Genomic DNA, 72,089 nt, shown 5'->3' with positions numbered 1-72,089 from the left:
TAAACACACGTTTATTTATTCAAAGTGATTTAGTTCAATCAAAACGCAACAACAGACGTAGGCCTATGTCTAAACAGTAACACAGGCTGGCATTTTTTTTTAAATGTAGGCCTACAGCTTCTCGTAAAACAGAATATTTTCCACAAATAACTTTGCCTAAAATAAACAATGAAACAACGTCATTCTGCCCTCCCAAGTAAACACAGACTGGCATATTCAAATAATATCTCTTCAAACAAATAATGTCACGGCACGGCATTGCAACTTCCCGAACACACAAGTGCCGTGACTTTCATTAATCAAAGTGCCCAGCCGTTATGGCTTTTAAAACTATTATAATAGCCTAGCCTTCCTTAACACAGGCTGACATTAATACTGAAATAGGCTGTCATCACTGTCACTGCAGCTTATCGAACACAATTTAACCTTGACTAGTAGGCTACAATTATCACACACAAAATAACGTTTGGCTGATGCCCAACATAAGTAATATAATAACAAAAATGACTATTATTCACCAAAGTAAAATAAAAATAAAATGTCCAATGTCACTGCAACTTCCCGCACAAAACAAAATCCAGTGGCCACTGCTGGCCAGCATTAACAAAATAATATTGACAAAATTGGGCATATAAAGTGCTCAGCGTTATAGCTTATGACGCAGCTTAAAACCAAAACTGGTGCCTGTGCCTATAGTGGTCTATTTTTTAACAGACATTGCCTTCTTCTTCGCACTGTGCAAAAATAAGATAGCATCCACTGTGCCTGGATTGAGACGATTACACCTCGCTTCTATTATGCGCCCTGCTGCACTGAAACACCGTTCACTCGCAGCACTTGTCGCAGGAACGCAAAGGATTCTCTTAGCAAGCTGCTGCAGCTGAGGGAATGAGCGGCCTTGTTTCTCCCAGAAAGCAAGCAGGTTTTCATCTGACTCAGCCAGTTGAAATGTTGTGGAGCAGTATTCATCCACTTCATCTGTGTCTGTGGGGGTGTCGTCTTCCCATTCGGAGAACAAGTCCACCTTCTGTTTTTTTGCAGACAGCGGACAGCTGCCAGATCCACCTACAACAGGACAGGCTCATTAAGGCACTGTGCGTAATTACGCGTTAAATCACACACACAGCAACATTATATGTTACACGCTTCCCAAAATAATAATAAAATGTTAAATGTATTATTTACCTTGTTGTGCTGCTGCTGATGGCTCGCTGTCTGCCACTGGGCCCGGGGTTTGTCCTTCTCCTACATCCTCCTCGCTGTCGGTGACAGTAGTGTCAGTAGTAGGACCACTAGGTTCACGCAGAAGGTCGCGCACTTGTCTCATCACCTCCTGTCTGTCCGCTGGAGGCAACATCTTCAGAGATTTAAATCTGGGAGACAGAAACGTGGCGACCTTGTGGGTGGTAGTCAGGATCATCTTCTCCTGGAGCAGGCTGGCTGCACGAGCACGGAGGACGCCCATGTATGGTGGATCTCCAAACCTGGGCTCGCAGTGCTTCTTGAGCTTGAAAAACCAGAGTGTCACTGTGTGGATTGTCGGGTATTTCTCTCCTTCTAGATCGGTAATGGCAGTTCTGAAAACGGCGAGGAAGTCAATCAAGTGCTTCATTTGATCTTGGAAAACGCCCTCCATTCGATGCAGCTGATCCTTTTTTTCCATTAGCTTCCTGATATCACTGTACTGTTTCAAGACAGATTCAAGCATGTTTATCTTGCTGTTCCAGCAAACTTCACATTCTTGCATCACAGTATTGGCTAAAGACGCAACAGCCCCCGATTTCTTCAGATATGTGACAAGACTTTTACACTTATCCAACATTTGCACTACATCTCTGATCGGTTCTGGTGCATTCTTCTCAGAGAATGTATGTCTCAACACTGTGTTAAGAATGTGAGCAGAGCACGGGAGCCACAGGTAATGTTTAAGTGCAGCCTTAACGTTAGGACCCGAGTCGCTGACAAAAACAATTTTCTCTGCTGGTATGCCATAACCTGTCAACACAGTGTCGATTTGATCCCGGATATTATCGCCTGTTTTTTTTAGGTTAGGATCGAAATCAACCGTAGTCAAAATCCGACTCTCGAGGTGCCACTCCCTGCTGTTCTCATCCACATCCACATAGTGACATGTAAGGACCGTATAAGCCCGCTGATTAAACTCATCTGTCCACATATCTGTGGTCACTGCAAGTCCTCCGTCTTCCATCACTTTCTGGATGACTTCAGAGAGTTTCTCTTTATCTTTCGCAGCTTGATCCTTGATGCCCTGTCACACACAGTTTGCCGGTGGGGTAAGATGGAACCCGCATCAACAGCACCATATTTAGCTCCAATGTTGACAAGCGTCTGAGCCAACTGTGTGAATCCTGTGCCGCTGACAATGTCAAATGGCCGCATGTCCAAGCAACACAAGTCGACACAGTCATTGACCAACCTCGATTTAACATCTGGGGGTACAACTTTGCTGTCACGACGAACGAAGGATGCTAAGGTGTTTGTCTGGCTTTTCCCTTTAGCACACAAATGATGCACCATGTTTGATGTGCCGGTTTTGTGGCTATCAAAAACATAGACCGTCTCGCAACTGTTGCAAACGACATATCCAGCTCTCGAATCATCAGCATTAACCACTTCGCTGAACTCGTCCCATGCTAAACTTTTACTCCCTTCTTTCTTTTTTGTTTTTAATTCACCGCTTTTTAGTTTCTCTCGTACTGTGGCAAGTTTAGCTGCTGCTTTCTTTGCCTCCATTGTTTTAAAATGGAAGGACCCTTGCGATAAGCGTTGCCATGTCTGCTTATTATAAGCGACGTTGCTTCCTTGCTTTCAAAGCTGCTTATTTCTCTCGCAAAATCTAAACACTGGAAACGCTGGGCACAATGCGAGTCTAGTAGGTGGTGGCTAATTTGTGCCTGATGAAAAATCACGTTACGTTACAAATGACACAAAATAACACACACTCACACAGACTCAAGCACGCAGAGATTTAGCAATTTTATGGATAGATATATTAGATGTCATTAATTTATTTACCGCAATATTTCACCCGCGGTTTATCCGATATTAATTAATAATTATATTTGATTGACCCGAATCCACCCTAAACCGCGGTTAACTGCGGCAACCGCGGCTAAAACCGCGATCCGCGCATCTCTAACGCTCACTACTGTGCGACTCGAGTGAGCGAAAAACAAACACAGCGAGCAGCATGGCTGATACAAACAGAGAAGAAACTATTTACGGTGCAGGACCTCATCTTAAATCTTTTGTTTGGAAGCATTTTGGATTCTATAAGAGAGATGGAAAGCTGGACAAAACGAAGGCGATCTGTAAGATATGTAGAACAGCAGTTCCTTACTCCAGCGCAACAACAAATCTGTGCACGCATTTGTCCAGACATCACAAGATTACTGAAGAAGAGAAGTCAGTTGTTGCCAGCAGTTCCAGTAACGTGCAAGCCGAAACAAGTGCTGCTCATTTTTTCCAGGGACCTATTCCAGCCAACTCACCGAGGGGAAAGGCATCTGTCGCCCAGTTCAGTGCAATGGACATGAGACCGTATAGTGTGGTTGAGAATGAGGGCTTTCGTTTCATGTGTAACACTTTAGAGCCGAGATTCACGATACCAAGTAGACAACATATCACCAACAAATGTGTGCCAACGTTGTACAATAAAGTCAGGATGGAAGTTGAACAAGAATTGGAAAATGCAGAGCGAGTGGCCCTAACCACTGACGCATGGACGTCGTATGCAACTAATTCTTATGTGACGATCACAGCGCACCACATCTCTCCGAAATGGGAATTAAAAAGTCACGTCTTACAGACAAGAGTTTTTAATGAATCCCACACAGGGAAAAACATAGGTGCCTTACTGAAAGAAGCATGTGTTGAATGGAAAATTGCTGATAAGGAACCTGCCCTGGTGACTGACAATGCAGGAAACATGCTTGTAGCTGGAAGAGAGGCAGGGCTATCTCCACACATCGGATGCTTTGCTCACACAATAAATCTAGCTTCACAGAAAGCCTTCAATGTGGAGGCTGCTGACACATTGCTTAGCAAAGTGAGAAAGATGGTTGGCTTTCTGCATCGCAACATAAGAGCAGCTGAAATCCTACGGGAGAAACAACATCTACTGGATTTAGGTCCCAAGACCAAAACGCTCATCCAAGATGTTAAAACCCGATGGAACAGTTCACTTGATATGTTAGAGCGCTTCGTAGAGCTGGAACCTGCAGTCACTGCCACACTCTCTTCGAGGGAGATCATAAAAGGGGAGAACAAGGACGCCCTTACTCGGGAAGAACTTGTGGATGCTGAAGACATAGTCACAGTGATGAAAAATTTTAAAATCATGACCACTGCTATGTGTGAGGATGATCAGCCCACTATCTCAATGATAGCCCCTATGCAAGCTAAACTGGCAGCAGACTTTGAGGCATGTGATGATGACACATCCCTCATTGCTGACATGAGGGAGGCGTTCAGGGATAACTTTCAGACGCGTTACACAGACCACCGTGATGTCCTCTGCACTGCAGCCGCCCTAGACCCTCGCTTTAAGATGTTGCCATTCTTGAGTAGCCACGAGGCTGAGAGGATCTTCCTCAATCTGACAACTGAAGCGGCTGCCCAGGTCAAGGTAACCCCCTAACAAACACACTCATTCACTTATACATTATTATTTACAGTGCATCTATTTCGTATTTTCTTTACTTACTTTATACATCATCATTCATTGTCATCAGGAAGCAGAGGCTACAAACAGTCCAGGACATCCAGTTCAGAGCCATCCAGTGGAGACAGATCCAGCTCAGAGAGACCCTGACCCTAGCGCTGACCCTGCTCCTGGAGGCAGTGCCCAGATACAGGATGAGACAAAAGGTGAGGTTTTTTATTCACTGTAAGCAGATTGAGATGGTGTTTTTTCCCCTTTTTTATTCACTGTAAACATATTCAAAGTGTTTTCTTTTTTTATTCACTGTAATATTATTGAGATTGGATTTCATAGTAATGTGAAAGAAAATCTGTCAAGACTGATGTCATAGAAAATTAATGAATAGTATTACACACACTACAGTAATTTAATATTTTGTATTTCAGATGATGACCCTCCTCGCAAAAAGAAGAAAACTGGGGCACTGACTCTGCTATTTGGTGAAATCTTCCGAGTGAGAGAAGCAGCAGCACCAAGATCTTCAAGGGAGAAAGCTACAGAGGAAGTCACAAGGTAGTTTTAACCGTCATCTAATATAAATCTATTGAGGTCATTATTACTAATTTCAGTCCAAGATTAGGTCTAGTCTATTATCCAGTATAAGTGTTTATATTTTATTGTTAGTCTTGTGAAACATACCACTGCCTGTAACATTGCACTGCTGTGCTTGCTTAATTCTTACTGCTTGAACCTGCATGAGTGAAGTAGTAGCCTCGAGTAGCTTAACCCTATTCATGACATCCCACAGTCACAGCTCATGTGATTGTATTATACAGTGTTAGTTGTGGCTTTACACTTACAGCACTGTACATTGGTAAAACTAAAAAGGCTAATGCAGCATATCAGGGAAATACAAAGGCACTAAAGGTCAGAATATATATGCTAGTTATTTCATTGTCAGGACCATATAAAGAAAAGAAAATGTGGTGGGGTACTATTTTCAGAATATTATGTTATGCCAGATGTTGTGTGAACTACTCTTAATAGGAAGACTGTTACCTCAAGCTCCTTTCTTAACTAAGTATTAAGTAACCTCAGGAAGACTACAGTTTAACTCAGCTTTATGAAAATTGAAAACAGAGTACAGTACTAGTTTACTGTACTGATGCTCATAAAACATTCTATTGTATGGGTTATGTAGCTAGTTAGAATTTGTATGCTAGTTATTTCATTGTCAGGAGGACCATATAAAGAAGAGAAAATGTGGTGTGGTATTTTGATCAGAATATGATGATGTTTTGCCAGATGTTGTGTGAACTCTAATAGGAACACTGTTACCTCAAGCTCCTTTCTTGACTAAGTAAGTAACCTCAGGAAGACTACAGTTTAACTCAGCTTTATGAAAACAGTACAGTACTAGTATACTGTACTGATGCTCTTAAAACATTCTATTGTCTGGGTTCTGTAGCTGAAGTATTTGTTTTGCTCAATTACTGTTTGTCACTTTAATTGTATACTATTATACACTAGTGTGTATACTTTTGCACTCAAATGTTGCACTTACTGTACTCTTGTTACTTTGATGTTCCATTACAAGACATGGGTGGAGGTAGAAAGTGGACCTCTTGATTTATTTTATTTTGTTGACTTATATAACAGCTAACAGGCTCAGGCTCCTTCTCTAGTTTTATTTGGTTTATTATCTGAACTGTGATATTGGTGTCTAATGGATGTACATTTATTTTGTTTTGTTTTCATTGTTAATATATTTAGGAGCTTTGCAAATTGCAAGAATTGCACTGAGGCCTGAGAGGATAAGCCTTTCCCTTTGGCTTTTGTAAGTTTACAGTTTAGGTTTCTTGTTCAATCAATTTGTAATTCTCCAACTGAGAAACTGTAAGAGGTAAGCTCTTAGAAATAGGTGTGAGACTGAGTCTGAGACACTTTTTCATTCCATGTCAGTGTTTGTTGTACCAGTACAGTAATATTTTCTATTTTGTATCAACATGTCAGTGTCTATTTGGAATAATAAACACAATGGTGTGATACATTTACTTGCCATCCATCTTTTTCCAGTATTTGAAGGTCAGTCAAGCCATGCAACTTTAACTTTATAGATTAAGTTGGGAAATTTCATTAAACCTGTAGCGGATAACAACCAGATCGCACTGCATCGTATCGAATCGTATTGAATCGTATCAAATTCCAAACAAATCGAAATCGCATCCAATTGCACCCAATAGAATCGAATCGAATCGTTTTGTATTTAATATTTAATTATCTCTGAATCGAATCGAAGCCCATGTATCGGATACGCATTGTATCGAATCGTTTTGTATTTAATATTTAATCATCTCTGAATCGAATCGAAGCCCATGTATCGGATACGCATCGTATCGCCTTGGAGTGGACAGATGCACACCCCTAACTACAACCATTCTAATTTACCAATACTGTTGTGGAAATGGAAAACTGGCATTTTTTTTTGTTTCATGTTTTCACCCAACTGTATTGTGATACATCCCTGGTACATGGATGGGGGGCGGTTTCTCCTCCATCAAGGAGTCTATAGCCCTAACCTTGCCACCCAATCACCATTTATCATTACTCTCAACATCCGTGGAGGAACAAAATACGTCAACGCTTTTCTCTCCATGCACTCTGAGGATGAGCTTCTGGTTTTAGCCAATTTTAACCTGAATTGGCATCTCAAGGTCACCAGCAAGCCAAATGTAATAGACCATTCTAAGGCCTATTTTTTCCAACAGGGCAGACACATTTTCTGCCTGTGGAGTCTTTGAGCTTGGTGCCAGTGACCACTGCCCTGTCGCTTGTGTAAGAGACACTCGGTTAAAACAGACTAAGTCTCATGTGGTCTCAAAGAGACATATCAAACCTTTCAATTAACATGTTTTTTTATTAGATGTTTCTTAGCTTTACTGCAGTTTTTTTGTGAGATACATCTGGGACGGTAATCTTCATGGAGATCTACTTTTTTGCACAGAGCTTCCCACCAGAACCACAGCAGATGAATGCTTCCTCTGTATTGAAGTGAACTACTTCACTGAAAAAGAGCTTGATTGGAAATACTGTGTTGGCGTACTGTTTGTACGCACAGAGATTCATGACAGGAATACATTGCGGTGTTGTCAACAAATCAGAGAGAGGGCGCCAGAAGCCAAGGGAAAATCTGGCGACAAAGCAAATACAGAGTTGCATGCTGTCATGAATGTGGCAGTGAAAACTAACATAATTGCTGTTAACTTGAGATGTTTTGCTGCTCTTTGTGAGCAAATGGATGCAGATCATGTGCAACTCTTGTATCACAGTGAAGTAAGCTTACTTCACTGTGTGAATTGAGAAAAAAAGTGTATTCATTTTTTAATGAGAAAGAGTCCCGTCTAGCAGAGCATTACATTGATGGTAACTAGCCTACTTGTCAGATATATTTGATCTGTTGAAGAAACAGCACAGTGTTTTGGGTTTATATATTCCTATTATGATTTTGTCCAGACTAAAGATGACAATAACGTTGTTGTCAACTGTAAATTGTTTGTCGGCAAGAAGACAGCGAAGACCACAACCTCAAACCTTATGAAACCTATACAATCAAAGCAATTAAACTCATACCAAAACAATCTGTGGCTGCGGAGGAGGCTGGTCCTACACAGGCTAAACAACCAAAGTTGGATTTTAATCAAAAACCACAGCAAGCCACAAGTGAAAAACAACTAATGAAGCTCGTAGCTGGATATGTGGTTGATGAAATGTTGCCACTATCAACGATTGACTCTCTGTCTTTCAGATCCTTCATGGGACAATACCGGATGGATTTCAAGCCTTGCGGTAATGTGCTTTATTCTGTAATCTGTACTGGGCGAGGTCTAGAACCACTGAGAGCAGATCAAAAAACATGAGACACAGTGATCTACATCTAACTCCCCTCACACCAGGAAGACATTTAGCGGCGAAGGCAGAGAGGTCAAGCATCTCTACAATTTGATCATACATAAAATGAAACACATGACAGCAGATTTTAAGATCCATGTTAAGCAAAGAGTGAATGTTAAGTAGTTTTGGATGCATTGTTGCCTGCATGCATTAGTACAACACAGGTATTAAGCTAGTTTTGGGCGCATTGATGTTCAGTGTCAACATGCACTGAGAAGTTTTGACTAAAGCCTAAATGAGGATGTCTCTGTAATCATTAACCTGCTGTAAGGAATGGCTTTACTTTATTTATAATATATTTATATAGAGATATAGAACTGCTGATATAACAAGACATACTCGTTAAAAGAAAAGTCTCCCTCTTTAGGTAGGCACTCACTTCTTCATGGTCAGATCACCAAGCCAAACCATAGCTGTCACCTCCCGAACCTCCACCTTTCTGACTGCAACCCTCCAATACTGTGTGCGTCCAAGAATCAAACGTTAACCACACACACACACACACACACACACACACACACACACACACACACACACACACACACAGTGTGTACCACACACACACACACACACACACACACACACACACACACACACACACACACACACACACACACACACACACACACACACACACACACACACCTACAACTTCAGTAAATATACCACATTGTGGTTAAACTTGCCTCTCTGTCTCCGCCTCCTCCTCATTTAGTCAGCCTGACCCGTGATCATACCTGCTCACCCCTGTCAGTCACTTACACCTGAACCTATACCCAAAGACATTCTTTCAAGTGTCCTATCTGCCTGCCGTAGCTGTACGGTGGGCCGTAGCCTACAGGACTTAAACAGTGGAGTAGGAGAGTAGTGTTGATAGAATAATTGGAGAATCCTAAAGTGTAAAAAGTCCTGTCATCGGCACTATGTGGAGGTAAGTAAGAAAACTATGTGGAAAATGTTCGTCAAACCCCCACTTACTGGAAACACAATCTTGTACACTCATCTCACTTCAGCCTTCACGGAACCTTTCTGCATATATTCACTGCATTTTGTTGCACCAACTGTGTAATACGCAGCTGCCTTAGTAAATCAGACATTAATTCCACTCACCAGAGCACAAATTACAATTGAGGCACAGGGACACTTGCATTGCGCCTTTGATGTTCATACAGTATATCTGACCCTCAGGGTTAATTTAACACTCAGGATTTCACTGTTCATCTTATTTTATTTCAACTGACTTAAGGACCAGAGGGATATTGCCTGTGGGCTGTCTGATCTGTTCGTGCCTGGTTTTGAATGCTTAACATTTACGTACCACAATCATTAATTTTCAATTTGATTGTTAGTAGGCCAATATCATACCATACCATACATACAGTCAGTCCAGTATGTACAACAAGCAGCTTCCTATCAATTATATCCTGCTACCTGTACATTGACCTTTTCAAAAGTTTCCATTTTAATTAATTTCCACATACATTATACGTTATAAAAATTGATTAATATGTAAATACCAGAAGTTGTCTATAGCCTGCGGAACGGAGCTGAACACAAACTACACGCATTAACTTCCGGGTCAACGTGTTCAAGCATGCGCAATAAAGCTTCTTCTTCTTTGGTTTTTATGAATACCAGTCATTTCGCCCATTCCGCAGTTCGCCCAAAAAGTCGGACATTTCGCCCAGACATTTCGCCCAAAAATTCGGACATTTCGCCCAGACATTTCGCCCATTTTGCGGACATTTCGCCCAGACATTTCGCCCATAGATAGTGAAGCTAGCTGGCCGTTTGTGTGCGAGAATGAGAGAGGGTTAGGGTTAGATAAAAGCTCTCTCTCTCTGTGTGTGTGTGTGTGTGTGTGTGTGTGTGTGTGTGTGTGTGTGTGTGTGTGTGTGTGTGTGTGTGTGTGTGTGTGTGTGTGTGTGTTTGTGTGTGTGTGTGAGAGAGACGCAGTCAGTGGGGCAAACGCAGTCCCCACGAAAAATATTTACAATTCTGTCCCTATCGGTACATATCTCGGACGGCGCGTAGTCGACTAGCAGGACCTGCTAGTCGACCTGCTAGGCGCCTGCAGGCACTCGGGCGCAACTCCTCAGCCTCAAGGTCTGCTGAGTCGGCGCGCCTCCGTCATGGTCCAAAACTATACTTTATCGGCGAAAAAAAGTAGTCCGCGGATGACTGAAAATTCCCCTCTTAAATAAAGCCATTTATAATCAATCTCGCACAACTCATTGATTATATATTTATAATGAATGTCGGGCGAAATGTCTGGGCAAAATGTCTGGGGTGGGCGAAATGTCTGGGAAAAACGTCTGGGGTGGGCGAAATGTCTGGGCGAAATGTCTGGGGGTGGGCGAAATGTCCGCTCAAAAACACGGGCGAAATGGATTTAGGGCGAAATGTCTGGTTACCGTTTTTATAGCGATATACTACATCCAGGGTGTATTTCGCCATACTGTTTTGTTTCTACTATATCAAATCTTCCCCAGTGACATCCACAACATTTAGGAATCTACCGGCTGCTTCCAGCACCATCTTTATTCTCTACAACTTCCTTGATATTTCCATAGCACAGTTGATTACCTACCGTAGGCTACCGCGGTGAAGTTGGTTTCAGGTTGGATATTCACCCACCCAGTTGGATATTCGAAAATGTTAGGGACCGTCAATAAATTACAGATTGCAATTTTTTTTAAATGCTATATCTCCTAGACAAAACCACCTGGACACACCAAAACAAATCACAATGTTCATTGACCATGCATACACTATGCACACCCTTTATTTTAACATTTTTCCTAAAAATGTATTTTTTATGATTTTCTGAAATCTAAGAAATGTAATAACTTTTTGGTCACATGACCTTTTCAACAAAATCATTGTTCATATTGTCTGTCAGTCATGCCTACATGATGCACACCCTTTATTTTGAAAAGTTTCCTCAAAATGTATTATTTATGAATTTCTGAAATCTAAGAAATTGAATAACGTTTTGGTCACATGACCTTTTCAACAAAATCATTGTTCATAGTTAGGGGTGTCACGATTCACTTACCTCACGATTCGATTCAAAATCGATTCCTAGGGTGCCGATTCGATTAAAATTGCGATTCTGCGATTAATTGATATTCGATTCGATTCTGCGATTTATTGCGATTTTCTAGGGTGCCGATTCGATTAAAATTGCGATTCTGCGATTAATTGATATTCGATTCTGCGATTTATTGCGATTTTCTACCCCAAATCACTTTGCTTTAATTATACTAGAACATTTTAATATAATATAAACCATGAAAAGTTGAGTCATACACTTCAATGCAGCCAGATCATGTCAGGCAGTCTTTCTGACATTGATTTCAGACAAATTGCCAGTGAAAAAGGTACTAACTCATAAAAAAATAAAAATAAAAAAAAAACATTTTTTTCCCTTTTTTTTCAAAAAATCGATTTTAATATTTTGAATCGATTTTTAAAATCGTGGCATTAAGAATCGTGATTTATTCCTGAATCGATTTTTTTTGACAGGCCTATTCATAGTGTCCGTCAGTCATGCCTACAGCACATGATGCACACCCTTTATTTTGAAAATAAAAATACTCAAGTTATTCTTTTCATGAATGTATTACATCAAAGTAATAAAATAACATTCAGGTCACATGACCTTGACAACCAAATCTTGTTGTTCAAGAGGCTGGTTCCACTGTCAATGGATGTGATGGGGGAAGTCAGCAGACAAATCTCAGGTTCACCACATCTTAAATTATGTAAATTATATAAAACAGTCTGTTTTGATCTATGTGACAATTGTCCAAAGTAAAATATATTAGTCAATGTATTTTTTTTCAACTTACAAAGGTAAATCAGCAAAGAGCACACTTCCATGACCGCTTTGCCTTTTGAAACATTCTTGTGGTCATGTTAAAGGACGACTTCACCACTTTTCAACATATCTTCATATAATAGGTCTTCACTAATGCTCATGATAAAATGATAAAAAAAAATTCTAATCAGTCTGTGTCTCAGAGGAGGGCTGTAGACAGTTCAGAAACCCGTCTACCAGTGACATCATCGATGGGGAATCCAAGCTAATAGAAACTGCAGGCTTTGTATTCCTGGAAAGTTGCAATGCAATAATAGATCCCATTGTTCTCGCCTTAATAAAAATCTGAATAAAAAAATTGTAATCTTTTTGGGGGAAAAAATCCTGCCTAACGATGATGTCACTGGTAGACGGGTTTCTGGACTGTCCACAGTCCTCCTCTGAGACAGAGACCAAGTAGAAAAAAAATGTATAATTTTATCATGAGCATTAGTGAGGACCTATTATATGAAGATAGGTTGAAAAGTGGTGAAGTTGTCCTTTAAGGCAGCGTTTATGGAACCACCTTTTGCAGCTCTCGCACTCGATCTGAAAAGTAATTAACAAATTACACAATGACATAATATAATTACTATTTTAAGGTCCTTCAAGATAATCTAATCTGACAACAGTTCACTCTAGCCTATACAGGAGCCACATTGTTAATTTTCAGATAGTATTACATTTTGTATAATGCAACCATACCATCACCAATTCTGTGATTCACTTGTGTGATTACTCCACATGTAAACCTACTTTCTGATTTCTGTCTGTAAATGCATGCTTGTGTGTGCGTGAAGGGGGATCTTAGGCCTTGGCTACACGTACATGGATCTTTTTCTAAACGCACATTTTTGTGTGCGTTTGGGCCTTTCAGCCACACGCAAACGGTGTTTTTGGCCGCTAAAACGGATATTTTTGTAAACGGATAAATAAGTGAAGGTTTTCCAAAACATGCGTTTCAGTGGATCTGTGTGGACATGTAATCCGGAGATTTTGAGAAACGATGACGTCATCGCGCATTCGCACATGGTCATTATAATAATAAATAATACAATAATACATAAACACCGGACCGCTCATGGTCATTATAATAATAAATGAAGAGAGAGAGAGAGCAACACTTACAGTCTATGAAACAAGGCACGCTCATTTATGGCTAAATAATGTCATACTTAATAATAAGACAGTGGTGGGAAAAGTAGCTCATTCACTGTGTGACGAAAACCCTCTTTCTCTGCACCAAGTAGAACACACGGCGCGCACACAGATTGAATGTGGGGTCTGTCGTCCTAAAACACAATCGCCCCGGTGCCGAGAGTCCCTGCTTTATAGTGGAGTTCGATGTTTTTACATTGCCAACTCTCACATGTACATAAACGTTCAGATTTCAAATATAAAGTGCTTACCCCTGAGCCACGGACGTTACAAGGCGATCCGGACCGCGATAAGTACCCGTATCTCCCGTATTGTTCAATAAAAAGCATTTTAATCCGATCGTCGGCCATTTTCTCCAAATTTTCTCCGATGCTTTCAACCATGCGACACCAATGGTTGGAAGGTGTATTGCACTCTGATACATTACCAAAATAAAAGAACAGAAAAAGAAAATGGCCGGCGATGGGATTAAAATGCTTTTTATTGAACAATACGGGAGATACGGGTACTTATCACGGTCCGGATTGCCTTGTAACATCCGTGGCTCAGGGGTAAGCACTTTATATTTGAAATCTGAACGTTTATGTACATGTGAGAGTTGGCAATGTAAAAAAAAAAAACGAACACCACTATAAACCAGAGACTCGACAGCGTCATGTGAACCATGGCTACTGTTTGAGCTGCAGCTGCGCCCTAATAATGTTGTTTTCGTTTATGTTCACGTATGCTGTTCACGTATGCTATTAAAATAATGCAGCTATTGCAGTATTGGGCCTTAACATGTGATTACAAATGTATTTGTATTTGGCCCCTCATATATATAATTATAAAATAAATGTAAATATAAAATCTGATATAAAATTGAAACATGCAGCTGATCGATGCGTTTCTGCGTCTACGTGTGGACAGGGATTTTTGTTTATCTTTGTCATGTGGCCAGGGATTCTTTTTAAAAACGGAGGACTAAAATATCCGTTTAGTAAAAGATCCATGTACGTGTAGCCAAGGCCTTAAATTGCTGATGTGTTGGTAACATCACCAAGGGAGTGAGACGTCCCATAATGATGCCTTTTGACAAGATAGTGATAAAAGATTTAAATTGATGGCATGTCATCAATATGACATACAGACATCATGTACTACTCGTACACAATGTGTACGAGTACGCGTACACAATGTGTACGAGTACGCAGACAGAAGTACAGTGGGTGTCCTATCTGCCTGCCGTAGCTGTACGGTGGGCCATAGCCTACAGGACTTAAACAGTGGAGTAGGAGAGTAGTGTTGATAGAATAATTGGAGAATCCTAAAGTGTAAAAAGTCCTGTCATCGGCACTATGTGGAGGTAAGTAAGAAAACTATGTGGAAAATGTTTGTCAAACCCCCACTTACTGGAAACACAATCTTGTACACTCATCTCACTTCAGCCTTCACGGAACCTTTCTGCATATATTCACTGCATTTTGTTGCACCAACTGTGTAATACGCAGCTGCCTTAGTAAATCAGACATTAATTCCACTCACCAGAGCACAAATTACAATTGAGGCACAGGGACACTTGCATTGCGCCTTTGATGTTCATACAGTATATCTGACCCTCAGGGTTAATTTAACACTCAGGATTTCACTGTTCATCTTATTTTATTTCAACTGACTTAAGGACCAGAGGGATATTACCTGTGGGCTGTCTGATCTGCTCGTGCCTGGTTTTGAATGCTTAACATTTACGTACCACAATCATTAATTTTCAATTTGATTGTGAGTAGGCCAATATCATACCATACCATACATACAGTCAGTCCAGTATGTACAACAAGCAGCTTCCTATCAATTATATCCTGCTACCTGTACATTGACCTTTTCAAAAGTTTCCATTTTAATTAATTTCCACATACATTATACGTTATAAAAATTGATTAATATGTAAATACCAGAAGTTGTCTATAGCCTGCGGAACGGAGCTGAACACAAACTACACGCATTAACTTCCGGGTCAACGTGTTCAAGCATGCGCAAAAAGCTTCTTCTTCTTTGGTTTTTATGAATACCAGTCATTTCGCCCATTCCGCAGTTCGCCCAAAAAGTCGGACATTTCGCCCAGACATTTCGCCCAAAAATTCGGACATTTCGCCCAGACATTTCGCCCATTTTGCGGACATTTCGCCCAGACATTTCGCCCATAGATAGTGAAGCTAGCTGGCCGTTTGTGTGCGAGAATGAGAGAGGGTTAGGGTTAGATAAAAGCTCTCTCTCTCTGTGTGTGTGTGTGTGTGTGTGTGTGTGTGTGTGTGTGTGTGTGTGTGTGTGTGTGTGTGTGTGTGTGTGTGTGTGTGTGTGTGTGTGTGTGTGTGTGTTTGTGTGTGTGTGTGAGAGAGACGCAGTCAGTGGGGCAAACGCAGTCCCCACGAAAAATATTTACGATTCTGTCCCTATCGGTACATATCTCGGACGGCGCGTAGTCGACTAGCAGGACCTGCTAGTCGACCTGCTAGGCGCCTGCAGGCGCTCGGGCGCAACTCCTCAGCCTCAAGGTCTGCTGAGTCGGCGCGCCTCCGTCATGGTCCAAAACTATACTTTATCGGCGAAAAAAAGTAGTCCTCGGATGACTGAAAATTCCCCTCTTAAATAAAGCCATTTATAATCAATCTCGCAAAACTCATTGATTATATATTTATAATGAATGTCGGGCGAAATGTCTGGGCAAAATGTCTGGGGTGGGCGAAATGTCTGGGAAAAACGTCTGGGGTGGGCGAAATGTCTGGGCGAAATGTCTGGGGGTGGGCGAAATGTCCGCTCAAAAACACGGGCGAAATGGATTTAGGGCGAAATGTCTGGTTACCGTTTTTATAGCGATATACTACATCCAGGGTGTATTTCGCCATACTGTTTTGTTTCTACTATATCAAATCTTCCCCAGTGACATCCACAACATTTAGGAATCTACCGGCTGCTTCCAGCACCATCTTTATTCTCTACAACTTCCTTGATATTTCCATAGCACAGTTGATTACCTACCGTAGGCTACCGCGGTGAAGTTGGTTTCAGGTTGGATATTCACCCACCCAGTTGGATATTCGAAAATGTTAGGGACCGTCAATAAATTACAGATTGCAATTTTTTTTAAATGCTATATCTCCTAGACAAAACCACCTGGACACACCAAAACACATCACAATGTTCATTGACCATGCATACACTATGCACACCCTTTATTTTAACATTTTTCCTAAAAATGTATTTTTTATGATTTTCTGAAATCTAAGAAATGTAATAACTTTTTGGTCACATGACCTTTTCAACAAAATCATTGTTCATATTGTCTGTCAGTCATGCCTACATGATGCACACCCTTTATTTTGAAAAGTTTCCTCAAAATGTATTATTTATGAATTTCTGAAATCTAAGAAATTGAATAACGTTTTGGTCACATGACCTTTTCAACAAAATCATTGTTCATAGTTAGGGGTGTCACGATTCACTTACCTCACGATTCGATTCAAAATCGATTCCTAGGGTGCCGATTCGATTAAAATTGCGATTCTGCGATTAATTGATATTCGATTCGATTCTGCGATTTATTGCGATTTTCTAGGGTGCCGATTCGATTAAAATTGCGATTCTGCGATTAATTGATATTCGATTCTGCGATTTATTGCGATTTTCTACCCCAAATCACTTTGCTTTAATTATACTAGAACATTTTAATATAATATAAACCATGAAAAGTTGAGTCATACACTTCAATGCAGCCAGATCATGTCAGGCAGTCTTTCTGACATTGATTTCAGACAAATTGCCAGTGAAAAAGGTACTAACTTATAAAAAAAAAAAAAAAAAAAACATTTTTTCCCTTTTTTTTCAAAAAAATCGATTTTAATATTTTGAATCGATTTTTAAAATCGTGGCATTAAGAATCGCGATTTATTCATGAATCGATTTTTTTTGACAGGCCTATTCATAGTGTCCGTCAGTCATGCCTACAGCACATGATGCACACCCTTTATTTTGAAAATAAAAATACTCAAGTTATTCTTTTCATGAATGTATTACATCAAAGTAATAAAATAACATTCAGGTCACATGACCTTGACAACCAAATCTTGTTGTTCAAGAGGCTGGTTCCACTGTCAATGGATGTGATGGGGGAAGTCAGCAGACAAATCTCAGGTTCACCACATCTTAAATTATGTAAATTATATAAAACAGTCTGTTTTGATCTATGTGACAATTGTCCAAAGTAAAATATATTAGTCAATGTATTTTTTTTCAACTTACAAAGGTAAATCAGCAAAGAGCACACTTCCATGACCGCTTTGCCTTTTGAAACATTCTTGTGGTCATGTTAAAGGACGACTTCACCACTTTTCAACATATCTTCATATAATAGGTCTTCACTAATGCTCATGATAAAATGATAAAAAAAAAATCTAATCAGTCTGTGTCTCAGAGGAGGGCTGTAGACAGTTCAGAAACCCGTCTACCAGTGACATCATCGATGGGGAATCCAAGCTAATAGAAACTGCAGGCTTTGTATTCCTGGAAAGTTGCAATGCAATAATAGATCCCATTGTTCTCGCCTTAATAAAAATCTGAATAAAAAAATTGTAATCTTTTTGGGGGAAAAAATCCTGCCTAACGATGATGTCACTGGTAGACGGGTTTCTGGACTGTCCACAGTCCTCCTCTGAGACAGAGACCAAGTAGAAAAAAAATGTATAATTTTATCATGAGCATTAGTGAGGACCTATTATATGAAGATAGGTTGAAAAGTGGTGAAGTTGTCCTTTAAGGCAGCGTTTATGGAACCACCTTTTGCAGCTCTCGCACTCGATCTGAAAAGTAATTAACAAATTACACAATGACATAATATAATTACTATTTTAAGGTCCTTCAAGATAATCTAATCTGACAACAGTTCACTCTAGCCTATACAGGAGCCACATTGTTAATTTTCAGATAGTATTACATTTTGTATAATGCAACCATACCATCACCAATTCTGTGATTCACTTGTGTGATTACTCCACATGTAAACCTACTTTCTGATTTCTGTCTGTAAATGCATGCTTGTGTGTGCGTGAAGGGGGATCTTAAATTGCTGATGTGTTGGTAACATCACCAAGGGAGTGAGACATCCCATAATGATGCCTTTTGACAAGATAGTGATAAAAGATTTAAATTGATGGCATGTCATCAATATGACATACAGACATCATGTACTACTCGTACACAATGTGTACGAGTACGCGTACAGTGGGTAATGCATGACCAGGTGGGTCATGCATTCACAACATTCATTGTTCCCAAGTACATTTCTCCACAATATTTATTTTCACCTGAATCTGGCTGCAGAACTGTCAGAGTCCGACTTTTCTTTGTTTCCAGCTGCAGGTAGCCTGGGTGCCAGCCTGCTTCGCTACGTTCTGCGGATTTTTTTTTCTCTCTGCGCTTATCAGTCTGGAATGCCTCCTATCTCCAGGAGGCGGGACACAGCAGCCAAGGTTCGAAACCTACTGTGGCTTCTGATTGGTCTGTGGTGCGGGGCGGGACAAAAAAAACGGTGTGATTGTTTTGATTCGTCATTCGTTTGAACAACATCCAATCAGCAACGACGTTGCCTAACGTAACATATGTAGTTCCAGTGTAGTTCTTCAAGACGAGTCAATCGGGGGCATTCCAGACTGATAAGCGCAGAGAGAAAAAAAAATCCGCCGAACGTAGCGAAGCAGGCTGGCACCCAGGCTAAGCTGCAGGATCCACAAGAAATATCTGCTCTGTTGCTTTGTGCATAAACTGTTTGGGCGAAAGATGTTGCTTAATACACAAAAACTGTCATTGAATCATTAGATTGTCTCACCTATTGATATTTTCCTCAAAAACATAATTAAATACTAACCAGAAATTTCTAGGGGTTGTTGTTACAGTTTACAAAACTAATCACTGCACTGTAGTCCTAGAAGTTGACCTAAAAATGAAGCATGGATTATTACTTAGTAATAAATCTAAATAAACTATCACATTCTTAAGCCTAAGCAACAATTTAATTTAAACTTACCCTTGAAAGACTGTGTTTATGAAATGATGACCTTTCACCATGCAAAATCACACTATCTATGAAGTGGTTTAGCATGTAGACACTGTTAGCCAGAGCTGTGTGGAAGAAGCATTCAATAGCCTAAAAGAAGAGCATACAACATCACCAACGATGGTTACAATTGTGACACACACATTGTATGCATGTTAGGCACTCCATGAGCCTAAGATGCAATATAACATTGTAGGAAAATAGTAATTAATTAAAAACACACGCACGCACGCACGCACGCACGCACGCACGCACGCACACACACACACACACACACACACACACACACACACACACACACACACACACACACACACACACACACACACACACACACACACACACACACTTGGTGGATATTATATTTACCTCTCCGACAAGCCACTCGTGTGGCTGGATTGATTGGAACTCAGAATGGTGTAAAATGTAGTTAATATATATTAATATTTACACTCAACAGAATGATCATGATCAACATAAAATGCAGTACCTCTGCTAGATCCGCAGAAGGGTTGTGATCCATAGGACCTGCTGCTTTAGAGGTGCCACTCTCTTCCACAGCCACAGGTTCTCTTGTCTACCCTTCAGAAAGACCTGCTCCTTCTGTAGGAGGACCTACTACTTCTGTAGGAGGACCTACTACTTCTGTAGGAGGACCTACTACTTCTATAGGAGGACCTACTACTTCTGTAGGAGGACCTGCTCCTTCTGTAGGATCTTCTCCTTCCACAGCCACTGCCACAGGCTCTGTCACATTCTCTGTCTCACTCTCTCTTTCCTGTCCTTTACACATTTGTTCTGCAGGACACTCTCTTACTCCCTTTGTGGGACTGGCCTTTTTTTCCCCTTTAGACTGCTTTGCCTTGGGAATCTTTTCTGGGTGTGGGGGATCAAAGTATTTGGTTTTCTTTTTGGCTTTATTTTGGTGTTTCTCTCTCTTTGCCCATTGTTCTTCGGCCTGGTTCAAATAATTTAGAATTGGGAGAGGATCTGTTACATATATATGTGACAATTTTAATTTCATGATATGCTCTTTGTACCGGCCCAGCAAAGAGCCATACATCTTCCAAATGAAATGAAAATGCAGGCCGGAGGAATGTCTGTTTGAAGAATATGGTTTGTTTTACAATCCAGAACCACAGCTCCATGTGGCAGTTGGTCTCACAGGTCTTTCATTGCTGTCAAGCAGGTCTCTGGCATAATGACAGATTGCCAAGCAGTACCCCACTCCAAAGTGGAAATATCCCCAGGTAATTATTGAACAGCATGTCAAGAAGTTCTGGACATGAGTAGATGTTCTCCACACCAGTGCCTTCCTCCATCAGGATGTCAGACTGTGCCTGGTGACGAACTGCCAAAAGGTCAGCTGTGAATGGAGATTGCCCCATCACAGTTGAAGTTTGAGTTGTTTGGAGGTGTTCCTCGTTCCTGGTTTGTTGAACATCCTCAAATTCGATGTCTTTGACAGACGTTATGAGCAGGTCCAGGGTGTGCTTGGCGTCTGTGACCAGAGGGCTTTCTTCTCGCGATGTGAAAAATACACACATAAGCTGAAATATGCCAAGTGCTTCTGCCATGCTGGTGCAGTTGAGAAGTGCAACAAAGCAAAATGTGGCATATTCTCTGAGGCCTTTGTCCTTGTTTTTTTTTTGCAAATCCATTGGAGACTGCTTTCAGGATGTGGGCTGAACAGAGATGCAGCGCTGTGAAGGCGAGAAGCTCTGACTTGCTCATCTGTTTTTGCATTGCAGTGCGGGCTCTAATTAAATATGTAGGAATACTCTCCTTATTGAAAGCGAGTAATACACCGTTCATTAGAGCCCAACTGTAATCGGTCTCAGCCTGCCTGACTCTGCGTGAGGTACATTTGGATACCTTTCTGACTGTTTCCATCATCCAAAATGAAAGGGTTGGTATGGAGTGCTCATTGGACAGCAGCTCAGAGATGGGGAGAGGTGGTTTGTCCTTTCCACCTCCTGGCAGTACAAGGGCATAGTAGGACTCTTTTGGGTTGGTTTGGTATTTTGGATACAACCCCACCAGTAGCATCTATGTAGCCTACAGTGTAACTGGTGGACCTTTTCTTAGGTGCTCTACTAAAATCCGAAGACCAGCGTCCATGTACATGTGGACTCGAATGGGTCCACCTGCAGGTGCTGGATGTAACCCCCATTCGTGATGTTGGTACTGATATCCAACCCCCTCATGATGTTCTGGGTTAGCATCAGCTCCAGCATGTTATCATCATGGAATCGTGTGCTTTTCTTCACTTCAGAGGAGATCTTCTTTAGCACATCTTTGGTAAGACTCCTGGTGATATTTCCTGCGATCAGCTCTAATTTTGGCGTTTCCCCAAGCAGCTGATAATGGATGTTGCTCACTCCTTTTTTATTAGATTTGTCCCCTTCTTCTGTAGCTTGGTTGCCGAAATTTCTCACTCCTTTTTTATTAGATTTGTCCCCTTCTTCTGTAGCTTGGTTGCCGAAATTTCTGGTTTTTTTTTGCTATGGGTGACATCTCCATACCGGACCGGATGGTTACTTCTTTTTGTGTGTTTTGAGGTCTTTGTCTTACTGTGAACATGTACTGTGCTTTGCATGTTTTAAATGTACACACCGCTGTTATAGGGAAAGGGTGCATGGGTGAGTCTCACTCTCTCAGAGAGAGCAAAGAGATAGAGGGACACTCAATGTCGCGGCGAGACTGCAGCACACAACTGTCTTTAACTCTTTGACTGAAAATGACGGGATTTCTCGTTATATTTTGCTAAGGCTCAGACTGCCAAATGGCGCAATTGTGTTTTCAGTGGTTTTGCGCTAGATGGCGCTGTTCGCTAACCTATGAGTCACCATTTGACTCTCAGTGAAGCAAAGACCACTTTGGTAGAGGTTGATTTTGCTTATTAAGAAGAAAACCCGGACTGGATCCACGGATCTGGATCTTCAAATAGTAAAATCAGCAGGAAGTTGACATTTGTATTTAAAAAAAAAAAAGACAGGACTGGGTTTGGTGATGTTCTATATTGTCTGAATCAGCTGTGTTTGTGTTTAGGTGCTAAAAGAGTGACTTTGAGACCTGTTTTACCGTACTATGTAAGTCAATGAGGAGCATATTTTTCATTATCAATTTCTACTCAATGGAGCATTATTTTTTATTTCTTGTCCACCTTTGGAGTTATATCATGGCAAGGTAACTAGACAACCCAAACCTCTACCAAAGTGGTCTTGCCCTTTAAAGTTACAATCTTGCGTGCTTACGGTCACCTCTCGCAGGAGTATAAAGTACTATAAAGTACTATACCATTAGAAAATAAACAAATTAAAACGGTCGCTTAAAGGCAATACCAGAACTTGTGCTGCCAAGGGTAACCGTCTTCCATGCCGACATCTCGCCACTCCGACTAGTGGCTTCCGCGTGCGGTTAGGGTTAGGGTGAGGGTTAGGTATAGGGTTCGTTAACGTCGGAAAGTCGACATGTCGGAAAGCCGCCATGTAACCGCTGCCAAGGAGAGCATGTGAAAACGGTCTCTCCCATTGCCATTCCAGCAAGTTATGCAATTGTTTTTGCTGGAAAAATGTGTGCACTATAGTGAAAACACAGCCGAATTGAGTCTGCATAGATTACTGTCATCATTGAAGTCATCGTTTGTTACCTGAACAGACCACCTCCAGTCTGGCAGTGGTGGCAATAGACTTATGTGTTCTGCCCTCCCTCAGTCCCAGAAAATAAAACAATCCCAGTTGTGTTGTAAAGTGAAATTTCCCTTTAAACGTCAAAAGTACATTATAAGATCATCGTTTTCACATTAACCAGCACAATAAGCAACAAAGTGTGCGCTGTCTATGACAGAGCAGGGTGTCTTGTACCACCAGTCCTGTCTTACACAAGGACACACCATTGTTCCAGGCTCTCTTACAATTAGATCAACAGATGAGATCATTAATTCAACCTCGGCCACAAACTTGAATTATTTTACAAGCCGGACATGAATTATACTAACTGGAAAAAACATGTTGGGTTAGTGTGTGAGTGTGTTTCAAAAGGTTTCAAAAAATGTTGTCACTGATGTGTGTGTGTTGCAAATACTGTGTCATACTGTGTCACCAATGGTCTGATAAAACGTGATAATCTCCCATTCAATGCATTGATAGCATCCGAATCAGGTGGTGTCACTGCTGTCTGTGTGTCACTGCTGAGAGACACACACACACACACACACACACACACACACACACACACACACACACACACACACACACACACACACACACACACACACACACACACACACACTGTCACACACAGACACACACACACACACACACACACACACACACACACACACACACACACACACACACACACACACACACACACACACACACACACACACACACTCACACACACACACACACACACACACACACACACACACACACACACACACACACACACACACACACTCAGTCTCACCAATCAATCAAGTCACATGACACAGATCAGTCACACCAGACACAGCCACACCCTTTAAACAGAGTCAGTCTGCAGTAGTAAAGTGAGGTGCACACCACTCCAAAGCTGCTGCAGGTCTGTACCATATCCTACTCTACATTTCCAAACTTTATATATTTGAACAATTAACTAAAACCCGTATATTGTGGCTTTTAGATTGTCTTCTACCCAAACTGACCTCCTGCCACAACCTGCCGGCTGTGACACTGTGAATCTGATTGAACTGGTGAGTGATGTTCAAATTACAGGGACAGAGCTCTCAGCTCTGTACCTGTTTTGATATTGGCAGTATTCTGTCACTTCTTCTTCTTCTTCTGCCACTTTTCGCAGTTCTGGCTGAACCGTGCTGTCGCTTTTTACGAAACTCGGCCATAAGTAGATGGTGATGAAAAACGATCAAAAAATAATTCTCACAATCTTTCGTCCAAAGGTGGCGCTATAGCACTCAATTGAAAATGCCAACTTTGAACAGGTACAACTCATGCCCTGTTTGACCTACAGCCATGAAACTTGGATACACATATGCGTCTCCTCATGCTGAACAACTTTCACACTCTGACTTTTGACATCTGACCTTTAGATCTCCCACCATTTTTGAATTATATGAAAAACAGTCATTGGCTCCTAACTTCTGCATTTTTTCACTTATGGAAATTCCGCCGCCTAGAAGTTGTCGGCATAGGTCCAAAGTTCAAGTGTTAAACGTTTAGATTTTAACTATTGCAGTTTTATGAAAATTATTCATCTGCGCCTAAAACATACATGCAGACTCACATTTCTTTGAAACTTTGCAGAAATGTACAGGGTCATTCCAAATATCACTGAAACCAATCTTACTCCAATTGGCCAAAGGGGGACGCTATAGCAATTTTTTGAAAATGCAGACTTTAAACAGGCATAAGTCATGCCTCGTTTGGCCGAAAGTCGTGAAACTTGCTTACACATGTGCCTTGACTCATGAGGAACACACGTATCGATTTGACCATTAAGCTCCGCCCTTAGATTTTCCGCAATTTTGAGCAGTTTGAAAAATACTTGTTTTTGCCAGTTCTGGCTTAACCGTGCATACGCTTTTTACGAAACTCGGCCATATGGTAGATGCTCATGAAAAACTACCAAGAAATAATTCTCACACTCATTCGTCAAAGGGTGGCGCTATAGCACTCAATTGAAAGTGCCAACTTTGAACAGGTACAACTCATGCCCTGTTTGACCTACAACCATGAAACTTCGATACACACATGCGTCTCTTCATGCCCGACAACTTTTGTGGTCTGACTTTTGACCTCTGACCTTTAGATCGCCCACCATTTTGAATTATATGAAAAACAGCCATTGGCTCCTAACTTCTGCATTTTCTCACTTATGGAAAATCCGCTCCCATCATTATGTCGGCAGAGGTCCAAAGTTCAAGTGTTAAACGTTTCGTGCAGATTGCTCCAAAATCCCAGGATTCCATAGATTTTAACTATTGCAGTTTTATGAAAATTATTCATCTGCCCCTAACACATACATGCAAGACTCACATTTCTTTGAAACGTTGCAGTAATGTAGAGAGTCATTCCAAATATCACTGAAACCAATCTCACTCCAATTGGCCAAAGGGGGGCGCTATAGCAATTTTTTGAAAATGCAAACTTTAAACAGGCAAAAGTCATGCCTCGTTTGGCCGAAAGTCGTGAAACTTGCTTACACTTGTGCCTTGACTCATGAGGAACACATCTATCGCTTTGACCAGTAAGCTCCGCCCTTAGATTGTCCGCAATTTTGAGCAGTTTGAAAAACACTTAAACCCAGGATTTTTCAGCTATTTGCGTGAAACTGTATCATCTGTGTGATCTCCTTTTTCACAGTTATTTGTCTCTTGGGCCAATGGCGTCTCCCTTAAATGAATGCCTCACAATCTCAAGGTCGCCAGTTCAAGCCTCACTTGATGCAGACTTAATTTAAGTTGAATTGCAAACAACATGACTGTATCAATGACTACATGTGCAAATGGTAAAGATAACCTGAAATGCATATTTGAGAGTACGTTTTTCAACGTATGACATACTTCATTCTGAAAATAGCCGATCTACAATCTCAAAACCCTTCAGATAGCAACGTGTTTCTGAGCTTGTAGATCGGCTGCTTTCACTGTTTTCGGTTGCGAGGAGACATACAATTTCTCTATTGGTAAATGGTTTGTGAACGAGTGATCTTAGTGTTGGCTTGGTTCATGACAGAAGGCAAGAGTTTATGATCTTCAACAGACAACATCAGCCTCGACAAAGCTATAGCACTATAGGTAGTGTTGCAGCCTATTAGTCCGAAGGTTGAGAGTTCGATTCCTGTTAATGGCAATAGGTTGAGATGTCCAATCAATCCATTCTGTTTTCATCTCTCTCTCTCATCAATCTATTCCGTTTCCATGTCTCTCTTCAATCTATTCCGTTTCCATGGTGCTCTCTCTCTCTCTCTCATCAATCTATTCCGTTTCCATCTCTCTCTCTCTCTCTCTCTCTCTCTCTCTCTCTCTCTCTCTCTCTCTCTCTCTCTCTCTCTCTCTCTCTCTCTAGTTTCCATGTCTGGCCCTGTATTATCGCTGCTTGCAGCTATATTAATTATTTTGGGCTGAGTTAAATCACGGGTCAAATTTAACTTTCAAAGCTAAGCTTATCTTTAGTGGTGGAAAGTAACTAAATACATGTATGCTCTTATCACATGTTCAACTAACTAACTGACTGACTGACTGACTGACTAACTAACTAACTACAATTGTTGTATAGAATTGTATCTATCTTTCTAACATTCTATCTAATAATCTATATTCAGTGACAGTTACACACCTCCTCCGCCAGGGGGGAGTCATGAGTAGCTGGAGACCAAGATGGCGCTGGGAGGGGAAGATCTGCCGCAGATCTGCCAAGGGAAGATCTTTGCTAGTGACGTCACAAATGGGCGTATGCAGAGCTAAGCCACGCGAGATTAGGGCTAAGCTGTGATTGGTCTTTAGAAAACATATCATTGGTCAGGATTGTTACTAGGTAGATTTAACAACTCTGGCCAATGATGTTGGTTTTACAAAAGCGCGGCATGATTATATTAACATTTCCTCCTTCAGCCGTTCCCTCCAGTTACCCATACTTGGTTCAGACTACAGAGCAGCCTAAGGCGGTTTACTTTTCTGACGGACTTATTCTTCTTCATAAATATACTAATACCTTCACCTTTTTGATCCAGAATGACGGTTAGTAGCCCTTGATTTAATTTATGGTGGTGTGTTTTCTTATGTCATTGAAGCTCCGTTGAATTGCTTGTATTTTCGGCAGCATAGAACTGGTCTGATGTTACCGACCGTTTTGTCTTATAAGTTTGGCATACATGTGTGCGATTGATCCGATATTACGGACGGAGTCTTCTCTGCAGTAATATATTTTATATTTAGTAATAAATATCAGTCTCACTCTCCATTCTTTCTCTGTCTTTAGCTGCACGCATAAACGATGTGCAGTCTATGTATCTCAGTCTATTTTATCATAACTCCTCCACTATATATGAATTTACACGTTACATTATGTTCTTCTCTCCAAGTATCACCACACAATTTATATCTTTAGTCCAACTTTTTTATTTGTATGTCATTCAATGTTGTATGAGTTAAAAAAAGGACCCCTATTGAAAAAAGCCTAAACGCTTTCTCGTGGCATCCTTTTAGTTGACCTTATACCAGTGAATCGTACTGTCATGAAACTGTACTTTTTCCTATGCAAACTGCTAATAAAAATATCAATCAATCAATCAAACTGGGCAATAGTTTTAGAGTTTCCGCTCCAACATAGTATGTAAACATCAGCTCACATGGCTGTAGGTACAGCAAACTATACTGTTATTGCGTGTGATTGATTGATTGATTGATATTTTTTATTAGCAGTTTGCATAGGAGAAAGTACAGTTTCATGACAGTACAATTCACTGGTACAAGGTCAACTAAAAGGATGCCGCAAGAAAGCGTTTACGCTTTTTTCAATAGGGGTCCCTTTTTTTTTAACTCATACAACATTGAATGACATACAAAATAAAACATGGTACTATGCAGTGGATGAGAACGAGAGAAGTATATACATTATTTACATTTCAGAGGAAAAAAAAATTAAAAAAAAGTAGTACAGGTGGGGGAAGAATGTATGGTATTTACAATGGAAGACAAAAAGGTATATGCAGAGGAGAGATATGGCATTTACAGTGAGAATGATGTTTTCTACAGAGGAGTGGTTAGGGGGAGGTGAGGTAAAGATTACATTTACCAGTTTCTAGACGTAACCGCTTGTAAGAGGCTTTTTAGGGCGGTTTTGAAGGAGGGAAGGGATTTACACTCCTTTAATGCCTTCGGTAGGGCGTTCCACATATTAGTGGCATAGCAGGAGAACAAGTTTAACCCTTTGTTAGAGTCATGTCTGGGTTGGACATGATCTGTGGAGCTGCCTCTGGTGTTGTAATTGTGACGATCCTTGACTTTAAGGAAGTAGTCTGTCAGGTACTGATATTTGACATAGCCAAGGTTTGGAAATGAATAAAAAAATAAAACAACAATCGTTCACTTTAGTGCTTTTCTCAGTACCCTGGGAGTTGTGCTATCATTAACATGGTTCCATTGATAACCATTGTTTCTCATTTTGATCCTTAATTGTCACCCACCCACTCCACTTTATATTGTACATATTCATTTCTTACAAACAACACAGACAAACAGTTGGTTTAAATACACACATTTATTAATTGACAGGCCACAAATCACATCGCATAGCTAATCAAAGAAGCACATACCACTTACTCTTTTCTGGTCTGATCAGCTTAAAAGAGTGACATTCTTTTTTTGCCTGCTTTTGGGTTTATTGGTGGTTGGCAAATCAACAAAAGAGAGACTGGTGTGTTAAGTGCTCGTTTTGTAGGGTGGGTGTTGTAATTGGGCCATACTAATTTGCAGGGGAGGCTGTGTTTGACTGTAAACAGTTTATTGTTGATGCAAAGAGATGTGTGATTTAGAATCATGAATAATACTTACCTTGTGAATGAATTTAATGTTTTTGTATGGTTTCATAATTGTATTCTTTGTTTATTAAACGTGTTTGGAAGGTGGAGTTAAAGGTGGATCCTCTGCTAAAGACAGATGGTTTCATCCTATAGGGAGAGGCCCAGGTGTAGTTTATATTAGTTAGTCTGACTTGAGACAAGCTGGGGTGAACATGGGGCACAGAAGCTGCTGGGGCTCCTGTGGTGTTAACACTGCTAAGTGTGACTTTGTTTGTAAGTTTATTGCTTAATTTGTTTAAGTATAGTGTTGTTGTTTTTCTTACAATGCAATATATGCTTTAATCAATATCAAATATTTTTGCTTCACAGCATGTCTCAGTGCAGAACCTCTCAAAAGGTCCTGTACCTTTGTCCCTGTGCCAGACATGTTGCCGCAAGTACCATTGCCCATTCTGCCATCCATCAGTTTTTCAGCCCTGTGAGAGCTATTACCGTGTTTGGAATCATATAGAATCACATAGAGTAAAAGCAGTCCGGCATAGAGGTAAGCAATGTCTTGCTTTAGTCTTTATTTGCAGTTGCATAATAGTAATAGGTTATTTCCTAATGTGCTACAGTTAGAAAACTCACTTCACAAATCAAAATGCATCTCTCATGCCTCCAAAACACGCGCAATTTTAAATTAATTATTGTCGAGTATGATTGTTATTCATTGACCTTTTCAGAATAACTTAATGTTCCTGCTTGGAATGTGAGACACATTGTCTAATATATTTGTGGAGTGTTCAAACATTCTTTCAGGAACACTAATGCTATTTTCTTCTTTGTTTCAGAATTCACAATATTCATTTGCCATTTAGAGTGCCGCAAACAAAGACATTTCCACTGCCCGTACTGCCCCAAGACGCTGCTCAACAGAGGAGAGTTTTTGCAACACATAATAAAATGTGAGAAATCTGTTACCACAACACCAGTGACTCCAGGCACAGCAGCTGTGACCCCATGCACCTCAATGTCCCCAGACACACCTGCAGTGACCCCAGACACACCAGCAGTGACCCCATGCACCCTGATGTCCCCAGACACGCCAGCAGTGACCCCATGCACCCTGATGTCCCCAGACACGCCAGCAGTGACCCCATGCACCCTGATGTCCCCAGACACGCCAGCAGTGACCCCATGCACCCTGATGTCCCCAGACACGCCAGCAGTGACCCCATGCACCCTGATGTCCCCAGACACGCCAGCAGTGACCCCATGCACCCTGATGTCCCCAGACACACCAGCAGTGACCCCAGACACACCAGAAGTGACCCCATGCACCCTGATGTCCCCAGACACACCAGCAGTGACCCCAGACACACCAGAAGTGACCCCATGCACCCCGATGTCCCCAGACATGCCAGCAGTGACCCCATGCACCCCGATGTCCCCAGACACACCAGCAGTGACCCCAGACACACCGGCAGTGACCCCAGGCACAACAGCAGTGATCCTGATGTCCCCAGGTAGAGGTAAGCAATTCTTCTTTGCTATATTGCATAATAGTAATTTATTTCCTTATGTACTACAGTTCCAAAAAAACTCACTTCACAATGCATCTCTCTTATGCCTCCCCAACACACAGTAATAATTGAATGTAATTGTGTTTCATTGATCTTTTCAGAATAACTTATTACTGAGAGTATGTCTGCTTAAAGAGGTTGTCTAGCCATACATTGTATAGATGGATGGATATTACATATTGAATTGGTCTACTTTAAAAATAAGAATTTGGGGGGGGGGGGGGGGGTTCCTTAAACCATTTTTGGTGTTTTGTTTCACATTGCTTGCCTGTCGTTGCTGTTTCAAAGCTCTTGCTTGAAATCTGAGACAAATTGTGTAATATCTGTGGAGTGTTCAAACATTTTTCAGGAATACTAATGCTGTTTTTGTCTTAACTTCAGAATTCATCCGTTGCAACTTGGAGTGCCGCAAACGGAAACATTTCCACTGCCTACACTGCCCCAAGACGTTAATAAACCAAGCTGAGTTTTTGCAACACCTGAGAAAATGTGAGAAATCTGTGAGAACAACTCTGACCACGACACCAGTGACCCCATGCACCCCAGTGTCCCCAGGCTCAACACCACCAACCCAGGGCGTACCACCACCACTAGCGACCCCAGGCACACCACCACCAGCGACTCCAGGCGCACCAGCAGTGACCCCAGACACCGCAGCAGCAGAGACCCCAGGCCAACCATCTGCGACCCTATGCACCAGCACCACAATGTCTCCAGGCACAACAGCAGCGACACCAGGCACTCATGTGTTTCTAGATAAAGGACCCCAGCCACCATTGAGACAGTCTACTAAGAAGGAGCATATAAAATGTCCCAACTGTGGTTTGTGGCTTTACAAGAAAAATCTGAGACGGCACATCTTAAAGGGGCTACACCATGAATTTCATTTTTTTTTAGGTTTTTAGTATTTTTTGGGCTCCCCAGTGTCTCTTGTACCCAAAAAAATATTTTTTTTTAACATTCAGTCATTCATGCTCATTTCATGGATTTCCTGAATGGGCGTGTCTGAACAGGCCATTTCAGAATGGCAGGGCAAGTGATGTCACTTGCCCTGATTTTGCATTGATGATGGCCAGACAGAATTGCTCAGTAGCTCCCCCCTGCCCAATAGGACGTTTTGGTATTGCAGCTGAAAAAGCTTGGAATGACAGACAGTCAGATTGTGAGAAAAAATATCTGGATGTTGTTTAGGCTTACAACCTGTTTAAAACGTATTAGGGGGCAATATTTATATATAATATTTTTTTTTTTAATTCATGGTGTAGCCCCTTTAAAGAAGCACACCTCAACTATCAATGACATCACAGCTGCTGGCAATCTAAGTAGTCAGTGCATTGACCAGGAGAATGGGGTGTTTGCAGTGGCAAAGTCTTTCCGGGGGACTTGTTTTCCCATCCATGTCATCAAGAAAACATGGGGTAATACACACAGAGTCATTTGTGAAATGGATGAATGCAACACAATAGCGGACTTTAAGAGAATTAGTGGTCTTAAATCTAGCCTGTGTCCTCATCTACGCTCAATAGAGTATTGCACATCAGATGCAATGAAAGAAGACCTGCGGGCTGATGTGTTGGAAGAGATGGTAGAAAACAAATGGTTTGGCCAAGAAAAGAGAGAGAAGTGCCTGAAACTGCAGGAAGAGGCCAACATACATGGAACCACCCTTGCTGCTCTTGTGGATCTTAATGTTTCAGTCCATAACTTCTTCCTCTCAGTTTTTGAACCAAAACTTAAATACTACAGTAGATTAGGAAGGGTGATGGTATGGTACAACTCAAAAAGAAACACATGGCATTGTCCTTGTAGCAAGGGTCGGGTCTCCTGCATCCACAAGTGTGTAGCCAAGTGGTATCTTTTTCAAACTAAAAGAGATCTGTTCATCACAAAGAACCCAGAAGAAGATGACCCACATGCTGGGCTTTCACCAGTATCGGACGACGAATCTTTGGAGGATCAGTCCCACATCCCAGTCTATCCACCAGTAAACCAGGAACTTGGGAAGATGGTCCACTATATCTATAAATCTAAAAGACTACCAGCTGTGTTGCCAGAGAATGTTACAAATCATATTTCGGAAAGAGAACTCCTCCCCACAGAACTGTTTCCTAAAGAGACTTTCTGTGCATATTGTCCTGGGTCCATAACACTTCTGGAGCCAATAAAGATCACAGGCAAAGCAAGGATTCTCACTTTGACGTCTGTAATTGAGGGTTTGTATAGCTTTGTATGGATTGTCATCACATTCCTAATGTAACTGTGTCAACACTGATGAATTGTCTTGGCTTCCTATGTAATATACTTACTACATTCTTTGCAGAGATATCCACCTTCTGTAGAAGATGTCCACAGTGCAACCTCATATACCGTTACCAGGAATGGAGTGACGGTTTGCACAACTACAATGATCACATCATCATCAGCTTGCAGCTGTGTTTGTTTCTTCGAAGCTCTATCGAGGTATGACTTCATTGGTGTATAGCTCCATGGGCTAGTTTGTTGTTACAGTAGTTTAGTTTCATAGTTGCAGTGTCTGTGTCTAATCTCCCTCTTGTAGGCTTACGATTAGAATTTAAATTCACTTTGTATTGTTTTAAACAAACAAAGCCAGAATGATAAAGGCAGCTGTATTTGACACTTAAAGCCTAGCATCCCTTCTCTGGGTGGACCATTCTTCAAATGCAGATCTACAACCTCACATCTTGCAACATTACACGTTATACATTTTTAGTGCTGGATCAATGCCCAGCATTGTCTGAGGCTGTAGTTTTCTGTGTCATTTAATCAGAGGTGGAAAGGGTACTGAAAAATCCTACTCAAAGTAAAAGTATTGTGAGTACAGTGAAAATTGACTACAAGTACAAGTACTAGTCCAGGAAACTACTCAAAGTAAGAGTAAAAGTAAGCCTTTTTAAAACTACTCATGTGAGTAAAGAGTAAAAAGTACCCCCCCCCCCTTTTTTTTATTAACTATACGTTACCCGCTACCTAAGCTGTCCCAATGTGATTAACCAGGAAGAGAAAAATACCATTCAGAAAACCACTTTTAATAACATCTTTTCTCTGAAATCTGTATGTAAGCAATACACGAAAAATAAAATGCTGCAAATATTGGAAACAAAGCATATATACTGCACATACATTTAAAAACATAAATATAATATAGTAAAATCAATAACAGTGAAAGTAATAATTAACTTAAATAATACAAAATGTACAAAATGCAAATATGCAAATATTGGAACAAAGAAAGGACATATACTGCACATGTACAAATAAAAATAAAATAACTTTCAAAAATAAAATATTACTCAAAGAGTTGAGTTTTTACTATATAAATTACTCAAAGTAAAAGTAGAGCATTTAAAAAGTACAGATCCTCCAAAAAACTACTCATGAGTACTTACTTGAGTACTTTTACTTGAGTATTTTCCACCTCTGCATTTAATACAGATAATTCCTTTGAATGCTTTACAGACACACACTGCAGTTGGCAGAGTTGTTGAGAGCCTGGAGAAAACTACAGGAGTGAAGTATCCGTGCAGTACAGAGGTGTTTCAGGGATATCTCCACTTTGAGGCCCTTACGGATCACAACTACTCATATTCATGCCATAAATGTGGCTCATACCCACCTGTTGTGATCATGGATCTTCATCGAAAGTCAGTATTTAACATGCCAGGTTGGTGTTGCCATTCTTTCAATTGTGTATTAACAGGTGGCATGGCTTTCGTTGTTAATGAAATGACAACATTTGTGGTACTCTATGCACGAATGGAAAGTATATATTCTAATGTGAAATATACTGCTTTAATATCTTCTCACAGTGAGTGACATCGAGAACCCCCCAGAAAACTTTGATGGAGAGGTTAATCTTGACGAATTCTGGGAGTCTGTGGCTTTGGAGAGAATTGCCAGTGGATTGATTTCGCGTAAGTATATGAATTATTCACTGCAGTAGTCTGTCTATGCACAGTAGCAAAGTAAACATCAAGTGACTAAACTTTGTCTTAATTAAGGAGGTGGTCAAAACCCATTCAAAGTCAAGCCGGACTATCATCGTTGGGCCCCTTTTATTGGTGCTAAAACACGAAAATCCACAACAGTGCTCAATACAGAGTGGAAAAAGGTTCCTGTGGCAGGCGGTCAGCATGCAGATGTATTACACGAGGAAGTGACAGAGGATAGGCTCACCAACGAACTGATGAAGCAAAAGGTACTTTTGAGGGCAATATTTTGAAGCTGCAATCTGCCACTTTTACATTACACCTGTTGTGATGGTGTGTATTGAGGCAACAATATAATTATTATTAATTCATTATGAAATCAATCAACAGGTGGAAAGCATCAGAAAACTGGCCAAGGAGTGTGGTCTTGACGCAAAGGGCTCAAAACTTGACCTAGTGTTGAGACTTAGGCATGAAATGCAGACAAGATCAGCGTATGACAAGATTTTTCAGAAAGTCTGGGGAGCATCAGGTAACTTTGAATGGACATTCTGAACTAATACAGTAGGAAAGAAATGTTAGCTTTCCATATATGTTGAGCATATAGAGCACTTAATGTGTAATGCACCCCGTTTTTATTTTCCTCCTAGGAGGTTGGGCAGTCATAATGTGCCCATGTTCAGTGGTTTACAGCATCAAGTTCCTGTTGAGAGCCGAGTCTCCACGAGATTATACAGACCTCTTGCTTTCTTGGAAACATGTCCCAAATGTCTGCATCTATGACTTTGCTCGAGGCCTTGCCACCCATGCCAATCTGCGGAACCCAGAAAATGTCCTCTTCACTCCCCATGAGGGACGTCTGTTGGAGCCTACAGCTGATAACATCAGGCTTGCAAAGGAGGGTCACGTCCAAGTTGACTTGCCTTGGTTGAAGGAGAAAAAACAGCTTCCAGATGCTGGCGGCCATCCTCTGACAGGGTCCTCACAGCACTACGTCCTCTATGATAAATTCCATGAAGACAACACCAAAGATGCAAGAGATGTCCTCCGTAGAATAGAGTTGGTGCCACAGTTGGCAGGTTGGGTAAATTCACAGGCAGCAGAGCAACTCTTCTCAGACATGAAGAAGAACAACTACTTCCTCAATGTGATGACCCCGTCAGCCCACATCTTTTTAATGCGGAACATTCTCCACCATTATAATGCATCTGTCAACAAAAGATTTGAGAAGATGTACAGGACCATCAATGTGGATAGGACTCTCACTGTGGATATCACGCTTAATATGAATGGACAGGCTGTAATGGGTAACATTGTCATGTTTCTAAAATTTCCATATTCCTGTCTGGGTCTGTAATGCACAACATTTCACCGTATGTTTGACCCTTTTGTATTTGTGTGTGCACTAGGATCACCTCCTGAAAACCTGTGTGGGGAGCACTGTGAGAGGAGGACAAAGGCATCACTTCTGAAGCCCTGCAGAGAAACATGGACCCTTCCAGGACATCCACTACAGGAGGAACTGGTAACTATGGTTGTAAACTATCATGACTGTTATCCATTCCCTTGTTCAAAGGTGACGGTAGCACATATCCAGTAGATCGCTGGTGCTGGACATATCGAAAAAATGTTTGAAATAATTCCATTTGGCACAACATGTTTGAAATAATTCTATTTGGCACAGCAGTTTATCTCTGACATGGTTTACTTAGTGCAGGGTTCCCACGGTCCTGAAATTCCTGGAAATGTTTTGAAATTAGAAAACAAAAATTCCAGTCCTGGAAAAGGTTTGGAATTGTTCAAGGGTCCTGGAATTTATCAAAGGTCCTGGAAAAATATTTGTGTATGCATTGTTTTTGGCTATTGATTTTGTTATTAAAAAACAAAAAACAGTATGTATAACATTACACGAAATATGTAACATAAGTAATTTTTCGCCGAACGGGCTGCGTGATTGCAGCCTATACAGGACATGACAAAAAGAAAATTGCACTTTAAGTTTACCACTCTTGATTTGTTTTACATAATTATGTTCTTCCCTTCTTGTGTCTGACAGTATCCTCTTGTTGAAATTAACTTAATAGGAACAAAATAGGAAAACCAACAACAAAAGTGTAATTTAAAATATTGATGCATATATATATATATATATATATATATATATATATATATATATATATATATATATATATATGTATATGTATATGTATATGTATATATATGTATGTATGTGTAATACGGATGCCATCATTAGTCTTGTATTTCCAGCGAGCTATATCCTAGGATAGGTGATGTAGCAAAGAATTTGGTATGAAATTTGGAATGGAATTATACCATTCTATGCTTTATTTTTGCTACACTGCCTGTCTTTGTGCATTGCACATAGGAGTAAGAGACTCATTATTGCGCTGAATGATTGTTATATAGGCCTGGAAATTGGGTTAAATATTCTGGAAAAGTTTTGGAAATTCATTGGTAAAAAAGTGTGGGAACCCTGTTAGTGTAAATACATGGTTTAGCTAACAGATATAATAGATTGAACTAACTTACTGTCGAATGTGGAAGAAAGTCCCTCGTCGAAGCAGAATGCAGGTCAGCGTTGCCGTGTTTTGTTTGTTCATGCAGCTGTTTGTGTAATAGTAGACTAATTAATTACATTACAGTGAAGGACTGAAATGTGAGCAGCGCGCTCTGCTGGTCAAAATAAATCATTACACCAGTAAAGGCCCATGGCTTTGTAGCCATCAGTGCATTTATATATTTTCTATCTGCGAGACATTTCGGGGGGACATTTCACCGATACCGATATGAACTGATATGACCATATAAGGGCATATCGGGCCCTGATATATCGGTGACCGATATATCGGTCGGACACTAGACTTGAATATATTCTGTGCCATGTTTATGTTGAATTTGGGGTGCATGAGATCAGTGGAGGTGCCTCTGGTGTTTCTCAATTCAGTGAAGTAGTTGGGTACAGGGGCACTGATTCTGAGTATCTTGAAGACCAGGCAGTACTGACCTCTACCGTGAGCCATCTCACTAGCAAAGTGAGCAGGGGACAGTCCTATTAGGCTAATCTGTATCTTTTTGAGAGGTCTGTAGTTGTGGTTTTAGTGTTAACCCTGCCATCAGGATTTGTCAACTACATTATAATCTTTAACACTTGCTTGCTTCAACATTCTAGATTGACTACATTTTGGATGACAGTAAGCCGGCAGAAGAGCTGATCATCAAAGACGGCCACACATGCCTCACGCGGGACAACATTCGAACCCTGGGCCAACAGAGGGAAATGGACTCGATGGTATGTGCAGGTCTTGGGTTGAGAAAATGACAATTACTGATTGATTGATTTGAAAATATTTTATAGAACTCTGTGTTTGTGTGTGTGGTTTTTACAGGTGGGAAATGGGTGTTTCCGAGTTCTCAAGGAAGCCATAGAGCAGCAGGTACTGTACAGTAAGTCTTTAAAGTAACACATGTTGATAGACTGCAGTACTCATTTGAAATCTTTATTCTACAGGGGAAAACTATTAAAGTGGTGGATCTGCATGTCCCACCTACATGGCTCCCACCTACCAACTGTGACCCACTCTTAACCTTCTCAGTAAGTTTTAATTGCTGTTGGAACATGCAACATTGATTGAGTTACAGTCAATTTAATCAATACATGCAGTCAATTTCATCAATACATGCCTTTATTAGGTGGCAGACTCTAATAAGGATCTTGTGATCATCCCACTGTGGACCCCAGGGCACTATCTGCTATGTGTAAGTGTACATTTCTTTGAAGCATAATGCATATGAACTGAAGAGCAACCTGGATAGGCATTTCCCTAATTATGTTTTGGACTAAAATGTTGTGATGTTTTCAGTTTGGATTTCTACCCCTGTTATGTTTGTCATTTATAATGTTCACTTCCACATGCATGTGTTCTTATGGCAAAGAAACATGTGCCCTACAGGTAATGAGGCCTGCCACGAAAGACATAGTCTTTCTGGACTCAAAATACAGGGAGAGAATACAAGGCTTCGGAAATCAGGCTTATCGAAGTCTACTAAGGTTAACATAGGGAGACTGGATTTTTGGAGGTCACATTCCCATGACCTGACCATGTTGAAGCTGCAATCCAAAAGTTATTTGAAATACTTTATTTAACTAATCTGTATCATAGATCACGTTATGCCTACTGCTGGACCTTTAGTACTGTAAAGAGGGCTTGAATAAGCAATATAAATTTAATGGATTGCAGCTTTAAGAACTGATTCTTAAAATCATGGCCATGTTCAGTTGTGCCTTTTTGCATGTGTTCCCATGTCGGCCAGGTTGTCTGGCCAAGTGGATTTGCATGACAGCTTTTTGAACATTGAGCCCGATTCATCAAGCACTTTACACCCAAATTACACCCATATTTTGAACTTACCAGAATTTCTGACAACCTACATTAGTGGTCAGATTCATTAATGTTTTATTTAAGTTCAAAGAATGGGTGTAATTTGGGTGTAAAGTGCTTGATGAATCGGGCTCATTGTCTTTTTTCCCCCAGTGACTTTCCTGACTATTCAGCGTTCTACATCTGGTGGTGGTGGTTTCTTTCTTTCTTTTTTTTTTTATTCTTCTTTTGTGTACCTTCTGAAGGCCAAAGACTGATGATGTCCTTTGTCTTTTCAGAGGCGTTGCACAACATCTTGCGCCAGGAAACTGGACGGAGAGCAGTGGCTTGGATTTACAGGTAACAGTAGTTGTAATATTTTATTTGACATCCTGTATTTAATGTCCCTTTTCTCTTTTGAATCAACATTATTTGACTTATTCCAACAGGGCGTTCCTTACCAATCTCATGGTGTAGACTGTGGAGTCTTCATGCTCATGGTGAGATGTTACTCAGATAATGCTAACGAAAAACATGTAAAATGTAAATATCACAACATTGTTTTATGTCCACTTACAGTATGCTTGGTACATTGCTGTTGGTGCCGAGATGGACTTCACTGTTGTAAGTGCAACTTTAAAATCAGAAGTGCACATTATGCTTAAAGGGATATTTCACTTTCAAAAAATCTTTTGGTAATTTTATCGTCTGCTCAGGCTTTTGAGGGAACCCGGGACAGTTTTTGAGTTGCTTGATTCAGTATTTAGATATTTGATATTCATTTTATCAGACACGCCCCCTTCCTATACAAACCCATTATAACTTCAAACTCCATTTTAACCATGATAGATTCAATGAAAACACCTGTTCTTTTTTCTGGTGACTCATACTGCCCTCCTAATACGTCAGCAGGCCATGTTTTTTCGATAACTTTTTTAATTTATTTTTAATAATTCTTTGGGAAAATGAAAAATATAAAATACAATAAAAGAAGATAAAAAATAAATGGAAAAGGTTATCGAAAAAACACGGCCTGCTCATGTATTAGGAGGGCCGTATGAGTCAACATAAAAAATTACGGGTGTTTTCACTGAATTTATCATGGTTAAAATGGAGTTTGAAGCTACAATGGGTTTGTATAGGAAGGGGGCGTGTCTGATCAAATGAATATAAAATATCTAAATACTGAATCAAGCAACTCAAAAACTTTCCTGGGTTTTCCCAAAAGCCTGAGTAGACGATAAAATGACGAAAGTTTTTTTTGAAAGTGAAATATCCCTTTAAGTGAAAAATAAAAAGGTTTGCGTATAATGTGTTATAACATGATTTCTTTATTATGCTTTTACTTCAGCATGACATGGTTGGAATAAGGAGGTGGTGGTGTGCAACCTTGGTAGAGAACTTCGAGCTTGAGGGGTACCAACATAATTTATATTAAATCACAAAGTATCGCAAAGGAATGTGGTATGTTGACCTTTGATTAACTTGTGTTATCTGAAATTGCAGTTATGGAAAAAGGTTTGCGCACTTCACTCCAGAAGGGCAAGCAACTCTGTCTCTCAATGTCCCACCTGTCTTCAGAGTCTGCAGGAAGAGGAGGCATGAGAGCGTCACCATGGTGAATTGTCATCACACAAGACACCGACCCTCTCACATTGACTACTTTCCGCCCATCTTCAACATTAAAATATGTCATTACTATACTTTCGAGCTATTCTGATGACCTCTTGAAAAAGTTTAATTCTGTTGCCTAGAACGTTGGGATCGAACATTCAAACACATTCGTGTCACAGGTCCTATGACATGGTAGGCTATTTCACCTGAATGAACTCAAATGGTTTGACTGAGCTGTTCTATATTTGATGTTTCCAATATTTTATATACTACTTTATATATTATATAATACTTTATCAATATATAATACTTTATCAAGTTCAAATAGCCTATGAACACATACTCCGGTCATATGACCAGTGATATATGGTGGATGTGTTTTTATGTTTGCAACGTTCTAGGCTACGAAGAATGGAACTTTTCACAATAGATCTAAAGTATGACATAGTTTGATGTTGGAAATGCATAGATTTCCCCTTTCGTAAGCAGTCTTAATTGGTCGTGCTTATTTTGAGTTGCCTTAAACCTCATCGAGTGTGGCATTAGTCTTAAATTATATCTGCATTAATAATTAGTTATAACTGTTGTATTGTTTTAATGTCAGACACCAGGGGATGTCTGTGACGAGCACAGCTATGCAAAGAAGGGGAGACAGGCTGACGCTGTACTGTGGGTTAGTGCTTAAGATCAATTACACTTTCACATACTCAAAGTTGTACACACATCAATCATTTAGTCAGCCATAGTTTGGCTGTGATATTGTGTAATTACTTTTTTTTTATGTTCCCCAAAAGGCACCCGACACACCGAAGATTTTGCAGGTAAAGTGTAAGAATTGAAAGAATCCATGTTTATTTGCAATCGATGTTTATCCAACAGGTAATTATATTTTGGGTTTGCCTTTTAGCTTCCACCTGAGGTCCTGGAGGAGGTGCTGCTTGAAGTAGTGCTCCATGAAGGAGACATGGCCTACATACGTCTCGCACTCACCTGCAGGGCCTTTCGAGACATCAGTAGAAATCCTTCCTTTAGGAAGAGGGCTCATTTTGCCTGGCTTGATGGTAATTGCTATTATGTGACTAAATAACCTTTATTACAAAGTGTATTTGCTTTCATACACCATAATAGTTTTTCTTTTGTTTTTGGAACAGGTGAGGTGAACTGGAAGAACTATCCAGCCGTATACAAGGAGGAGTCCAGGGTGCCCTTTGCCATAATCAATTGCCAAGAGTGTGGCAAACAATTTAAGGATTGTGTTGGCTTCACTGGGAGTGGGAAGTGTGGGGAGTACCCAAATTATTATTCAGACTGCATCCCTGGTGTGTGTGCTTTCTGCCAATATTAAAAGTTGAAAGAAACATGGCCTCTATTTCAGTGTGAATTTGTTATAGATCAGTCATTTGCTGATGAAACTTTATCATGTCAAAGAAACTGCATACAAGATTTCTGTTAATGTTTGATAGATATTACACACTTTGACTTTTTTCTTTTTTGGTAAATGGTTGCATTGTGAGCTGGTAGATAGCCATGTATACTGTACAGGGTTAAAGCAGTTCAAAGTGATGTTGCTGGGAACCCCATCAAGACCCCTGGAAGCCCAACCCGGACCCCTGGAGTTCCTCACATCCAGAAGTGATAAAATGTGTAACAGCAGCTTCAGAAGAGTAGTTACTGTTTTGGAGGTACTAGTCTAAATATGCAAAACCACAATAGGCCTAAATTGTTGTTGCAGGGTTAGTGAGGGGCTCAACTTAAAAACTGACAACTTGCGTGATGTTCTAATGTTTGTACACCAACAGACAGCCTAAATTGTCATTGGTGACAATTATACTGGGTAAATACAACTTATCCAAGATAGCTACTGCTGCTATGAAAAAGGGTGCGTCATGAACTTATGAAATAAATATCATAGAATCGGGAGTGACAAGTCAGTTTATGGGGACGTTGAAGACAATTTAGATCAGACAATAGTGATGTTTGCATAGGAAAAGGTACAAGACAATTTCAATTGGGGTCCTTTTACAACTCATAACATTGAATGACAGGCCAGGGGAGGTAAGGTGACTGGCTTTTACAACTAGCATATGAATAGCTTGGTGTATGTTATCTTCATTACTATAGTCTGCAGAGATGACCAAGCAACCTATTACCCATCCAGATGTGCATCTGAAATTTGTGCAAGAGGTGTCTTCTCAGTCCAGGTTGTAGTCTAGCAGCAGAGACCCTCATTTAGAGATACCCATGCATACTACCTGAGTTTTTGTTATCTTAGGGTCTCCCATTAATGAAATGGATTGTTGTGAAACTTCATTATTATTATTATTATTATTATATTAGATTATTACCTTTAGATTATTTTTCTTATTAATGATTAATACTGTATTTACAATGGATGAATGTCTGCTGTGTGTGACCCATTAAACAAGACCAATACATTTATTTTATTTTATTTCTATTATTATTATTATTTTTTATTCAATTAGAAAGATGTATTTGTGTGCAAAATAGTATGAATTACAGCATTCACACATTGTAAGCCACACATTGTAAGCTAAATATACAGAAATAAGGATATTAAATTGTGGAACTGATAGTATTATCTGCTGTAAATGATATAAATCCACAATTGAAAATGATAATAGTCATAATAAATGATGTCAACATAATATAACGTAGAATTAATTGTTTGAAAGATAAAACATGGATAAAATTATCTTCACAGCTTGTGCACAAGGCAATTAAGAATACCATCACAGCTTTCTTGTTCAACTGATAAAAATATGTATCAAGTATAATTAATCGTTTAAATGACATTTGAAAGATAAAACAAGGCAAAAAATACCATCACATGTGCACAAGGCAAAATAATACCATCGCAGCTAGGTTTCATCCGCATACGCCCACTTGTGACGTCACGTATGACGTCACTATCGAGGTACGCCCATTTGTGACGTCACTAGCAAAGATCTTCGCCTGGCGCGAACAGTCTTCTCCCGCGTGGTTGAAGCCAGAAGGCACCAAGCGAGCTGAGACAGAGCGCAAACGTCGAGGCACAGACGGCTGTGTTGTTGACGGACAACGGATGATGAGAAACAAAAATACAACGGATGCACGCTTATGAGAAACAAAAATAAATATTCACTACTACGACTACTTTTGTATTTGACATTTTTCAATTTCTCTAAATATTATAAACTTTCACATATCGCGTATGAAAAGGCTACTATGGGCTACAGTGAAGTCGGACCGAATGACTGAAACGTTTTTTCTTTTTTTACTCCCCTGGCAGATCTTCCCCTCCCGGCGCCATCTTGGTCTCCAGCTACCCACGCGAACGGCCTTCTTACCCCCCGTTTTTCAGTAGCAGGGGGCGGGGGGCGCCCCTAGTCCTACGTCACGTCCTAGACGGATAGCTCCGCCCACACTGGGCGAGCGCTGTCAAAGCGCAGACGGCTTTGTTGTTGAAGCCCGACTGACGCTCATGAGAAACAGCAGAAATGAAATCTGGCGAAAACAGTTGCGTGCATTAAAGGAAACATGCAGTCTAAATATATAATAAATATCCATTTGTCTAATTCACCACTACTTTTGCGACTGTGTCTCAACGTGTTTTTACTGACGCACGCTCATGAGGAACAGCAGAAGTGAAATCTGGCGAAAACAGTTGCGTGCATTAAACTTTAAAGGAAACATGCAGTCTAAATATATAATAAATATCCATTTGTCTAATTCACCACTACTTTTGCGACTGTGTCTCAACGTGTTTTTACTGACGCACGCTCATGAGGAACAGCAGAAGTGAAATCTGGCGAAAACAGTTGCGTGCATTAAACTTTAAAGGAAACATGCAGTCTAAATATATAATACATATCCATTTGTCTAATTCACCACTACTTTTGCGACTGTGTCTCAACGTGTTTTTACTGGTTAAATAAAGGTTAAATAAAAAATAGAATTTGCGTTTGAAACTTAGAATTTCTCTAAATATTACACTTTCACGACAGCCTAAGTATAAACTGTTATATTAGATGAGTGAAACAGCTGAGTGAAATATAAAAAAGTTACTCCTAAGGCTATCATCATATAATGATTTACTTATATTGACTGTATATATACTGTCCCAAAAATATAAAAAAGTTACTCCTAAGGCTATCATCATATAATGATTTACTTATATTGACTGACAGCTGTTTCACTCATGATACAATGTCTCAGTCGCAAAAGTAGTGGTGAATTAGACAAATGGATATGTATTATATATTTAGACTGCATGTTTCCTTTAAAGTTTAATGCACGCAACTGTTTTCGCCAGATTTCATTTCTGCTGTTTCTCATGAGCGTCAGTCGGGCTTCAACAACAAAGCCGTCTGCGCTTTGACAGCGCTCGCCCAGTGTGGGCGGAGCTATCCGTCTAGGACGTGACGTAGGACTAGGGGCGCCCCCCGCTCCCCGCCCCCCGCCCCCTGCTACTGAAAAACGGGGGGTAAGAAGGCCGTTCGCGCTACCCATACTTGGTTCTTCACGGTGCTGCTGAGCAACAAAGAGCGTGGTTAAAAATGTCTCATGAAGGAGGTAAAATGCTTAAAATAGAGTCTCAACGGCTGTCGATAAATGAACACATGACGTTGGTGGGAGAGGAGATATCGTGTGTTTTGGAAAAACAGCAAAGTGATGTTTGTAGCGCAAAGCTTAATGTCAGAGTGTTTGTGTCGGAGCGCCTGCGTGCGGCTGCAGAGTTCATGTGCAACCTCTTCCAGAGAGAGATGGAGGCACTAGAAACTGAGCTGGAGCGACAAGACAAACTTCTGGACGTGATTTTACATCACATCAAACTACACAGAAAAGGTTTGTTAATGCTTCACTGCCAACTCCTTTTACCCGTTTTAGACATGTATAGCTACTTATTATCTAGGCCCATTTTGCTGTTGTCCAGTACAGGTAGAAAACTACAGCAGTGTACACTTATCCCTGCTGAAAAAAAACAGCTTGTGAGCTTGTAGATCTTTTTTTTTTTTTTTTTTATAGGCCTAAGCAGTGCATTCTGGGTTGTGAGCAGTGTTGCCATATCTGCTTATTATAAGCGACGTTGGGCTTGTTTTTCTGTTAAGTTGCTTGTAAATATTGGTAGTTGCGGGTTGCTTTTTCGGGGGGCTTGTTTCTAAAGTGTAGTTAACTCTTCCATTTTTTAAAATTGTTTAAACCATTTGCATGGCAGGCTGAAGTTAATAACATGAGTTTGGTCGATCCATTATTAAATTCTAGTCCTTCACCAGAGCTGTGTTTGGATAGCAGCTGGACCTAACCATCAACTAGTTGAGTTGTAGTCACATGGCCAGCCTCTCCACAGCTCCTACTCTTTGCCTGAGGACATCTCGGGCCGAGTTGTTCCAGCCGGTCAGAGAGCCGTGATTTGGGAACCTTCTGGAGCGGTTGGCAAACCCAAACCCCCGGAGAGCTGCTGGAATCCAAACCATGCCCCCGACTGTCTCCATTGGCTGGCTGTTTCCAGAATGGCCCCTAGTCACTGCGTCACATTCCAGGCGGATAGCACTGCCACGCGCTGCCACGACCTAGGAGGACCTGTTTTTTGCCTAACTACTTAATAACTTAATAAGGGCTATTGTCTGTTCTCCTCAAGTGGGCCGGATGGTCCGCCTCGCTGGCAGTGACAATAAACTGTGGCTAAACCTTAATCCTAATGAAATATTTTGCAACCTATTTTAGATAAGTTTTTTAAAAAAAGCGTTGGGTGTGAGGTCTGATCTCGTGACATTTGGACTGGAAGTTTAATGCTTATCTGTGCATGCCACAGAGTCATCTGGTTTTGCAGGGATTTGGGAGTTATTTAAGGCGATCGGCAGTTCCACGTGCTTCATGCTCAGTTTCTTTCTTTGATTCTGTTCTGTTGTAGGACTATATCCTCATCTACAGTATGTTTCAGCAATATAAAACCATCTTCCCATTCCCTTGAAATGCCTGCAATTTACCTGTATGTTTAATTTTAGCATCTTGTGATCACCCGACCTTAGTGTTTCTCAACGAGGGTGGAATGTAGCCTGGCATGGCCAGACTAATATCACTGGCAAATTCATCTGGTTTCCAGGCTAGGTGGAATGCATTGCTGCATTCACAACGTTACTGCTCCAGCGTAATGTATACTTCCACTGTGTCACATGCAAAAACAAACGGATAGAAAACAAGAAATTACACAGTCATATATATAGTATATCACTCCAGTCTTGGCCTCGCTTCATTGGCTCCCTGTCAGCTTCCGAATAGATTTTAAGATTGTATTGTTTGTTTTTAAAATTCTAAATGGGTTGGCACCCCGTCCCTTGCAGATCACTTTTCCGACCACTCTCCACCCAGAGCACTGAGGTCGGCAGACCAGCTGCTGCTGGAGGGGCCAGCGACCAAAAAAGAAAAACAAAACTAGGTTTGCAGCGGCTGCCCCCCGGCTGGGTCCGCGTTTATATGCCGACGGTCCGCTGATCCGACTGCCGGGTTCCGCTGTGTAGACGGGCGTTGTTCCGATGGTCAGCTAATCTGAAGCAGACACGCACGCACGTGCACACATGCAATATGAGTAAAATATTACACAAACTAATTATATATTTTTCACTGGTCATCTATCGGCGATATATCTATCTATCCGTCCGTCTATCTGTTTATCTATCTATCTACACTGTCTGTCTGTCTGTCAATGACGCCTTTCCAGAACGTATATTTTCCTAGATTTAATGTTATTTAGCATGCCCAATACTACCAGATTTCATTGACAAACCTTTTGTATAAATTTGTTTGGGGCTAAGCCATATTGACTCACCTACATTTTCAGGTCAGGATACAGATTTAACAAGTGAAATTGGAAGTGATTGACACAAAGAAATGCTCAGACAAAATTGGAACTGGATTACTGGAACACTTGTGATGACCCCTTCATTATGCTTGGGGTCATCTGTTTGTTCTGTTTGTATTTGGTCCTAATGGTGGTGCTTTTCTGTCTGTGTAGGAGGAGAGGGCCAGCCTACTAGGGGTGTGTCTATGGGACGAGACACACCTGACTCCACTCCACTCCACGACGCCGACTTGACCTCAGGTGTGTGTCCTCCTTGACCCATGTGGGCAATTTCAAAAAGAGACCCATCACACCAAAGTGCACAAATCCAACTTTCAGCCTCAACTGAACACCAAATGTGAGCCTATTATGTCACTTGGTACAAGGTGTGAAGAGTATTACTGTGGTTATTGCAAACAATTGTGTCCTTTATACATGCACTCAAACATCATATCACATCTAAACCAATTAGGAATGGTAATCATCACCTGCCATAAGAGCACTATACCCAACCCTCCAAGTACTCCCTCACCCCCTCCGCAACCTTGGTACCTAGGAGCATTTTAAGAAGGAGCAAGGCAAAAATAGGTAGAGACAGATACAAGCACAACTATAGGGATTAAGAAATGGTAAAAGTTTGAAAAAAAACAACAACATGCATTTCAGTCACCTTCAGACTCCCGCCCAGTGGGATACCGTTATAAGAGGGATATCAGCTGGCTGAAGAAACCCGGCATCGCAGGTTCCATGTGCATCATTCCCAGCACCCCCTAGATAGAGACTGAATGAACTTCCAACCCCAAATAACCATTTTTAATCAAATTGTGCACTGGTTTAAACAAAACGAGTAGCAAAGACACTCGAGCCCAACTCCCCTAACTAATCACAAAAATTACCTACCTAACCCTAGTCTTCAGTGGCCCTGCAGAGTCCCCCTTACCTTCAAGGTATCTCATTGGTACCACCCCATCCCATCTTTTGTGGGACAGAACCTAAACAAAACAACAAAACAGTGAGTCCTAGTGCTGCACGATTCTTGCTCAAATGTGAATTACGATTCTCCTCCATAATAATTGAGATCACGATTCTCACACGATTATCATCGTTTCAATGAAAATGTTTATTGCACTCTTACTCTTAGATGTCACGTGAGTACAAATAATTTAAACAGACAACATTTGTCTCTCTTGTAACAAAAACATAACTTTGTCTTTATTTAGTCTGTAGTTGCTGAATACTGAACGAACAATACTACATTCAAAATGTGGCACCTGGAGCCAACTAATGTGGCTTTAAACAGACACCATCAACATGAAAGTGCTTGACTTAAATCCAAGTCTCAGTTTCTTGAAGCAAAAACATAGAGTAACTAAAATGAATTTGACAGCCAACTACTGTGACTTTAAACAAATTGCTTGACTTCAACTCAAGTCTCTCTGGTAACAAAACATACAGTAACTAAAATAAAGATATTGCTGTAGCCTGAGTGCTGAACATAAAAAATATAATTTTTGCAGCTTTATAATAACAAAATGTAAACTTTGCAGTAGCACCTGTCCACAGTGGACATCCAACTACTGTACAACAACACCAACCTGTTTGTTACAGGGAGGAATGCACTTAAGTTACTCAAAATACCGCACCACAGTGCTGAATATAAAAACAAAACAGTCACAGCTTTAGAATAATAATATTTAAAAAAAAGCCTGCCGGCTAGCACCCAGTTCAACTACTGCACTTAAGGTTCTTGTACTGAAACAAACTTAAAATATAGCTGCAAGCAGCGATAATACGGGGCCAGTGAATAGAGAGAGAGAGAGACATGGAAACGGAATAGATTGAAGAGAGAGAGAGAGTGACATGGAAACAATAGATTGATGAGAGAGAGAGATGGAAACATAATGGTTTGATTGGACATCTCAACCTACTGCCATTAACAGGATTCGAACTCTCAACCTTCAGACTAATAGGCTGCAACACTACCTATAGTGCTATAGCTTTGTCCAGGCTGATATTGTCTGTTGAAGATCATAAACTCTTGCCTTCTTTCATGAACCAAGCCCCTGTTTCACTAACACTAAGATCACTCGTTCACAAACCATTTACCAATGAAGAAATTGTACATCTCCTCAGAACCAAAACTAGTGAAAGTAGCCGATCTACAAGCTCACAAACCATGAAAAGTTGTGAGATTGTTGATCAGCTATTTTCAGAATGAAGTATGTCATACGTTGAAAAAACGTACTCTCAAATAAGCATTTCAGGTTATCTTTACCATTTGCACATGTATTCATTGATACAGTCATGTTGTTTGCAATTCAACTTAAATTAAGTCTGCATCAAGTGAGGCTTGAACTGGCGACCTTGAGATTGTGAGGCATTCATTTAAGGGAGACGCCATTGGCCCAACAGACAAGTAACTGTGAAAAAGGAGATCACACAGATGATACAGTTTCACGCAAATTGCTGAAAAATCCTGGGTTTAAGTGTTTTTCAAACTGCTCAAAATTGCGGACAATCTAAGGGCGGAGCTTACTGGTCAAAGCGATAGATGTGTTCCTCATGAGTCAAGGCACAAGTGTAAGCAAGTTTCACGACTTTCGGCCAAACGAGGCATGACTTTTGCCTGTTTAAAGTTTGCATTTTCAAAAAATTGCTATAGCGCCCCCCTTTGGCCAATTGGAGTGAGATTGGTTTCAGTGATATTTGGAATGACTCTCTACATTACTGCAACGTTTCAAAGAAATGTGAGTCTTGCATGTATGTGTTAGGGGCAGATGAATAATTTTCATAAAATTGCAATAGTTAAAATCTATTTCCTCCTGGGATTTTTGAGTAATCTGCACAAAACATTTTACACATGAACTTAGGACCTTTGCCGACAAAACAAAAGCGGCGGATTTTCCATAAGTGAAAAAATGCAGAAGTTATGAGCCAATGGCTGTTTTTCATATAATTCAAAATGGTGGGCGATCTAAAGGTCAGAGGTCAAAAGTCAGACCACGAAAGTTGTCGGGCATGAAGAGACGCATGTGTGTATCGAAGTTTCATGGTTGTAGGTCAAACAGGGCATGAGTTGTACCTGTTCAAAGTTGGCACTTTCAATTGAGTGCTATAGCGCCACCCTTTGACGAATGAGTGTGAGAATTATTTTTTGGTAGTTTTTCATGAGCATCTACCATATGGCCGAGTTTCGTAAAAAGCGTATGCACGGTTAAGCCAGAACTGGCAAAAACAAGTATTTTTCAAACTGCTCAAAATTGCGGAAAATCTAAGGGCGGAGCTTAATGGTCAAATCGATACGTGTGTTCCTCATGAGTCAAGGCACATGTGTAAGCAAGTTTCACGACTTTCGGCCAAACGAGGCATGACTTATGCCTGTTTAAAGTCTGCCTTTTCAAAAAATTGCTATAGCGCCCCCTTTTGGCCAATTGGAGTAAGATTGGTTTCAGTGATATTTGGAATGACCCTGTACATTTCTGCAAAGTTTCAAAGAAATGTGAGTCTGCATGTATGTTTTAGGCACAGATGAATACTTTTCATAAAACTGTAATAGTTAAAATCTATCTCCTCCTGGGATTTTTGAGCAATCTGCACGAAACGTTTAACACTTGAACTTTGGACCACTGTCTACAAAAATCTCCAACGGATTTTCCATAAGTGAAAAAATGCAGAAGTTAGGAGCCAATGACTGTTTTTCATATAATTCAAAATGGTGGGAGATCTAAAGGTCAGAGGTCAAAAGTCAGAGTGTGAAAGTTGTTCAGCATGAGGAGACGCATATGTGTATCCAAGTTTCATGGCTGTAGGTCAAACAGGGCATGAGTTGTACCTGTTCAAAGTTGCCATTTTCAATTGAGTGCTATAGCGCCACCTTTGGACGAAAGATTGTGAGAATTATTTCTTGATTGTTTTTCATGACCATCTACCATATGGCCGAGTTTCGTAAAAAGCGACTGCACGGTTCAGCCAGAACTGCGAAAAGTGGCAGAAGAAGAAGAAGTGACAGAATACTGCCAATAACAATACGGTTCCAGAGCTGAGCTCTGGCCCCGTAACAAAGTGCTAGACTCCACTGAGTAGTAATGTCACCTAATCAAAAGGATTAACTTAAATACTGCAGTCAGTGCTGAATATAAAAACGGAACATAAAGTTACAGTTTCAGAATAAATGTAAATAAAGCCTAGCTGCCTAGCTACTAGCACAGTCCATCTACTGCACTTTAAGATTCTTGGCTAAGAACACCAACATATCGACATTCTGAGGCTTCAGGGAGGAACGCTGGCAAGTTACAATGTTCCCCCCTGTACTGTGAAAGCCCTCTCTGAAGTATGTCCTATCTTGGGTATTGTCCCTTGTTGTTATTCCACCACTTTAAGGGGTCATCTTCGCTGCCGATATATCTTGAGAGTAGATATGCGCCTAGTTCCATGTCGACAACTTGCTCGACTTCAGGTACAGCTGCAGCTGCCTCGTTCCCCTTTGCTACTTCTCTTTTTCCCACCGGGGGGGGGGGGGGGGGGTGGCACTGGAGGAAGCTGTGGTGGGAGTGAGGCTGAGACTCTCCTTGAAAAGGGAAAATAGAATTTAATAAAAAAGTTAACCTTAATATTCTACACTTGCTAACTTAAGTAATATCTCAGCAGTTAAATACTAAGGTTGATAAACTAAATCAATTCTCCAAATTAATTTAAACAATTTAATATACAGTGCCTTGCAAAAGTGTTCACCCCCCTTGGCATTTTTTGTGTTTTGTTGCCTCACAACCTGGAATTTAAATGGACTGTTTGAAAGTTTGCATCATTTAATTTACAGAGTATGCCTACAACTTTGAAGATGTGATTTTTTATTGTGAAGCAAACAACAACAAGTAGGACAAAATAACAGAAAACGTCAATGTGCATAACCATTCACCCCCTTAAAGTCAGTACTTTGTAGAACCAACTTTTGCGGCAATCACAGCTGCAAGTCGCTTATGATAAGTCTCTATGAGCTTGCCACATCTTTCCACTGGGATTTTTGCCCTCAAGTTTGATGGTTTGCGCTTGTGAACAGCAATCTTCAAGTCTGACCACAGATTCTCAATTGGATTGAGGTCTGGGCTTTGACTAGGCCATTCCAACACATTTATATGTCTCCCCTTGAACCACTCAAGTGTTGCCTTAGCAGTATGCTTGGGGTCATTGTCCTGCTGGAAGGTGAACCTCCGTCCTAGTCTCAAATCACTTACAGACTGGTACAAGTTTTGCTCAAGAATATGCCTGTATTTAGCACCATCTTTCCCTCGACTCGGGGGACAGTTTCCCAGTCCCTGGTGCTGAAAAAACAGCCCCACAGCATGATGCTGCCACCACCATGTTTCACTGTGGGGATGGTGTTCTTGGGGTGATGGGATGTGTTGGGTGTACGCCAGACATAGCGTTTTCCGTGATGGCCAAACAGTTCAATTTTAGTCTCATCTGACCAGAGCACCTTCCTCCATACATTTTGGGAGTCTCCGACATGCCTTTTTGCAAACTCAAAACGTGCCTTCTTATTTTTAGCTGAAAGTAATGGCTTTCTTCAGGCCACTCTTCCATAAAGCCCAGCTCTATGGAGTGTACGGCTAATTGTGGTCCTATGGACAGATACTCCAGTCTCTGCTGTGGAACTCTGCAGCTCCTCCCGGGTTACCTTTGGTCTCTGTGCTGCCTCTCTGATTAATGCCCTCCTTGCCCGGTCCGTGAGTTTTGGTGGGCGGCCATCTCTTGGCAGGTTTGTTGTGGTGCCATGTTCTTTCCATTTGATTATGATGGATTTGATGGTGCTCCTGGGGATCATCAAAGATTTGGATATTTTTTTATAACCCAACCCAGACTTGTACTTCTCAACAACTTTATCACGGACTTGTTTGGAGAGTTCCTTGGTCTTCATGGCACTGTTTGGTTGGTGGTGCCTCTTGCTTAGGTGTTTCAGCCTTTGGGGCCTTTCAGAAAAGGTGTGTATATACTGACAGATCATGTGACACTTAGATTGCACACAGGTGGACTTCATTTCACTAATTATGTGACTTCTGAAGGTAATTGGTTGCACCAGAACTTTTTAGGGGCTTCATAACAAAAGGGGTGAATACATATGCACATGCCAATTATCAGTTCTTTATTTTTAAAAATCCTTTTTTTGTATATATATTTCTCATTTCATTTCAAAACTAAGACTATTTCGTGCAGATTCATCAAATAAAATTCTGATTAAAAAACATTTAAATTACAGGTTGTAATGTAACAAAATAGGTAAACAGCCAAGGGGGGTGAATACTTTCGCAAGGCACTGTAAACAGTTACCATAGTAATGATGCTAGTCATCTCATCCTTCAGTCTGGTCTTGACAGTGGTTATGTTGTCCTCGCTGACATAGTCCAGTTTGAACCTTGGATCCAGACGCGTGTGTGTGACGTGCTTCTCCCAGTAGACAGTAGCTGCTCCTACCTGCAGGGTTGCTTTTTGTTCCAAATAAATTACTAGGCGCCATCTGAAAAGTCCTTGTCCATTGCAGTAAGCAGCTTCCAACAACAACTCAAAAAGACAATGTGATCCTGATATCATCCATCCACACTGGCAACGCTGCGCATGGTTTAATGAATGTGCCTACAGACGTCTTGTCATCTATACAGCTGTAGCCTATTAAAGTTTGTTAAGACTCGTCTCGACTAGAGCAGGGGTCTTCAACATTTTCAGACCAAGGACCCCCTAGCTGAGAGAGAGATGAAGCAGGGACCCCCACTATATTGTATAAAATTGTGCTGCAGATTAAAAATATATATATATAACTTGATCTGCTCTTTTCCCCCCTCTACACCTATAAACCTCTCTGCCAAAAATAGCAGATCTACAAGCTCATGAGCTTGTAGAAATGCTATTTTTGGCTTAAGTCCTCCTCAAAAATGGGATATGCTAGTGGTTAATGTAAAAAAATGTCATATCACACAAAGATTTGGCGGCCCCCCTGTAGTAACTTTGAGGACCCCTTGGGGTCCCGGGCCACCTGTTGAAGACCCCATGACTAGTGACATAAGGTAAATTTCTCACCTTGAAAACAATTAAATGCAGACCTACATGCTATGTGTCTGAATGGGAAAACCTTATTTATTTATTTAGCTTTTAGTCAAATTAAGAAAATAATTTTGCATTAAGATAAGATTTTGTTGTTAAAGATTACCATTTAAAAAAATAATCATTTCAATAACTGATCTCAATGTGGACCCATAATTTGCATCTCTATAACAGTGACAGCCATGACAGCAATGGTACAAATAAAAACAATTAAATAGATTACAGTAGTATTCTTTTACAAATTCTTCTTCTTTTTGTAATCACATTAGGCCTTTCGTTGTATAGTTAGGGCATCAATATTATAGCCATAACATGATATTAGACTGGATATCGTCTGTGATTGTGGATATTGTACTATTGTGTTCTTTTCCTGGTTTAATCTTATTGGTGCTTTATATTGGCATGACGCTGGTTGCTTGTTTCTCTTACAGAACCTGGCGTGTGCCAGATTTTGAGAGAAAACAAGCAACCAGCGTCATGTCGTTCTGCATGAGCGGTAGCTCATGCGGGACATTCAGCGCATGTTTGAGTATCATGAGACTCCACAATGAGTAGTAGGAGAAAAAAACAACAACTTTGCATCTGTTAAAATAGACGATTTTCACTCTTACACACGTCTCCCATTATGCCGCTGCAAGGGGTCTGCAGAATGGACAACAGGGGTCAGATCTGGAAATATTCAACGTTCCTTTGTATGTTGGTGAGTGATTAGCGACACATCAAACATACAACCTAAAATGACCGTAACTCTCCTTTAAGTACTTGTACTCGGCCTGAACAAATTCTAGTTAGTTGTTTAGTTCTTAGATAGAAAATCGGTATCGGTAAAACCGGTATCGGCCAAGGATTTTTCAATCGGTGCATCTCTAGACAGTGATAATGTGTAATATGTGCATATACTCTCACTGACTGACTGACAGATAGTCCATAGCGTACCAGGCTATTGTCGCTGTCAGGTATTAAACATTTTGAAGTTATGAACACATTAATATGTATTTGGCCACGGACCTCCATCTGAAAATATGTTGTTCCGTGGACCCCCATACACAATTTCTGTTGTTAAAGTTGCGACGTGAAATAGCCGATATAGAGTCAAAGTGGTTAAACTGAAATTGATGCTATCATTATCTAATTTAGCTGGGGATCCCCTGGAACCCCCTCAAGGACCCCTTGAGGTCGACCCCTCCCAGGCTCTAGAATAATTTGCCGATTAAGGATGTCAATTATCGATTAATTCATTAATTGATAATTGATAACCTTATTGATCGATTAACCGATTCATTGATAAGCAGTGTTTTTTTTCCTGAAAATCTTAATTTCCCTCAATAAGGTATAACATAAGGCATATTTTATTCATTAATCAACTATTTATTTGGCCATTTGAGATACAGGCAATGGCATCTTTGTATGAGGAATAGAAAATGAAATGAAAAGTGAACTGTCATGTCTGTCACATGCATAATTATTAGCAGCATTTATATAATCCCTCCTGAACTAGGAAAAGTGACAGTGAAATTAATAGGCCTAGCCTATGATAGTCAACTTGAAATATAGGTTGACTTAAACAACTTCAAACACACATCTCTGAAAATAGTGGCCGCAAAATAAGTAGGCCTACCCTAGAACAGTCAACTTAAAATGTAGGCTCAGGCTGACATAAGTGAAAACGTCACTGTTTTGTATAGGCTCTCAGCCTCATTATGTTTAGACCTTCATTTTATTTTTATTTCACATTTTTATCCCACGATTTTTGTAACCCTTTTTTTCACCCAGTGCCAATTGCCTAAGCTATAGTCCTGGGCGTACTCTCCCTCTGCCAGCCTGGGGAGAGCCCCGAACTGAGCTCATGCTTCCTTCAATGCATGAAGAGTGAGCAGGCCGGATAGAGGGGAGATTCCCCTGTAGGACGTATTATTCCAACCAGTTCCTTTCCCCTCCATCAGGCACCCCGGCTGACCAGGGGGAGACAGTATAGAGACCAGAATTACTGCATGTTTTTTGTGAGGGTACCTCCCCTAGGGTACACGGGGAGAACATGCAAACTCCACACAGAAAGGCCCTTTCGCCAACCCCACCTTGGGTATGGGCACTGATGACACGGAGGAGAGAACTCGCCCACAGCGTCCCTGGCGGGAATCGAACCCAGGGCCTTATAGCTGTGAGGCAACAGCGCTACCGACTGCGTGCCCCCAGACCTATTCATTTATATTTATATTCAAGAATATAAGCATGTCTACATGCTCAGGAGTGAGCCGTGAGTGCAGCCTGTTTACAGTCCAGCTGCTGAGAACACGCGTTCAGAAGGGACTGATGTGGCAGGGATACACAAGTATCGTCGTGCCACTTTTGCCAACCTCGGAAACCTTCCTTCATTGCCTTTCCACCACTCCGTGGCATTAGAATCAAGCAGTGGTGCGGCGTCCTTCAGAAAACTGTCCACTTCTTTTTCCACATCATCAGTGCTGGGGGTGGTAGAGTTGGCACCCAGGAGTTGAACCATAGCAGATGTGCGTCTCTGAAGTGCAGCTCCCTGGACTGGCACGTCCTCCTCTCTAGTGGCGGTACACCTTGCTTCATCTGTTGTTGTGGAGCTTACATCTTCTCCTAAAGCCAGTTCAATGAGTTTGGCATTTGCTGAAATCCTTCTGGCTGGGGTCAGAAATCCCAGGTGCTTGTGCCCGAGGGTCCAGCATTATTGCTATCATTATTGGTGTTGATGTGATGTCATCAGATGGAACCTGTGTCAAATACATAATAATATAATTATAACTTCAATTCAATATATTATATCAATAAGCAGTGCCACCTAACCTTACATGGGCAATGCATAATTGGTATTTGTAATAATGCTATGTATCTGGAAATCTGAAAATAGTAAGTGTAGAGCTGCCAGAAATGTATTTTTAATTGTAATATATATTTTAGGTTGATTAGATTATTGTTGTTTTAATTATAATTATAATGGACATTAGCTATTACCTTCATCCTTTCACTCAGTGAAGCAGCCACTTTAGATTTGAATTCTACCACTTTGCTGGTGTCTCCCTCTACTCTCTTGAGATGCATGTTGATTAGACTGAATTGGTCTGAAAGCACAGCGCACTCGGCCCACCGCTGTTCTACTAGTCTGCCAAACATGTCATATACAGAGTTCCACCATGTTTTACAGGACTGAATGAGCCAATGACGGTTCACCTTCATTTGGTCTTGCTTCGCTTCCATCGCCTTGGTGGCTTTGGTGCTGTTTGAAATGCTTTACCATACTGCCTCCCCTTGGCCAGCTGGTTGGAATAACGTGTTCCTTCCACGCACTACGTCCAACCGGGGAAACTCCCCCCTGTCAGGTGATAAGACGGTCAGTTGGCTCTCATGCATTGAAGGAGGCATGAGCTCGGCCTGGCCTCCCTAGGTTGGTAGTGCCCAGGATTACATAGACAATTGGCACTGGGTGTAACAAATGGGGTTACACAATCTTGGGATAAAAACATAGAAATAGAAGAAATGCTTTACCAATCTATCCGCAGCTGCAATGACTCGGTGCAGGTTGGCAGCGAAACCGTCATTGACGAGGCCCAGTTGACTCGAGATGTGCTGTTTGCCGAGACTAAGTTCCGCTCATTGTCGTGAACACAGGCGATTACGCGTCCGGTCAGTCCCCATGACTCCACGACCCCATATAAATGTTCAGCTAAATTTAAGATAAGTAGCAGTATGCGAGCAGTTTAAACAGAGCCAAGATGATGTGCACATGTATTCATCGTTCAACCTTTCATTCATCCTTCCCAAGCTGGTCCATCTCAGTCCGGGTTAGATCCCGCCAGTGGCGTCGTTAGGGGTGGGCTTCGGTGGCTATAGCCACCAATGTTTTGTCCAAAGCCACCAATATTTTTTTTTTTTTTTAATTATATATCTATCACCCTAACCTAACCCTACCCCTAACCCTAAAACCGAAATAAAGTAACAAAAAACGGGGGAAAAAGCACCCTAATCCGCGAAATCCCACATGCACGCGCGCGCGCAGCGTTGACTGCGGGGCTAAGCCCCCGACCTACTAACCTAGCGACGCGTCTGGATCCCGCCTAACTGTATCCGATCATTTCCACTCACACATACTGTACATGAACACAAACAGCTGTTTCCGTGTCCACTCTAGACCGGATATCTCTACTATTGGGCAGAAACCAGCTATGTCCAAAATATTAACTTTTCAGGAAATATAAATGTTTAGAACAACACAATACTGCCTCATCAAAGTTGGTACTGTGACTTTACACATTGTCAGATACTTGAATGTGTCCTTATATTATCATCACTTTACCCAAATACAGCTCAACTGGAGTTAGGAGGTTTTTGAATATTAATGTGGAGACATTTAATTCTGGCGTGATGTTTTCTTAGACCGTGGTGGTACTGCAGGCTCCACTTGTGGCTTGCTTGAATGGCCTTCCTTAAAGCCTCACTGTGGATTTGTTAGGCTTCTTCCTCACGGAAGATACAGGCTGGGAATCTAACCCATACTGCTCCCGGATGCCGTCTACATTCCGGCTGTCAGTGGTCACCAAACTATTCCTGGTTGCCACGTAGTCTATTCCTATGAGTCAATATAAATAGAATAACTATAAAGAAATACATCACATGGATGCACCTAAATAAAGATATATACAGTGGTCGAACACAGTATTGCATTGCATGTTTAGATCCCATATGTTGCCTAGATTGTTTGGGAATATCTTGTCTTTGAAAACAATTCTTTACCTCTGTTCCTCTGTTTTACACGGAACTTTCATCAACAAGCCATGTTACATCAATGTCCTTATTCAATTCCTTCATTCCAGACCAGTGTGTGGAGTCCAGCCTGCAGGTGAAGATGCGTTCTCCAGAACCAGCCTGGATTGTTTCTATTAATCAGCAACCTGAAGACCTCCTGGACACCAGTAAGTTTCCTGCTCTCTCTCATCTATGTTTCAGTAATATAAAACCATGTTCCCAGAAAAATTAAGAATTAATCAAATGTTTTGGAAAATGTTTGGATATAATTTACATTGTGTGTGTCTTTTGATTTTGTTCATAACATGTCCCAAAACATGTAGAAGTAGTAGTAGTAGCAGTTTATTTTGGTCATGAAAAGCATATCAATACAAAGCCTTCATTTGTTGTCCTAGAAAACATAGACCAAAAAGGTGTAGACTGAAGCCTTAGCTATTGTGCCTACACTTTTAACCTTTGAGAGAGAGAGAGAGAGAGCGGGAGAGAGCGAGGCTAACAACACATTGCTCCTTTTTCTTGACCCAGTGTGGAGGTCTCTTTATCCCCTGTGGGTCTGGCCGACAAGCTGTGTTGCGAGAAATGTAAGGTTGAAGCGGGATCCCTTTGCCATGTCGGTCTCCTGGCGTTCGTATCGATGCTAAACACAGTATAATGGCATTCGGTGTGAAGAGTCCTTCAGACTGTTACCGACCTACACTACTGAGGTAGCCCACTGGAGCTTGTGCTTTGAGCCCTTGTTGTTTCTCTAATCACATAATACTACTAATGGAGTTGTGACACTGTGAGCTCCGAGTGTCCCCAGGAAGGAGAGCTCACAGCCCCTATGGCGCAGCAGCCAGACAGTGCTGACGTGTCTGTCTCTGGTGGTTCTGGTCGGAATATACTCTTCTCCATTTATACAGTTGTGGTTCTGGTCGGAATATGCTCTTCTCCATTTATACAGTTGTATCGCTTGGCCGGTAACTTAAAGGTTTACTATGGCTTTCTTTATCATGTATTATTAGGTCCGGGGCTTTATCATTGGTTCCAACAGTTCCCATCTCAGCCTCTCAACGCGGTACAAGTACATGGGCACTGGTCCCTTGAGTTCTTGAAGACCAGGCCCATTGCAAGTTACTGTAGTCTGTCCTCTACCCTGAGCCATCCCACCCTTGCAAAATGAGCAGGGGTTAGGTGAGTCCTAGGTGTGAGGTCTAGAAGTACTAATCTAATTAATTTGTTTTGAGAGGTCTGTAGTTTTGACTTTGATGACTTTGTGTGGCTAGAATATCATGAGGTGCATGCAATGTAAAAAATGACACTGGATGAGTGTTCCAGCTAGGGTCCTCAGTGCATTCCTATTGACAAACGAGGAGATCCTCCCCAAAGATCTTGTTCTTTGGTTGACTTTCTTGACTACTTTTGCTGCCATTTATTCACCAGAAAGATATCTAAAATGCAACCAAGCAGTGTTTGTCTCCAAAATACCGCCACAGGTCACCAGGTAACATGAGTGTTGCCCAGTGAAGGCACACACTATGATATCGTTCAATGTCCAGTCTTCTTTTTTTGTTGACAATATAATTTAAAGGAGAATTTCGCCCGACTTTACTCTAACCTTTATTAGGATGTTATGATATCTTAGGACGAGTGGTACAGTACATAAATTCCATAACTCCATAACGGATCCGCCACAATTAAAAACCTGCGCATATGGTCCTTTAAATTGCGTATTTTATAGTATGTGTGTATATATATATATATATATATATATATATATATATATATATATATATATATATATATATATATATATATATATATATATATTTTTTTTTTTTTTTTTTCTTTTTTTTTTTCTGGATTGATCTGATCTTTTTTTTTATCCCACGATTCTGCAAGCTTTTCTCACCCAGTGCCAAGTAATCCTGGGCACTACACTCCCCTTGCCAGCCTACGGAGAGCCCAGAGCGGAGCTCATGCCTCAATGCATGAGAGCCAACTAGCCTTCTTATCATCTGACGGGGAAGTTTCCCCGGTAGGACGTAGTGTGTGGTAGGAACACGTTATTCCACCCAGTTCCTTTCCCCTCCATCAGTCGCCCCGGCTGACCAGGGGGAGGCAGTATAGAGACCAGGATTACTGCATGTTTTGTGTGAGGGTACCTACCTTAGGGGACACGGGGAGAACATGCAAACTCCACACAGAAAGGCCTTTCGCCAACCCCACCTAGGGTATGGGCGCTGATGAAGCGGAGGAGAGGACACACCCACAGCGTTCCCGGCGGAAATTGAACCCAGGACCTTCTAGCTGTGAGGCGACGGCGCTACCGACTGCGCCACCGTGCCCCTCCTTAAGCAGCGCTTTGGCGACACTTCTGGTCGGGCGCCGGAGTTGTCGCCAAAGTGCGGCTTACGGTAGAGTGCATTCAAGAACAACAGGTTGCGTAGTGTTCTCTCACTGTAAACATCAGATCTCTCCAGAAAAAAAAAATACATTAAGATACGCGATTTAAAGCAAGGATGTTTTTAACTCAATAAGTGCCAGAAGTTAAGGCTGGAGACTCCACTACGAGGACGCGGATGTAAACAAAGGATCCGTGCACGATGGTCGAGTGTCCCGACTATCGCCTGGAACAACAATATTTTCTACGCGATCCGCCATTGCAGAGTGATCGCCCATCGTAAAAGATTCGTTTCCACCACGGTAAAAAAGAAATGGAGATATGAAGCTTTTTCTCAAGGAGTTATAATGGGAGCGGACGAGAGGTAGGTATTTTGGCACGGATGCACTTCCGTCCTCTCCTTTTTTCAAGCTCCGTGAATCATTCTAAAGTTGCGTTGTGGAAAAATAAATAAAAAAATCTCCTCGGAGATTCCCGGTTTTGGCACTCAACGAGTGTATTTGCAAAACCGGAGATTCCCGGTTTGGCTCATTCACTGTCAGAATAGATAAACAAGTAAGACGTGAACGCTGGAAGCGAACGCAGCTCGAAAATATTGTGTATTTACGGACTTTGTGTGTGTTTGTGTTTGACTGTAGCTGCACTCTGGCGCACTCTGTCGGCCGCACCCAGGCAGTGCACTGCACACAGACAGACACACACACAAGCCGAGCAGACTTTCATAGTAAGCTCCACTTGGGCGGAGGCGCGCCGCGTTCGCAATTAATGAATCATCCACTGCCAGCGATTTTTCGATTTTCTTACCTTTTCAACTAGTCATAGAATATGTATCTCCATTATGATCGATCCCCTGATCGTTGCTAATCACAGGGGGGTTTTACTGTGATTCCGTGAAAAAAAAAAGTGAATGGAGCAGTAAATCACATGATCTCCTGGTTCTCTGTGCATCTGGGGATGAAATGGTCACTCATGGGTTAGCGAAGAGCGCCATCTAGTGGAACCCCCCCCCCCCCCCCCCAAAAAAAAAGAAAAAGTCGTAAAAATTGTCCTTGGCAGTGAATGAGTTAATTCAAACTTCCTATCGTCTTCTCTCATTTTATCTTTTTATTAGACTTCCTGCACCTCCCAATGTGTAAAGAGGAGGTTTCACCTGAACAGCAGGAGAGGAGGTCCAGTCTGGTCCAGGAGGAACCAGAGGCTCCACAGATTAAAGAGGAACAGGAGGAGCTACTTAAAAAAACAGAGGCTGATGGGTCAATGTTGACATTGCTAGCAGGGAAAGGTGAAGGTGATGATGATGATGATGATGATGATGATGATGATGATGATGATGATGAAAACGGAGAGACAGAGCCTGTAGCCGGCACCTCAAATGAACACATGAAAACACAAGCTAATGTGGAGGACTGTGAACTATCACAACCTGCTAGTGATGACCAGCTCCTCTCTTCACACTGTTCTGAATCTGACACTAAAGACAGTAATAATTTGGAGGAGACTAGGGTAGACCAGTCAGCTTCAAATTCACAGAAATCACACAAGACACAAAATGTGGAAAGATGGAAATTGTCCCAGGATTTGCAATCACCAAAACAACCTCACACAGGGAAGAAAAACTTTAGTTGTACAGTGTGTGGAAAAATGTTTAAGGCAAAGGGACAACTGAATAGGCATGCAGTGATTCATACAGGAGAAAAGTCCTTTACTTGCACAGTTTGTGGCAAAGGCTTTAATGACATAAGTAATGTAAAACACCACATGAGGACTCATACAGGGGAAAAGACCTTAACTTGTACTTGTACTGCCTGTGGCAAAGGCTTTACTAACAAGAGTGCTCTTGAAAGACATATGGTAATTCATACCAGGGAGAAGGCATTCACTTGTACAGTTTGTGGTAAAGGCTATAGTCAAAAGTGTCACCTAATATCACACATGAGGACTCATACAGGAGAAACACGATTCACATGTATAATTTGTGGTAAAGGCTGGGATCAAAGGAGTCAACTAAAAACACACATGATGACTCATACAGGAGAAAAACCATTCACATGTACAATTTGTGGTAAAGGCTGTGCTCAAAGGTGTAACCTAAAATCACACATGAGGATTCATACAGTGTTACGACCCGGCCTAGGGGAGCCTAAGTCCCAACAAAAGAAGTGAAGTGGACTCCCTCCTTCCCAGTCCCCAAACACAGCCAGTCAGCACCAGTTTAAAATCAAATGTACAGTGATTTATTGTCCAGTTTGACAGACATAGGCAAGTTACCTCAGGGTCCCTGAACATAATATACACATAAAGAAAGGAAAAACCTATGCTTACCTTTAACAATACCTTGATCTTACCTACTCTAAAGAAACCCATAAAACTAGTAACAGAATAACAAACACCACCCACCCCTACATTACCATGGCTGAACACTTAAAACACTGGCAAGCACAGAGACACAAATGGAGGGACAGCGGGATCCACGATCGACGTTCGACGCTGGTCACGACTAGCTGTGACCAGCCACCTACGGTCATGACTCACGTTGATGGCGCACGGCGGCGTCGCCGGTGGTCCCCATTTTGCGCTGCCGTTGTGAAGGTCTCGGCGCACCGCGCCGGTTGCGGCAGCGTCGCTGGTGGTCCCCATTCGGAGGTGCCGTTGCGAATGTCCCGACGCAGCCGTCAGGGTTGATGCACGGGTGCGGTAGCGTCGCCGGTGGTCCCCATATTGCAAATGTCAAGTGTTTTTGTTTAGTTGATGTTTAGTCTTCTGTTTGTCCTTTTAGAATTTGTAAGTTTTATTTGGCTTTGTTTTATGTTTTTTATGTTATTATATTGTATTGTATTGTTGCTCCCTATGTCCCCTTTCCCAAAGGACCACAATTGAAACAAGCCTACGGGCTTTCTTGTGTTTTTTATCCTTTTGAATTTTAATATTCAATAAACTAATCAATCAATCAAAAAACAAAACACACTACCCACTTCGGCCCTATGTATATTTCGGACATTTGAAAATAGCAGATCTACAAGCTCACAATGTGTCGCGATGCGACATATTGTGAGCTTGTAGATCGGCTATTTTCAAAAGAAATACATTTTGAAACTTCTGAAATGGGACATTCTGCACATTGAGTACTTTTACTTTTGGTGCTTTAAGTACATTTTGATATCAATACTTTGGTACTTTTACTCAAGTACATTTTGAATTCCGGACTTTTACTTCAGAGTATGTCTTCATTGCAGTATTGATAATTTAAAAAGTAAAGAGTGTTTGTACCTTTACCCATCTACACATCTCCACAAGCTTCTATTTTTGCTGAACATTCCCCCTAGAATAGGCATGCAGGGGTTCAAGTGGTTAAGTAACTTATACATCTTATAAGTCACCTATAATTCTTACAAGCCACTTCGTAAAAATCGTACAAGTCACTTATCTTACAAGTCACATATAAACGTGTCACAGTTGAATGGCAGGGCGTCATTTTTCAGTTTAAAGTGTCGCTGCCAGAATAAACAAAATTTGTTTATTCTGGCAGCGACACTTCCAGCGCCCCAAAAAATTGCTGGCTGTGGATGATTCATTTATTTAATAAATGAATCATCCACAGCCAGCAATTTTTTTGATTTTCTTACCTTTTCAACTAGTCACAGAATATTTATCTCCAGTATGATCGATCCCCTGATCGTTGTTAATCACGGGGAGTTTCACTGTGATTCCACGAAAAAAAAAAAGAAATTGTCATCGCGACCCCCCGTTCGCTTGTTATAGACCGCTGAAAATAGCATGTCTCGCCAAAAATAAATAGTAAAACACAGGAGGCGAGATACAAGCGAAGCCCTAAAAACAGGAAGTGATTGGAGCAGTAACGTGATCTCCTGGTTCTGTGTGCATCTGGGGATGAAATGGTCACTCATGTCTTAGTGAAGAGCGCCATCTAGTGGAAACACTCCCCCCAAAAAAGTTGTCAAAGTTGTCCTTGGCCGTGAATGAGTTAATTCAAACATTCAATTGTTTTCTCTCATTTTATCTTTTGACTAGACTTCCTGCACCTCCCTGTGTGTAAAGAGGTTTCACCTGAACAGCAGGAGAGGAGGTCCAGTCTAGTCCAGGAGGAACCAGAGGCTCCACAGATTAAAGAGGAACAGGAGGAGCTACTTCAAAGACCAGAGGAGGCTGATGGGTCAATGTTGACATTGCTAGCAGTGAAAAGTGAAAGTGAAGGTGGTGGTGGTGGTGGTGGTGATGATGATGAAAACGGAGATACAGAGCCTCTAGCCAGCACCTCAAAAGAATACATGAAAAAACCCTTAACTTGTACAGTTTGTGGCAACAGCTTTGCTAAAAAGTATAGTCTAGAAAGACATATGATAATTCATACAGGGGAAAAGCCATTCACTTGTACAGTTTGTGGTAAAGGCTATGCTCACAGGTATCACCTAAAATCACACATGAGGACTCATACAGGAGAAAAACCATGCACATGTATAATATGTGGTAAAGGCTTCGGTAACAGAAGTCAACTAAAAACGCACATGAGGATTCATACAGGAGAAAAACCATTCACTTGTACAGTTTGTGGTAAAGGCTGTACTCAAAGGGGTAAACTAAAAACACACATGAGGATTCATACAGGAGAAAAACCATTCACTTGTACAGTTTGTGGTAAAGGCTGTACTCAAAGGGGTGCACTGAAATCACACATGAGGATTCATACAGTGTTACGACCCGGCCTAGGGGAGCCTAAGTCCCAACAAAAGAAGTGAAGTGGACTCCCTCCTTCCCAGTCCCCAAACACAGCCAGTCAGCACCAGTTTAAAATCAAATGTACAGTGATTTATTGTCCAGTTTGACAGACATAGGCAAGTTACCTCAGGGTCCCTGAACATAACCCATAAGCTCTTTTTTTGAAAGATATGTTTTGAGGCTAGTATGCCTTTATTTGACAGGACAGTAGGCTGACAGGAAATGGGGAGACAGATGGGGGGGTGACACACAGCAAAGGCGTTGGAATCGGGAGTCGAACCCATGACACACTGTCGGGCCGGATTCCATATGTGGTATGCACCTGGACCACTAGGCTAGCGGGCACCCCTATAGCCTATGCTTACCTTTAACAATATATAGATCTTACCTACTCTAAAGAAACCCATACATATATAAATAGGAAAACAGGGACCACCCACCCCTACATTACCCAGGCTGAACACTTAAAACACTGGCAAACACAGAGACACAAAGGACAGGTATGGTTGAGGGCTGGCAAGGAGGAAGACATCTGTGGACCTGGAGGCAGCCATCTTTATAGTCCACAGGCCAATCACCAGGTAGTTTACACCATTCACACCAGCTGGTACTCAACTCACTCAGTCCTCACCACTCATTAGTGTGGTTGCCCAAATAGGGCCGATTGTTCTATTCGACTATACTGTAGTACTCTTCTGATTTTATTTCATGATCTTTATAGATAGAATTTATTTTCATTGGCTATTTCTCCCACAGTTTTTTCCCCCCCAATTTCGTGCCATATGTCAAAATGACCGGCTTCACCGGGAATCGTGTGCTTGTACTTTGCTAAGAGATTGGTTACATAGTTTAATTGATATTGATTTATTAATGCATTAAATGTCCCCATCCACTTTAATGGCAAAATGAAAAAAACTCTCATTCAAGTATTTTTTTCTCAGAAACCGTAAGGGCTACAGTTACAAGACTTGGAAGGGAGGTTCATAACTGAAATTATTAAACAAATAATTACACCAGTCGGCCTCATGGTGGTGCTATAACAGCCCACTTTACGTTTTGGCCTATAACTCTTGAACCGTAGGTCGTAAAATAAAAATATTTTAAGCCACAACTCCCCATATAGGCCACGCCCATTTGCGTCTGGATACATTTTCCGCCATTTAGAATTTTCTTCAAAACACACTTTTAGCTCCTCCTCCCACATATTTTATCCAAATTTCACAAAAATCGGTACACATGATTTCTGGACCCATGCGATAAAGATAAAAATGTTGATAGTCCTTACCGTTCATCCGTAATTGGCTTCCAAAGTTAGTGGGAGGGGCCCGTTTTACCAAAAACGCCAAAAATCACGAACGAAACGTCCGGTCAATCCCAAATTTTAATCACATGTCGAGGATGGTTTACTCAACGAATCCCCAAAACCATTTCCACTTTGATCCATAGGTGGCACCACAAATAAGCAAAATATAACCGTTGATGCAAAAACAAGATTTTTGGAGGGATCACTCCTCTCAAAATGAAACGCAAGTGATCTCAGGAGTGAAGTGACAATGTAATGTCCCCATTACATTTATGGGAGGGGCCTATTTCTTTAGTGGGAGGGGCCTATTTCCTCAAATCTAAACGGCACGTATCACGAACGCGGGATCCGATCGGCACCGAATTCGAATGGCACGTCGTGCGGCCTCCGACGGTATTGCTCCAGGCGTATCCCTCGAGTCCCGGCGGCGGCGTCCGGCGTCGGCGCAACCACACTTTGCAATTTCCCAGAATTGCGACGCGTCTAGTTCATTAACACACCAATGAGGGAAGAAAACATTCACAGGTCAACACCACACAGGAAACTACATACATGACCCTAGGGGTCATAACACAGGGAGCCCTTTACCTGTACGGTTTGAGGCAACAGGACAGAAATATGGACCAGATGCAAACTGAATATAATGCCATAATTTGCAGCTCCCAACCAAATGGCCTGTGACCTATGACCTTGAGATCATCGATCCTCAAGCACTCCTTAAAGATTGGAGGCAGAGTTTGTTTCATACGATAATAATGTATTATTCATATTAAACAACTGGTTATTAAGTGTCCTACTGTGTACGTTTGCTGTTATATTTGTAACATTCAAGTTTTTATTATAATTTTGAATATTCATTATATTTCCAATATTCTTTCTAAATGGAAACCAGATGTGTGACTTTCTAAGTTACAGTGGGAGAATAATGAATATATCCTTGTAAGCAGTGATGCTATGCTCATTTGAGAAGTGGTTGCTCTCTATTTTAATGACGTGACGCGCACGTCGCTTAACCTACAGTACAGGTCACACAATGGGCAATTGATATGCATATAGGCTAATTCCTATGTTAATGTACCTGGCGTGAGTCGGGAGCCTTTGTAAACTTTGATGAAGTGTGAATTTAAAGTAGTTTTACATCTATGCGTGTGCCTGCACGTCCCCCTGGCCAAATAAGTGGTTGCTCGGCGTGCAACCCCGTCCACTGAGCATTGCACCCCTGCTTGTAAGGGAATAACTAGGTTGAGTTTATTAGTTAGTTAGTGTTTTGGGCTCAGATTTCTCTCTCCCCCTCTTTCTAAACGTACCTTCCCGTGCTTCAGCCAATGCAAGGGAGAGGCTTGAATTTCACATGGTATTTGGAATGGACCATAAATGACCATCTCCTCATGCCCAAGACTCAGTCTTGTCTCGTTTTAAGTGTCAGTTAGGTCCATTTTTGTTTTGTTCCATTTGAATGGGAATTACTAGATCATAGCCATTAAGTACAAGTATCACCATTGTATTTGGGTGCTAATTTGGGGTGAGAGGAACTTGCTCTAAATCAACTATCTCACGAGGATTCTAGCGCCTGCACTCTCTTTCGTGAAAAATGTAGACTAATGCTATCAGTATAAAGACGACTGTTGTTAACAGCGAAGATTTGTCGAAGAAAAGTTGTTCTCCTCGGCAGGCGTCGAAGACCGACATCCCCAGAACGCTACTTGAGAAGTGACACTTGTCAATCAAAGGTCTGTTCCCGTCATCTGATGTGCAACAGCGATAGGATTATTATATGTGTATTAGGCCTGTTTTCTGTCTATTTCCTTTCAGCCCTCCACTATCTTCCCCTCTCTCTAGCTCTTTCAGCCCTCCACTATCTTCCCCTCTCTCTAGCTCTTTCTGTCTAGGAGCTTACAACTGTTAGTATACCATATTTAGCACATACAGTTCTAATCAGGGACCACAGTAGAAATGACATCTTGTATGGCTGTATTTTGAACATTGAGATTGCCTAGGGCATATGCATTTTACTTAATAAACTTCCTTGATTATAAATAAAAGCTGTTTGTCTTTTGTATACTGCTGGATGATCTATGACCCTGCCTCAGTCAATAATTTAAATCCTTCAGAGTTTATGAGACTGATCTGTATCAAAAACAGGTAAACAGGTATCTGTATTGCTATGTTGATGCTGCTATTTGATTTGAAGTGGGTGCACTAAAGCGACATTTAGTTGTATTTTGAATACATTGACAATGAACATCTTCATCATCTTTATGATATAAACCTTGAAATGTTTGGATACAATTGGAGTTCACCCTCTTCTCCAGACACCACTAATATATACTGTAGTAATATCCTGTAATGTCTATGAATTGAATATCAAGGACCTTGTTGGAAACAAGAGCGCAAGGACTTTTATGAACGGACCTTTTAGACAAAGTATTTTAAATGTAACTGTGCTGTTTTACATTTTTTTGCCTAATAAAATATTCAATCAATCAATCAATCAATCGCATCCCAGTCATCGCTGGAAGAGAATTGCATTAGTAACATAGAGTAACAGCACCATCCTGTGGTTAGAACATGCTATTACATAGCAGTTATAACTTCAGCTCTCTGTATAAACCAGAGAGTCACACATGTTAGTGTAAAGTGGTTCTCAACATAGGGTCCAGGGATCCCACGGGGTCCTTGAGGGAGTACCAGGGGGTCCCCAACTATATGCTTGATAGTTAACATTCATCCAGATCTGTCTGCAGAGGGAGGGAGAGGGCCACACACCCTCCCAGTCTGAGCGGTGCTGTCATTTGACTCATCAAAGATGTCCTTCTACTTTTAATCATTATGTTGCCCGCATGACATGTACTCACAGCAATGTTGCCTCACACACTCACAGAAACCTAAGAATAGTAATCACACTACAGCATTATAAGCAAATGTGTACTTACAGTATATGTATTATTTGCCTCAGGTTTAATTAACTGAGAGGCCTCCAGAAGCACAGGATGACATGTCTAATGTTCACATCTTCCTGCCAGTAAGTAATGTGTGATACTGCAGCAAAACCACCTGATGATAAGATAAGGAGAGCTGACATGTCAAAAAAAAGAGATCGTGGCCCTTGTTTTATCAATCTAACAAAAGTTTTAAAAAAACAGCGCAGAGTCATCTCACGACAGAGTTCCCGTGTGATTAATGAAACGGTCGTACAGTATCAGCCAAACGCAGCGTTAGAATGGATGGGTGTTGATAAATATGGTGGCTGTGTGTGTGTGTGTGTGTGTGTGTGTGTGTGTGTGTGTGTGTGTGTGTGTGTGTGTGCGTGCGCGCTAGTGTCACATAGCAAAGAAAGTTGAACTTTTATCAGTTTTAAGAGTTTGTCAAGTCAAAAGTAATCATCTTCTCGCCTCCAATTAAACAATACAATTAAAGACTTTAAAGAAAACATAACAAACAAATTCTCAACCCTTAAGGTATTTCTGAGGATTCCTCGATGTGCACCGTGGCCTCCTCGTGTGCCAGACTGGAGGAATAAGGACATGTCAAACACAATGTAAATAACTCATGATAATAATACACTTTAATGATATAGCACTTTTCTTGATACAGCTACAATCTACAATAAAAGAAAAGCATGCAAATAATTCAGTAATGCAATACAACAATAAGTTACAATGATCAGACGACAAGGCAATTAAACAGATAACATACAATGATCAGACATAAGTTAGAATTAGATGCACTAGTATGCTGCTTTTTTTTTAAATGGGTTTTAAAACTGGTCCTCCGGCAGGCTATTCCTTAGTCTAGGCATGATGGTGAATAATATATATAATATAATAAACTTTATTTATATAGCACTTTTCAAAAACAGGTTTACAAAGTGCTTAACAATACAAATGCAATATATACAGGGAATATAAAGGCAATTAAATGATGGAAAATGTAAAAACAAAGGAACCATACAAAAATAATAAGACCAAAAATAAGAGTGAAAGCAGAGAAATAGCTGACTATTCCTTCTAGCTAAAGGCCATTCTTTTTTTTTCCCCTAAATTTTTTTCCCACAATTTTGTAACCCCTATTTTTTTCACCCAGTGCCAATGCCTAAGCGTGTAATCCTGGGCACTACCTTCCCTTTGCCAACCTAGGGAGGCCAGGGCCGAGCTCATGCCTCCTTCAATGCATGAGAGCCAACTGACCTTCTTATCACCTGACAGGGGGGAGTTTCCCTGGTT

General features: G+C 41.1%; 4 protein-coding genes across 7 annotated transcripts; all 4 read left to right on the top strand.

Annotated features, from left to right (window-relative positions):
- The first annotated feature begins 27,356 nt into the window (after positions 1–27,356).
- LOC311041670 (uncharacterized protein) lies at positions 27,357–32,082 on the top strand. Its single transcript, XM_084052152.1, has 4 exons — positions 27,357–27,460; positions 29,614–29,788; positions 30,078–30,758; positions 31,191–32,082. The coding sequence occupies exon 3, from the start codon at positions 30,247–30,249 to the stop codon at positions 30,754–30,756; it is 510 nt and encodes a 169-aa protein (XP_083908278.1). The 5' UTR covers positions 27,357–27,460; positions 29,614–29,788; positions 30,078–30,246; the 3' UTR covers positions 30,757–30,758; positions 31,191–32,082.
- Positions 32,083–32,085: 3 nt separating this feature from the next.
- LOC311041668 (uncharacterized protein) lies at positions 32,086–40,840 on the top strand. Of its 2 annotated transcripts, none has more exons than XM_084052150.1 (17): positions 32,086–33,022; positions 33,130–33,269; positions 34,287–34,491; positions 34,637–34,741; positions 34,832–35,025; positions 35,147–35,288; positions 35,407–36,063; positions 36,166–36,281; positions 37,947–38,066; positions 38,164–38,211; positions 38,286–38,369; positions 38,468–38,533; positions 39,435–39,495; positions 39,585–39,635; positions 39,715–39,759; positions 40,487–40,551; positions 40,642–40,840. In XM_084052150.1, exons 1-16 carry the CDS (start codon positions 32,254–32,256, stop codon positions 40,489–40,491), a joined length of 2,808 nt encoding a protein of 935 aa, XP_083908276.1. In that variant the 5' UTR covers positions 32,086–32,253; the 3' UTR covers positions 40,492–40,551; positions 40,642–40,840. The 2 variants fall into 2 exon arrangements, with proteins under 2 accessions (XP_083908276.1, XP_083908275.1); XM_084052149.1 differs by having other exon boundaries at positions 34,829–35,025.
- Positions 40,605–42,957, top strand: LOC311041929 (uncharacterized protein; the record flags this gene model as incomplete). The annotated part of the gene is made up of 7 exons (XM_084052412.1): positions 40,605–40,753; positions 41,354–41,422; positions 41,544–41,570; positions 41,657–41,810; positions 41,901–42,068; positions 42,292–42,431; positions 42,871–42,957. The coding sequence occupies exons 1-7, from the start codon at positions 40,751–40,753 to the stop codon at positions 42,955–42,957; spliced, it is 648 nt and encodes a 215-aa protein (XP_083908538.1). The 5' UTR covers positions 40,605–40,750.
- Positions 42,958–45,278: 2,321 nt separating this feature from the next.
- On the top strand, positions 45,279–69,830 carry LOC311042365 (uncharacterized protein). 3 transcript variants are annotated; one of them, XM_084053058.1, is made up of 5 exons: positions 45,279–45,594; positions 47,762–47,848; positions 59,515–59,613; positions 62,941–63,111; positions 65,859–69,830. In XM_084053058.1, exons 1-5 carry the CDS (start codon positions 45,306–45,308, stop codon positions 66,581–66,583), a joined length of 1,371 nt encoding a protein of 456 aa, XP_083909184.1. In that variant the 5' UTR covers positions 45,279–45,305; the 3' UTR covers positions 66,584–69,830. The 3 variants fall into 3 exon arrangements, with proteins under 3 accessions (XP_083909184.1, XP_083909183.1, XP_083909185.1); XM_084053057.1 differs by having other exon boundaries at positions 62,941–63,117; XM_084053059.1 differs by lacking the exon at positions 62,941–63,111.
- The last annotated feature ends 2,259 nt before the right edge of the window (positions 69,831–72,089 follow it).

Source organism: Gymnoscopelus microlampas (assembly GCF_963454915.1).
Source record: "Gymnoscopelus microlampas genome assembly, chromosome: 3".
Classification (NCBI taxonomy): Eukaryota; Metazoa; Chordata; class Actinopteri; order Myctophiformes; family Myctophidae; genus Gymnoscopelus; species Gymnoscopelus microlampas.
This window is presented reverse-complemented; position numbering and strand designations above follow the sequence as displayed.

Excerpts from the sequence above, each read along its gene's own strand:
- LOC311041670 (XM_084052152.1), top strand. The coding sequence starts at position 30,247 with ATGCACCTCAATGTCCCCAGACACACCTGCAGTGACCCCAGACACACC.
- LOC311041668 (XM_084052149.1), top strand. The coding sequence starts at position 32,254 with ATGGATGAATGCAACACAATAGCGGACTTTAAGAGAATTAGTGGTCTT. Across the intron at positions 34,492-34,636 it reads GTCAGTATTTAACATGCCAG|TGAGTGACATCGAGAACCCC; the intron begins GTTGGTGTTGCC and ends ATCTTCTCACAG. Across the intron at positions 38,370-38,467 it reads ACCCACTCTTAACCTTCTCA|GTGGCAGACTCTAATAAGGA; the intron begins GTAAGTTTTAAT and ends TGCCTTTATTAG.
- LOC311042365 (XM_084053057.1), top strand. The coding sequence starts at position 45,306 with ATGTCTCATGAAGGAGGTAAAATGCTTAAAATAGAGTCTCAACGGCTG. Across the intron at positions 45,595-47,761 it reads CATCAAACTACACAGAAAAG|GAGGAGAGGGCCAGCCTACT; the intron begins GTTTGTTAATGC and ends CTGTCTGTGTAG. Across the intron at positions 63,118-65,858 it reads GCTAGCAGGGAAAGGTGAAG|ACTTCCTGCACCTCCCTGTG; the intron begins GTGATGATGATG and ends TCTTTTGACTAG.